Source organism: Anabrus simplex, chromosome 8 (genome assembly GCF_040414725.1).
Source record: "Anabrus simplex isolate iqAnaSimp1 chromosome 8, ASM4041472v1, whole genome shotgun sequence".
NCBI classification, from domain to species: Eukaryota; Metazoa; Arthropoda; class Insecta; order Orthoptera; family Tettigoniidae; genus Anabrus; species Anabrus simplex.
Window position 1 is genome coordinate 197,690,543 of NC_090272.1, and position 72,089 is coordinate 197,762,631.

General features: G+C 39.4%; 1 protein-coding gene across 1 annotated transcript; it reads right to left on the minus strand.

The window, feature by feature from the left end:
- Positions 1-7,169: 7,169 nt before the first annotated feature.
- Positions 7,170-58,494, minus strand: LOC136878967 (caspase-6). The gene is made up of 6 exons (XM_067152614.2): positions 58,377-58,494; positions 42,948-43,069; positions 29,728-29,966; positions 26,787-26,971; positions 21,934-22,075; positions 7,170-8,157 (listed from the first exon to the last, which is right to left on the minus strand). Exons 2-6 carry the CDS (start codon positions 43,067-43,069, stop codon positions 7,406-7,408), a joined length of 1,440 nt encoding a protein of 479 aa, XP_067008715.2. The 5' UTR covers positions 58,377-58,494; the 3' UTR covers positions 7,170-7,405.
- Positions 58,495-72,089: the final 13,595 nt, after the last annotated feature.

Here is a 72,089-nt window from a genome sequence, read left to right on the forward strand (position 1 = left end):
CTCCCTCCAGCGATCTACCAAGGTCTCATTGCTTCCACGCCAATATGCATTGCTGCTGTTATCCATGCTAAAGGTGGACATACTGGCTATTAGGTAGGTGGTCGTGATGTTCTGGCTGATCAGTGTACAGTGGGGTGCAGATAATGCATCCTTTCACTCCACTCCACGCTAAGATAAACTGTTCTGACAAATGGAAAGAAATACGTAGCATCACGATCTACATCCAACAATATGGCAGCTAATCCAGCACATAACATTCATGTCACAAGATAGCCCCATCTGTCAAGATCTACGTCCAACAGAATGGTCGCTGATTTAGCACACAATTTTATGACAATAAATATTCGCAAGATGCATATCATGAGAAAATTTCTGCTGCCTTCAGGGACATTTCCGTGTGTGAAGGGCTTTGCTGTGACCTAGATGAAATGCCAGTCAAAGACAGTGATAACTCGTTTAAAACACTTTGCCATTTGTACCTACTGTATATGTAGAAGGCAGTGTTCTGGCACACAGTAATAACATGAGGAAGAAGATGAGGAACACTGGTTGCGTGGTTACCACGGTGTCAGTTTTCTGTCCACGCTAAATTGATCATGCTAATTCCAGATAGACGCCACCCCAGAAACATATCCATGTTAAAATCAAATGACATGTCACTCACCTCTGTACAACATCTACACACTAATTCACACCATGTGGTAAGTGACTTTTTTCTTCCAAAATCATACCTTAATTTGGTGGTCATCTTATGATTGCATTGTGTGGTCATGTCTTTTGCTTTCATCCTTCTTCTTTCTTTCATCTCCATACAGGTCGTGAAGGCCCTGGGAGGGGTGGAAGGCGAAGGCTTTTACTACAGGTAACCTCAGCAATTGATGGGGTAGAGCGGTTAATTCTAAGCCCGGCTGCCTTTGCCCAAACGAATTAACCTGGTACTCATTTCTGGTGTAGGCTGAGTGAACCTGTGCACCTCCAGAAATGGAAATCTTGTTTCTTAAATTTTTGGACTTCCTGAATGGGAAATGAACCCACGTCCTTCTGGGTGAATGGAGCACACCTTCACCACCTCGGCCAGGTGGCCTCTTTTCACCCTTCTGCTTTAAAATAATATACAAACATTTCCTGTATATGAACTATGTTTTGAGCTACAATATATTGAAGTGTTTCATGAACAGTTTTTCACATGAGACACCATCCAAACCCCTCTTGAAAGATGATTCATATAAAAAATGATGTACAGTATACAGTGGCGGCTCGTGCTGAATTGTGTTGGTGGTTCTGCACTGTGACGGCCAGTCCATTGCAGTAAGTGTAATAGACAAATCTAAATTCACACTGCACACGAGAAGTGTCAGCTGATCTCGTGTGCATCCACTCTCCAATCCCGCGAATGCGTCTAATGGGCCCTCTCTCTCTATGCCCTATCAGCTTTGAAGTTCCCGAAAATTTACAGAACAAATGCAGGTAAACATACTTCTCAATCTGTAAGACTTCCTGATTTCGAGTGGCTTCGACGATATAAAGAACTGACTTGTACAAAAAAAAGTACAATGGTTAAAATGTTACAAAAACTAAAGCATTTCTTCCCTTTACCATACGGAAAATAATTCTGATCTAGAACTGAACAAAAACAAACCAAACCTCATGACTGATTGGCCTTGGCCCACCATGTGACCGCTGCTCAGCTCGAAGGCCTGCAGATTATGAAGTAACGCATGGTGTGGGCGACAAATCCTCCCGGCTGTTATTCTTGGTTTTCTAGACTGGAGTTGCCATCTCACCATCAGATAGCTCCTCATTGTGGTGTAACCACATAGGTTGAGTGGACCTCCAACCAGCCCTCAGATCTAGGAGGTAAACATCCGTCCTCGCCAGGAAACGAACCCGGGGCCTCCGTGTGAGAGGTAGTCATGCTACCAATAGACCACAGGGCCAAAGTTCCGAGATTTGTACACAACTTTTGCAGCCAGTTTTCTTAATGGAGGGAGAAATCGTCCGATGATACTAACGTTCCCATTTTCACGAATACCTCACCTTCATCTGTACCATTATGGAGAAAAGTCTTCATGATTACTTGTAGAGTGATCATTCTGGTATTGATCTAATTACGTTTACGGCTTGTCTCATTTTGCCAGCAGTATTACGTTTGTCGAAAAGAGGACACTTTAACCCCTTGAGTAAATTCTTTGCTACAGCGCTATCCAGTAGCAAAAGGTAAACTCGGAGCAATCATATTTCAATAAAATTTGTCAAGGCCTTTCTTTCCTTTCACATCCTGCAAGGCAAGGTTGTCCCAAAGACGGTTCAGAGAGGAGAAAAGAGAGGGTGTGATTTACAGCCGCACTCGGGGAGAAACTGTCAACAATTCCAAGTAGTGGCACTTCTCAGCTACACAGCTCCTTCAAACAATATTATATCATTCACCAAGAAATGCAAGGCAAGTTTGTAGCTTTGCGAGGTGGTACGGATCTTTTTATCATATGTGTAAATCGAACCAAAGGACATAATTTTAGTTTTGAAAATACACATGCATTGGACGGGAGTCGAGCTATGCCATCTTGGTTAGATATGGATAATTACACCACTATATTACCATGCCTTCTACCAGCAACATACATATAAATAACATTAATTTAATACTGAACCATGAAAATGATTATTTAAAACGTAAACTCACCCTATTTCTTGTAGATGAATTCCATGCGACGATCTTTCTGACGAACGAAGTGGTCTATGACTCGCTCATTAAAAATGGGTATACTGGCCACAAATTCCCGTTCAATAGACAGCATGGATAACGCATTCAGTCTGTCTTGGCAAATGGTTGACCGGAGAAAGGTTTTTACTCGTTTCAGAGTAGAAAAGCAATGTTCGGCTTCTGATGTAGTCATTGGAGTTGTGATGTGAATGTCCAGCTGTTTAACAGTTTCTTTAAAAGTGTCACAAAAATTATGACTTAAAAAATAATATAATAAAGGTGTCAGATCTTGGATATGGCTGAACTCCTTTCTCATATACATTATCGACAATTCTATTTGTAAATGATCTTTATTGAGCATTGGGTAATTTTGAATGGTGGTATTCAGTTCCTCGGTTGGAAAGTTCAAGGTATACTTTAGGAAGTTACCTGATAAGGATAGTGCTGATTAAATGGCTGTTGAATTCTAATCGATACTTTACATTTCTTGTGATTACGTCACAAACTTCCAAAGCTACAATGCGATGAACACTTACAGAATAGTCTGAGCGCTTACGTTTCGGGTCTTGGGAAACTGATTTCTTTGAAGGAATGTCTGCTTGCTTCGTTGCATCCATGTTACTTCTTACAGACGATATACTTGTTTTAAAATATCTCAGTGCCCTTTCGATATCATGAAGGTCAGTTTTACTTTCTGTAGTTGATTGAATAATATATCAACATGGGGCATAACATGATGAAAAAATGTCAACCAAAAGATGAATTTGTCACTTTCTAACATTCTTTCTATTGCTGAAGCTTGATTAATGGTTGTCGTCTGTCGTGATTCTTCTTGTATTTCTTGCATACATTCAATAATATCACTTCGGCATTCGTACACAACATTCACTGTGCGGCTTTTGAAATTCCATTGTGTAGGTGCAGAACAAGGTACCCTTCACTGTACTATCTTATCCAGCACAGCAGAACGTTGCGGAGAATTAGAAAAGAATGACGGTATTTCTTGTAAATTGGAAAAAAATAACCTGACTTGCTTGTTTTGTGACAATGCTTGGGCCATTATAAATTCAATTGGTGAGCATAACAATGCACAAAATGTGCTGTTGGATACTTCTCCTTGATTTTCGTTGTTACTCATATGTTACCCCCATGCCTGTCACTCATGACATTTGACCCATCATAACACTGAGCAATTAGTTTGTCTGAAGGAATGATCGGTAAAATTTCATTTAAAATTCTTTGCGTGAGTGTTTCGGCATCAGAATCAGATGGTAAAAGAAATCCACCAAAATGCTTAACCAGACAACCATTTATGATGTACTGGTAAGCTAAAACCATCTGACACTGTCGAGTGCAGTCACTAGTTTCATCGGCCATTATAGCAACAAAGGATGCCTGTCCTAATTCGTGAGAAATTACATCATGAGAAACTGCTAACATACTATCCAATGATTCATTTTGGATGGTTTTAGAGTTCAAAAGATCCACAGAACTTTGTACAATTAAGTATTTTGGATAGAACATACCTATTTTTTGTGAAATTCTCATTATGCATTTGAATATTAATCCAATATGCAGAATCGAGTCGCTGTTGAATGTTCACAGTTCCTAATAATGCAGGTTCTGTCTGATTGTTCAAATGAGTCTTTGAAATTTCATGCTTCTTAATTTTTCTGCTTAGATGTACAAGATCTTTCACTTCAGTTTTTGGCCACAAGGGCTCACCACATAAAATGCATGGAAAGCAGAACAGAGCATTGGCATTGTTACAGCCACAAATCCATTTATTTCTATTATATATACCTTTATTAAAATGCCTTGTGTACGCTTTACCTTGACTGGAACCTGACACTTCTATTGTTAAATTCAGAAGGGGTCTCCCTTGTTCTTTAATTAGTAGTCTTTCCTCATAAGTTAATGCAGAAAATGGCTTCGACAACAAGTTCTTCACGACATCCATATTTAAAACATAAACCCAAACCAAACTGCATGGCACTACAGGCCTTGAAGGACCTTGGCCTACCAAGCGACTGCAGCTAAGCCCGAAGGCCTGCAGATTACGAGGTGTCGTGTGGTCAGCACGACGAATACTCTCGGCCGTTATTCTTAGCTTTCTAGACCGGGGCCGCTATCTGACCGTCAGATAGCTCCTCAATTTTAATCACGTAGGCTGAGTGGCCCTCGAACCAGCCCTCAGGTCCAGGTAAAACTCCCTGACCGGGCCGGGAATTGAATCCGGGGTCTCCGGGTAAGAGGCAGGCATGCTACCCCTACACCACGGGGCTGGCTATTTAAAACATAAGTGATAATTAAACTTTGCTTATTGGCTTACACAATGCTAAGTAACTAACCTACTCTACCTGTGAATTTCTGCTGAGCACGTGCATAAAACTGACACCAAAACAACAATTTCTTAAATATATTTCCACTCACACACTTTCTTTACAAAACCACACTGGAAACTGGCGTGAGAAATCACAGCCTGGAATGTCTAATACACACAAATAAGCCACCCGAGCTGCAAGGCATGCAGTACAAATAGAACCTTATGTGCTTATGGTCGACTCTTAATTACCACTTTCTCCGATAGGCGGCTAAAAGTGTGACTCTCATGCTTTCTTAACAGAGCTGGCGTTCACAGTCTCAAACAAGGTTGCCAGATCACCAGATCACTAGTTACCGAATGGCTATCAATCTTAGGCTCAATAACAACACACAGCATGAGAGATGGGATTGCTCATCGCTGTAAATCATATCTTTCCACTCTGCTGGTTCTGCAGCTCTGCAGATCGTATTATGGAGCGGCATCTGACAGTATATGAGCTTTTGAACAATGAAAGTGTGAAATGAAGGAAACGACCACAAGGGGCATGAAAGTGACCTCACAAACCTAACACAATCATCAATTCAATAATTTCCACATACTTCATACATCATTCAAGATATATAAAATAAGAAAATGTAGAAATGGAAAGAGAGATTGATACATAATTACAATGTCAACAATACATTTTAATGAATAGCAATAAAGGAAACAAAAAATGTAAATGTAAATTAACATAAATGTAGAACAAAATGCAATAATTTTCACAAATAGCTCGTTGAAAATACAAATTACTGAAAGCAAAGAACAAATGGAAAAATATCCACACAATCCTACATAACAACTAACTTTCACTTATTTCATACAGAATTCATGATGTACGGTATATAAAATAAGAGAATCTGGAAGTAGAGAAAGATAGTGATACACTGTTACAGTTCTAAGAGTAAATTGCTGTCAATAGCAATAAGGTAGATGTATGCAACAAGAATTGATGGTAACATAAACAGAATTTAGTCTTTTGTCAGTATCACTCTTCAGAAAAGGACTCATTCAAGTATTTTTCTCACCTATTTCAGAAGTTAGGAAAGGTATAATTCTTTTTAATCAATGCCATTCTCGCACACTAATACAATCATTATTGAGTCTCCTTTATCATTAAATTGTTATTAAATATACATGTGCGTGGTTCAACTTATAAATATCTGGTACTTTCTTTTGCTCCGGTGTGAATTTAATTATCTACTAAATTCTAAATGTTTTATTATTGAAATAAAATGTATTACATTAAAAGTTAAAATTTCATCCACATTTATTTGGCTTGCTCATCAAATAACACTGATATTCAAAGTTTTGCATTTATACTGCCAAATGCCATGGCGATACATAATGAATTCATTTTTAGTGTTAGAGGTTGCAAATCCTAATAACAAAAATAAGACATATCCTACCGATTCAGCATAAGGCAACCGAAGTATCACTAAAAGTTGTGCGGATAGTAATGGGGTCCATTTAGTCTGTACTGTTTAACAAAGTCGTGGCAGATATCGCACAGATCATTCACAGACCTTTGGCTGTAATGCAATCGTATGCAGATGACAGTTGTAGGATGAAATCACAGAGAGGAAATGCAAAGTACAATGGTCAGATTGAGGACTATACCAGCAAAAACAAAACAGTACAGTGGTACTAGAAAGAAGAAAGAGTCCACTGTATTGACTGGATACCTGGAAGCTGTAAATTCATTTAAATATCAAGGTTTAACATTTCAGCCTTCAGCTTCCTCATTTAGAAGTCATATAAGGGAGAAGACTATGACAGCTATCAGAATTATATATAACATCAGTGAACTCACTAGATTGTCTCTACCGGGCGAGTTGGCCGTGCGCGTAGAGGCGCGCGGCTGTGAGCTTGCATCCGGGAGATAGTAGGTTCGAATCCCACTATCGGCAGCCCTGAAGATGGTTTTCCGTGGTTTCCCATTTTCACACCAGGCAAATGCTGGGGCTGTACCTTAATTAAGGCCACGGCCGCTTCCTTCCAACTCCTAGGCCTCTCCTATCCCACCGTCGCCATAAGACCTATCTGTGTCGGTGCGACGTAAAGCCCCTAGCAAAAAAAAAAAAAAAAAAAAAAAAAAGATTGTCTCTAAACAGTCTTGTTTTATGCTAAGATCCTTCCAGTGCTAACTTGCTGACTTGAACTGATCTGGGAGCACCTGACAGTATCTGACCCAGGAATCTCCAAAAAATTCCTTCAAAAATGGTACACAAGCTAGCTGTAGAAACATACAGCACCTAGTAAGCTAACTGGGCTGCATGCAAGAGTTATTTACAAAGTTCAGTTACTTTTTGAACAGGCCTTATAGTTGTCAGGATTATTTATTTCCAAGCAGTAGGTTTTTTCGTGGAACGTGGTAAAGTTTGTGACCCAGTGACCTTCGCCACAGACACATTACCACTATCGACACTCATATGTGAACCTCGACGACGGTGTTCTGTATTGATCATTTCTTGAGGAATGTCTAGTAGCTTGAAATACGTCCACTCCTTTGCATGCCTCACCAAGAATCTTGCAATTCTGCTGTAAACAAAACATTGTGATTCCTGGTCCAAATTCTCCCAGGCTGAAACCAGTTGGAGTAGAGTCTCACCATCTCGTTGTACATCTTGAGGTTGGGGTACTTCTTTTAGAAAATTCTGCAGACCGAATCCCAGATTGTAGATGATTTTATCTTGAGGCAACAAAATGGTGGGAGCTTTTATATTTGCTTTCAAATCATTCCACTGGCTTTCCTTCTGAAGTGGTTTTTTCTCTTCTGAGTCTTGTTTTGCCTTTGTTTTCAGAATATCAATCACATAATCCAGCTTTTTGTTAGTTTCCTCAAAAACTTTCACAGAAATATTTTCCTGTGTTTCTTCAGTGTAATATCTGAAGAACAATTTACGAGTGAGTGTTGACTGAATGACAGGCATTTGTTTGCAATGTCCGAATTCTTTACCCACTGCAACACGACGATTTACGTTTGTTAACAGAGACAGAAAATCATCTTTGTTTCCATTGCGATCAAGTTCTTTACAAAGTTCTTCAATAAACCACGTTCCATCATGAATGTCGCGATAAGCCACTCGACCTGAAAATAAGAAGGAAATATGCTATTTATGTTTGCGTGGTGATTTTATCCACTATAAATCATGGAAGGGAATAAACAAGTGTCAAATCAGGTCATATACAGAGGGAGGAGCATATAACAGGTTAAACACAATGGCAGGTCAGCATGGAGACCAGGGCAAACATGAAAATAGCCTACAAAAGATCTAAGATAATCTCCATATTTTCATACACTGCCATCTTCAAAGAGACAGGCTCTCTCCTCACCAATCCCAGTCTTCCACAGTGAGTTTCTCTCATCACTTGGCCGGCAGATGCACCCAGCTCATCTGCCTTTCATTGGCTCATCACTTCCTGTTACACAGTACGGTGACAGCACAGGAATGCCCGCACATCGCAGTTCAGGTCCGTGCTTAGAAGAACGTGTATTAAGTGTCGATCTGTCGTTCCAACTGTTGTCGAGTTGTGAAGTATTCTCATGTACACGGTAGAGGAAAGGGTATTTATGTACGATAATTGTGTGAAAACAGAGCCTTGCAGGAAAGTTGTTATGTGATTTATAATACGTTTTCCAGATGTACACCCTCCACATAGAGAGATCGTGCGGAAAGTCGTAAACAAATTAAGAGGAACTGGTTCTTTACTTTTAGAGGCGCGCGGCTGTGAACTTGCATCCGGGAGATAGAGGGTTCGAATCCCATTGTTGGCAGCCCTGAAGATGGTTTTCCGTGGTTTCCCATTTTCACACCATTCAAATGCTGGGGCTGTACCTTAATTAAGGCCATGGCCACTTCCTTCCAACGTCTAGGCCTTTCCTCTTCCATCGTCACCGTAAGACCTATCTGTGTTGGTGTGACGTAAAGCCACCAGCAAAAAAAAAAGTTCTTTATTTAATAAGATGCGAAGTGTTAATTTTTTTTTTTTTTTTTTTTTGCTAGGGGCTTTACGTCGCACCGACACAGATAGGTCTTATGGCGACGATGGGACAGGAAAGGCCTAGGAGTTGGAAGGAAGCGGCCGTGGCCTTAATTAAGGTACAGCCCCAGCATTTGCCTGGTGTGAAAATGGGAAACCACGGAAAACCATCTTCAGGGCTGCCGATAGTGGGATTCGAACCTACTATCTCCCGGATGCAAGCTCACAGCCGCGCGCCTCTACGCGCACGGCCAACTCGCCCGGTACGCGAAGTGTTAAAAAAATGTGTACGTAATGAGGAAAAAGTAAATGAAATTGCAAAATCCCTAAAATGACTTGTACAAGAAGCTGGGGTTTTGAAGAGCTCAGCATGGAGGGCTACAAAAATGTTAAAAAAGAAAGTGTATGCAAGAAACCCTCACATGTTGGATGAACTGAAAGAACATATCCAGAGAGAAATAGCCTCAATTACTGAAGAAGAACTTATGCATGTGAATCGGAGTTTTCTAAGACGATGCCAGAAATGTGTGGATGCAGGAGGAGAACATTTCCAACATCTCCTGTCATAAGGTACGAGCTTATTTTCTTAATTCTTATTTTCTTAATTTTAAATGCTACCTCATGTCATGCACAGAAAAAGTGAGCAAAGTGCTGTCATTGTTGCTCTGCCACGGAGCGGGGAGGGATGAGTCAACGGGAGGCAGATAAGTTGGGTGCGCCTGTCGGCCAACCGATCAGAGAAACTCACTGTACATCTTTCTTATAGCTCCTAACAAGCTCGTTTCTGCTTCCGAGATACTTCAGGAGGGTGGCCATCAACTTTTATTGAGGGGCCATTTTGACAGATCTTCAGTTTTAATACAGTAAGTGTAGGATAAGAGAAGGCCAGATAAACACAAAGAAAGAGAACAGACATAAAATAAAGACTAGGAACACAGAAGGAAGAAAAGGTCCCAACGGTTTAATGTAAGTAATAGAAAGGAATGAACAAGTGCCAAATCAAATTGTATACAGAACTAGAAAAATGGAAAGGAATACATAACAGGATAAATGTAATTACTTGTCAGTGTGGAAAGAGGGAGCAACAGAAAGAGGAGACAAGCACAACCATGAAAACACAAAGCATGGAAAGGAACAAGCAAATATCAAACCAAGATATACCATATCCTGGATGTATTGCAAGGGGATCCATTAAGCTCATTATTATTTATAATTGCTACAGCTGATATCATAGAAATCATATCTGAAAGAAGAATCATATGTATGCAGATGATATCATGCTCACCTCGAGATCCAGCGAGGAACTACAAGAGACATCCAGTGCACTGGGTGAAGTGGACAGAACAACACTTAATGAGGATAAGACAGTGTCAGAGACTTTTAGAAAGGGCGGGAAAAGCATCAAAGTTTGACATACATGAAAGACCTCTGAAAAATGTATTGAGCTCAAGTATTTGGGTATTGCACTGCAAACCAGGGTAATATCGTCTCTATCCACATCATTGATAGGATAAATACAGAAATTAAAACCATAAATGACATAGAGAATCTCAATAAACTGTCTATCAAAACTATTTGACCTGAAATTCTCACATCCGTTGTCACATATGGTATGGAAATTCTATGGCCACATATGAAGTTGAAACAACTACAGTAACTGGAAAAAGTGAAGGCAACTTTTTTGAAAAAGTCAGTATGTGTCTCAAAATACACACATCCTCAAGGCTTATACAAGTTAATATGCAAACCATTGTACGTACAGGATCTTCTTTATCACTTGCCGCTACCATCTACAGTTTATAGAGAAATTAAGGGCAAAGAAGAGAGACATATGGAGTGAATTTTACTCCACAGATGCAATGATCTGCAAGGATTGGCAAAGAGGAAGTCACAAGTTGAGACACTTGGTTACGCACTTTGTTATACATGGTTTTCAATATAAGTTGTGTAAAACTAAGAAGTTGCATCAACCAGCCTAAGATTGTGTTTGTGAACATTATGGCAAGATTTGCGAATGATACCATGTTATGACTTGTGCACTTTGGCACAAGTCTTTAACACCTTTCTGCAAAGATGGTTAATGTTATTTTATTTTTACTTTCTTTTTGACCATTGGCTACAATAAAGTTTATTATTATTAGATGAAACAAAAATCCACAACCTGTTTCCAGTAATTTGACCAGGTCAGGAATGGAATTGATGAAGCCCTCATCTAGTGGCGAGGATAGGAATTGTGCCAGCTGCCGAAGCCTGTCGCACTCCTCTGGGGTGATGATTAATGACTGACGGATGAAATGAATTGATACTGGAGAGTGTTGCTGGAATGAAAGATGACAGGGAAAACCGGAGTACCCAGAGAAAAACCTGCCCCGCCTCTTCTTTGTCCAGCACAAATAAATCTCAAATGGAGTGACCGGGATTTGAACCACGGAACCCAGCGGTAAGAGGCCAGTGCACTGCCACCTTAGCCACGGAGGCTATTATTATTAGATATACAATATAATTATTCTGAATAATCTCCAACATTGAACAATCCCACAACCTACATTTAGGAAGGAGCATTTTGAAAGAAAAAAAGGTATTTGTATAGCTTTGTTAAATATTCATATTGAAAATCATAAACACTACAGTACAAAAAAAATTATAAAATAATGAAGCAACTCATTGTATCAATATCTTCATTAGTATGGTGTTGCAGCATTTCGTTTTTTGAAGTTTTGGACCCCTTCCATTTTTACCTTATGATTAGTGTTAATAGAGAATGGTTGCCTAGTTGTACTTCCTCTGGAAACAGTAATCACCATCACCACCATCTGGTCTGCATTACCAATTTGCAAGAGTAAATACAAATATCTCTGGTGCAAACCGCTAGCAAATCGGTGGAAATTCACAATTTTATTTTTCATAATTGACTGGAAAATGTTCATTGATAGTTTTCCTTTGAAAACTGAAGTTACTCTATTCAAAAACATGCGTGAGCTATTCATGGCTAGTCTTACAATTCATAATTCTTTAACTCTCTTGCTATCCCTACAGCTTTCAACTTGTGACCACACATCCAAACTGTTATTATTTAGTCACATGTTCGCATATTCTGTTTTTGATTTGTGGAATCTTCACCTTTTGTCCATGAAATGTCTGGCAGTTACTGTTCGTCTGTTGAAAAAGCTTTACTTTTCCTCCAATTATGTACACAACTCTCGCCCCTCATCGTACTTTCATCCTGTTGTGCGATTACCAATTTCTTCTGCCTCTTCAATAATGTACAGCATTTCTTTAGCTGTGAATGACCTATAATGACAATTCACATCAGCTATCCTAAACTCATACCGCTCTACTACTTAAGCTGACGCCATGCAAATGACGAGATATATGTACGGCACAGTTTTCTCTTGTGGTGGGAAAAGAGTTGTCAACAGTGTGGGTGGAAAAAGAACAACTTCTAGATTTATGTATCTTAGGAGATTTTGAAAAGGCATTTGACAGAGTACAACATCCAAAACTTATAGAAGTCCTAAAGGATATAGGAGTTGACAGCAAAGATCCACATTATTGAAAATCTTTACTGGAGACAAAAGGCCGTTGTCCGAATCGGAAATCAAACTAAACGAGTTAGCCATCCAAAGAGGAGTTAGACAAGGTTGTGTTTTATCTCCATTGTTATTCAATCTTTACTCGGATAAAATTTTCAAAACAGCTTTAGAAAACCACCAATATGGAATAAAAGTAAATGGTGGCATAATTAACAACATAAGATATGCGGATGATACAGTCATCTTGTGTGACAATTTTGAAGGTCCCCTACTCCTGCTCAATAATATTAGTGCAGTAAGTGAGGACATAGGACTAAAAATAATTGTAAATAAGACGAAGTTCATGATCTTCAGCAGATGTGCCATTACTGAGGCAATCTTACGACTAAACAACTGACAGATTGAGAGAGTAACCACTTTTAAATATCTGGGTACCATTGTCACTGAACAACTTGATCCTGAGAAAGAAAGGAAACAGAGGATAGCAATAGCACGAAGAATATTTACAAAAATGAAATCTTTCTTTTGCAATGACTACTTAAATTTAAAACTTAGACAGAGGATGGACAAGTGCTATATATGATCAGCCTTGCTATATGGTGTGGAAACATGGACTCTGAAGAACATATCAGTGAAACGCTTGGAAGCCTTTGAAATGTGGATCCACCGTAGGATGCTCAGGATTTCGTGGGTTGCATGACTAATGAACCAAGAAGTACTCAGAAGGGCAAGAGCAAGTCCAGAACTCATTCAAACATTAAAACACCGGAAGATTTCTTACCTTGGCCACATCCTTAGAAATGACCATTACCTCATCTTACAGCGGATTTTACAAGGCAAAATACAGGGTCGAAGAGGTGTCGGGAGGAGGCGAACATCATGGCTTGGAAAATCAAAGAATGGACTGGAATTCACAGTGTTGAAAGACTTTTCCACGTAGCAAGAGATCGTACTGCATTCGCCGCAGTAATCGCCAACATCAGGGGGACCTGATATGGTACTGTGAAGAAGAAGGAGAACTGTACCAGTCTTGATGCAAATAATACCCACATCCCAACATTTATCCCATATTGATCCATGCTGATCGAATATTGCCAGCTGCTTTGGAATTTCATTTTAAACCAGACACTGAATTCTCATTTAAATTTAGAGGAATTTTGAATGTAATGTGCACTGTTTAACAGCTGGGCAACAAAACAGAACAGTGGTTTTCCCTGTCCAGGAAGTACCAGCTGACCAAGACACTGACTATGCATGCGTGCCTACTCCCCTTCCACCTCCTCTATCATGCCTGCTGTTCAGCACTCTCACGGTTCAGGTGGGCTTGGGCTCACCAGTACGCAAGCACATTAGCCAATCAGAATGCTTCATTTTCTTTAATAATTTAAAAATATATGCGGCAAGAAATATTTATGCTTTTAATGACACTCTGCTAATCCACAGGCCAAGAGCTTTTGTCAGAATGCTTTACGATGTCAACTGATTCAGCCGTTCTCTCAAAATCACTGTAACAAAAATCAGCCTAGTGTTTTAAATATATAAATAATAATAATAATAATAATAATAATAATAATAATAATAATAATAATAATAATAATAATAATAATAATAATAATAATAATAATAATAATAATTGTTGCCATGGTTTGGTGGATCGGCAGAGGTGAAAGAAGGTGCCGGGGTGAATGGGTCTAACTACAAAGCCGAGATATGAATTAAAATTGCATTAAAGGTTATATTTTCGAAAATAACAAAACTTAACAATTCTCACATAGACTTACAAAATTTAAAAAATAACCGACAATCAGGTACAAGACCAGTAAAGCCAAAATTTAGGGACACATTAACAATCTGGGATTCAGGCCCCACTTTTTACAATTTCTGAGCTCTCCGCTCAACTTTACCAAGGCACATTTTTGTCCAAAGGGCAGAAAACCCCTTCATTCAAGGAGCCTTTGCTCCAAAAACCATATCAGGCCTCCTAGAGGCACTTTTACCACATATAAAAGAGCTGACCCGCTCTCAATTTTCTGAGCCTATCAAAGGCCACAACAGACTTTACCATTAACTGCCCTCAAGGCACACTTACAAAGAAACAGGGGTATCTTGTACCCAACCTACTGGGCCTTAGTAGAAAAATAACAGGTTAAGTTAATGGCCCAAAATGCAAAATGAATGGAGGCATGAATTTGCACTCCTACATGAAACTTCTTAAAACCTAAGAGGCACTCGGCGGATGAAACAGGGGCTATTCCCAAACTATGGAGGTGACTCGTATACTGAATAAATTTAACACATTAAGGAAGGGTAGAAAATTGATTACAAAAATGTAGTCACCTCAAATCAAAATGAAGGGGAGCTCAAGAGGGTAAAGCACTCCCTATCCCCGAATTACACTTAAAGATATATGAAATTTTCAAAAGTGACGGAGAATTACATGTTTGAAGATAGGTTACATTGTAAAGGTTTCGGACCTTTCCCGCGGGTTAAACTGCTGAGCTAGCAAGAAATAAAGAACTTAAGCGGCCATTATCTTACTGAAGAACTGCTGCCTGAAGAAAGAGGCGCTTCCAGCCTCCTGCTACATGTTCATACACTAAGTTAAGTGTTGATGATGTGGCCGAGAGACAGAAAAATCAGCAGTTTTATACCCTCGGGGAAGATTCGAGACCTTTCATGAATAATTAAGACACACCCACAGGCGTTTATTGGGTAGCTTACAGTTACAGATCAAAATCGAAGAAGAAAAACACGATTGGTCAAAAGTTAATTACAGAAATAATTGATTGGTTAACTTCAAAACTGGCTGAAGGAAAAGATTAATATTGCCAACCCACAAATGAAAGAACGAAATTTAGTAATAAGAAAACTTATGAGTACAAATATCTTTAAGAAAGTTCCCTCACTTCGCACCAGGGTGCATGATCATAGTTTTTTTTGTAGAGACACCTATGAGACAATGTCCAAACTTCTTGATAAATAGTAAACAAAAACACGACGAAATTAACACAGTGATATCTTCAGAGCAAAAGTTTAAGTAGATCCAGTTTTAAGTTCACAGTTTCTCCTGTAGAGGAGTACCCTAATGCGGAAAATTCAAATGTGCGGCGTAGAGGTGTACCAGCCGGTACAATAATAATAATAATAATAATAATAATAATAATAATAATAATAATAATAATAATAATAGCATTAATAATAATTAATGAAACTTATCATAATCCCTAGTTGGCTGATTAGTGAATAATAAATTTTAAAAAGTAGTAATACCGATTCATGTAGTTCTGATAATGTACATGGTACTCAAATATCAGGTCCTAAAAAACCATCACAAGTCTCATCACGTGTATCTGTCCTCGTTGAACTTTGTCATTGACTGAAATCTGTACGGCAGTGCAGCAATAGTTGCTATCTTAATTTTTACTGGTACAAAAGAAAAAGAGATACAGAAAAAGACACTGGACAAACCACTTACACCGTTGTTTACCGCATATTCCCAATCTTCTTTGTATGGTGGAAGACAAAGATTTTGGAGCCTCTTTTTACTTGATTTACAGAGCAAGTTGACTACACAGTTTGGATCATGTAGCTGTTAGCTTGCATACAACAGGAGATGGTGGGTTCAAATCCCACTGTTGGCAGTCTTGAAGATGGTGGTTTCCCATTTTCACACCAATCAAATGCTGGAGCTATTCCTCATTTAAGACCACGGTCGCTTCCATCCTAGTCCTATCCTATCCTATCCTATCCTATCCTATCCTATCCTATCCTATCCTATCCTATCCTATCCTATCCTATCCTATCGTCACCATAAGATTGTTCTGTGTCATTGCGACGTAAGAAAAATTGTACTGGATTAAACTCTATGTCTTGCCTGAGAGATGGACTGTTTCCTCATCTCTCATTCCGGCAGCGTCTGAAGTTCATCAATGTATTTTATAATGTAGGGTCCCACTGTCTGTTTGACTACAAATACTTCGACATCTAGGAATACACAGAGCTACCTAGCAGTAAATGAAGGTTTCGAAGTTTTAGTTCTCACAATGTAAATGGGTCATTGCAAACAATTTCCAGGAATAGTTAAGAATGTGAGTGACGAGCTGGCGAAAGGGATAGTGGGAGAGAAGAAAGCGAGATGAATCTTAATACAGTGTAACGGATACACAGGAACATGATAATGGAAAGTAACTATTTGTCCCATCCCTACTCTATTGCCCTTGGGGTTAGAGATACCCCCTAAGGTGGATGAACTAGTGTGATCCAGTCAACGGCTTTAGGATGCAGCAGGGAATGGCAAACCACCACATTAAAGATCTTTATGAATATTCCTAGTAAAGGCATCATGATGTTGTCTTCTTTTGTTAAATGTTCTGGAGGTAAAATGACTTCCCAAGCAGATCTCCAGGGGATGCAGCAAAACAAAAATCAGAACAGGAGAGCTGGGAATGATCTGCATATTGGGACATGGAGTGTTCAAACTTTGTTACAACTTGGAAAGTTGGAAAACATGAAGAGAGAAATGAATATAAACAAAATGGATGGGATAGGCTTAAGAGGTAGAAATGGAGTTGTAGGAGGAGGCAATAAAGGAAGTTTGTTTGTTTGTCCATCCCCTGTCCTGTTTCTCTATGGGGTCGGGTATGAGGTGAGATGAATCCGACGTGGCGGGTTTTTATGACCAGATGCCTTTCCTGACATCAACCTCAGCAGAGGAGTTAACGAGATGAAATGAATGACGTGAATACATGATAGTAGGAAGGGAGATGATGAAACACGGTGCCAGCAAATAGCTTACCCCTGTCGAATAGCAACAAGGAGTTTGCTCAAGGCTAAACGCCCCCATCTGATGGATGCATCACCATCAACAGAGTCATATGCCCTCACTCCATGAGCACTGTGGAAAGGTTTGGACTTTAAACCAGGCTTTTGGCACTCAATCTAGTGATTAGAAATTGTATACCACCACCTCCTGCACCCCGCTGGCCAAGATTCTGATGGTGAACTTTTTTCCGACCAACAGGACTCGAACCGGCTAACCTCGGTGTCAGACCATTTAGACTTCAGCACCTTAACGATCATGGCCACCAAGCGGGCTAGGCAATGAAGGAAGTGTTGTGGGGAAAATACGGATTGGAAAGATGAAACAAGAGAAGATAAAAGCTAGTTGAATTTTATCAAGAAAAGGAAGTGTTCATTGCTATAAATGGTTTGCAAATAACAAAAGAAGGCTGTATACATGGATCTCATCAGGAGATAGATCAAGGTACCAAACAGATTTTATTTTGTGTATAATGCAGGAATGCAGCGAAGAATTCTCATGGACTACCGGGAGCTGACATTGCTACTGATCATGTGTTAGTCATGACGCAAATGAGAATAACATTAAAGAAAGTGAAAAAAAGCAAACACAATGAAGAAATGGAGCCTAGAAAGACAGGGATAAAGAAAAAAAAAAAAAGGGGTGAAGAAACTGTAAGAGAACTTAACCAGACCCATGAAAGAAGACAAAAGAAGAAGTAGAAGATGGACAATAATTAAAAGTGCTATAACAAGAACAGCAGAAGAAGAAATGCTATTTACAAGGAATCAGAGCAAAGAAATCCTGGGTAACACTGGAAATGACAGAGAAAATGGAAGAAAGAAGAAAATACAAAAAACAAAAACAAAAAAAGAAACAAAAAACAAAGAAGACAAGAATAGTCAGAAAATATAAAGAAGATTAAATAAAGAGCTGCGAAGGGAGACAGCAAAAGCACGAGAGCAGTGGCTAAAAGAATATGATGATATACTGTAGAAGGCCTGGAAAGGAAAGGGCAGTATGACTACTTTATAAGAAGGTGCAGAGAGTAACCTGGGATAAATAGACAATGAACTGTGGGGGGAGAGAAATTGAAGATGATGGTGGTAAGATACTGCATAAGGACAAAGAAGCATAGAAGAGGCGGAAAGGATATATGGAAGACATATGGCACAAGAGAGACACCAGATCTAACAATTGAAAAGTTAGATGAGATAGAAACAGAAGAAAGAGGTTCTCCAATTCTGTTCTCTGAAGTACAACGAGCGATAAAGGAAATGAAGAGACGTAAATTGGCAGGATTGGATGATCTTCTTATAGAATTATTTCAGTTTAGCCCTTTCAGACCATGTACACATGATTGTGCGGGTTCATATTTTATTTATGTCTGAGCTTATTTGATGTTTTCTTGGTGCTAGACCAGACTGCAGTGCTTGTGTGGGACACGTAGCATGCACTTCAGTTGTTTTTATTTAGTGCTTGACCACCAGGGGGCAGGAAGAAAGGTTTAAAAATACAGTTCATCAGCAAGATGGCGGGAAGCAGTAATGCCTACAGTAAGTATTTAATTATAGCATTCATATTAATCTAGAAGCTTTACAGAATATGAAGTGTGTAAATTGTTTAGCAAACGTAAATTGTGAACATCGTACGTAATACCATAAGGTTTTGAATGTTGGTACGCACAATTGTGTGGGTGCTTTTTTTCAGATGTTAAATTTTATTTTGTAGAATAAACTAAAAATATATGTACTTAAGAGCATTTTAGTCAGTTTTGCCATACAAACAAAAATTCACACCGCCAGTTTTCTTTCAGGTCTGAAAGAGGTATGGATGAAGAAAGAATAGCAGAAATGACAGCTTTATGCAATGCAATGTATGAAAATGGTACATGGCCAGAGGACTTTGTCTCAATCCCCAAGAAATCAGGTACCAGAAGATGCACAAAATACAGAATAAGGTACTATTCCGATTTGTGTTGTGTAGACTGTAAAACATCCCACCAAAATTCATGTTTTGGTCTGCCATCAGTGGAAAGGCAATGGGTATCTATAGGTGGTTGAGGGAACAACACAACAGGACCAGTACAAGGACATTGTACAGGATAGATGTAAATTCAGATCCAAAATCGACAATCACCAGTTTGAAAACAAACCCATCACCAGAGCCACTATAACTTGGACAGAAGAATGAAGGAAGAAGCTCAGTGAGAGGATGAAGAGATTTTGGAAGAAGAGGAAGACTAACACGTCAGCTAAGCTGGTTCAATCAAGCTCCTAAGTAGGGCATAACGATGTTTAAAAAAAAAAAAAAAAGTTATAATAATAGTGAATGGCACCTGTATAGGTTTGGTGTGGATGGTGGTGGATGAGGATGAAATGAATGGCGAAGACATCATATAGACCCAGTCCCTAAGCCAGGGGAATTAAGATTACGAGGGGGTTGATTCGGAAAATTGAACAGAAGCCAGGGCAGGAACTTGTGAAGCAGCCTTGACAACACAGCAGGTTACTCTATTGGCTATTAGCTGCAGCTCAAAACACTTAAGGCTTATCGAAAATGGGTAACCTAAGTCTACTGGTAGCCCACGTCTTGATCCCAGCATACGCCACTGAGCCTCACCAATTGTCTGGTGTGAAAATGGGAAACCACGGGAAACCATCTTCAGGACTGCCGACAGTGGGATTCGATCCAACTATCTCCCTAATGCAAGCTGAGAGCTATGCGGGTCCTTGCTCGGTACTCCTTATTGCCAACCAAAATGTTTCCAAAGGAAGCCTGCTTGGTGGTCAGGATCTGACACTGTGGTTAGCCGGTTCAAGTCTTGTCGGTGGAAAAAAAATTTCACGATCTGAATGTTGACCAGCAGAGTAGAAGAGGCGGTGGTGTACAATTCCTGATCACTGTATTGTGTGCCAAAAGCCTGGGTTTAATTCCAAACCTCTCTGCAGTCCTCATACAAAGTGAGGGCATAATAGTAAACGGTTACCATGCAAAATTCTTCTTTATGGTAAATATACTGTAATTACTAAAATACAATGATAGTACTAATAAAACAATCCATCTTTGAAGATTCTGTATGATACTTTTGTATTCTGAGGTTGGCAAACCTGAAAAATAATCTATATATAAAATAAGAGTTTTGTTTGTACATTGCTCCGAATTTAAAAAGAATATTATTTCAGTATTGGATGTGTCCACAGTAATAAGGCAATACACTTCTTCCCCCCTGTGGGTGGGGGCGGTAGAATAACACCCATGGTATCCCCTGCCTGTCATAAGAGGCAACTAAAAGGGGCCCCAGGGGCTCTGAACCTGGGAGTGTGGGTTGGCAACCACAGGGCCCTTAGCTGAGTCCTGGCATTGCTTACACTTACTTGTGCCAGGCTCCTCACTTTCATCTATCCTATCCGACTTCTCTTGGTCAACTCTTGTTCTTTTCCAACCCCAATGGTATTAGGTTCCCGAGGCTTAGGGAGTCGTTTATTTTCACGCTCTTCATGCCCCTTGTCTTTCTTTGGCCGATATCTTAATTTTTCGAAGTGTCGGATCCCTTCCTTTTTTTCTCTCTGATTAGTGTTATATAGAGGATGGTTGCCTAGTTGTACTTCCTCTTAAAACAATAATTACCATCACCGCAATACACATTTTAATTTTCTGTCATCTTTGTCTGTCTGTCTGTCTGTCTGTCTGTCTGTCTGTCTGTCTGTCTGTCTGTCTGTCTGTCTGTCTGTATACATACATCACGAGGAAATGGCTGAAGAGAATTTGATAAAAATTGGGGAATGATTCACTACAGTCTAGGCTATAAATAATTTTTATTCACGTTGAGTAAAGTGGTAGTTTAGGGGAAGGCCTAACATTTATTTCTCAATTATCCACATAATTAACGGTCCTGTCGATTAGTACTCCATAACTAAAGTCGATAAATACTACATAACTAAAGTTATATAGAATTTATGTCTTATACATTTTTACCGTACTGGCTATAACAGAGATATTCATGAATTTCGATTTCTGTTGGTAATTCCATATCAATGCCTAACCAGGAGAAAATGGGTGAACAGAATTTAATGAAAGTCAGTATGTAAAATCTGGGAGTAAGGTGCTACAGTACAGGTTATAAATAATTTGTATTCACGGGAACGATCACTTGAAGAATAAGACAAGAGGGACTCATGAAAGGAGTCGGAAGAAAACTAAACGTGAAGGCCTAAAATATCGAAAGCTCATAAAACTGATCAACAATAACATTATATTGACCATTGTTGTGATGTGATTTATCTCTTCTGCTGCCATTCATCTCAGATAGATGGGATTTCTGCTGCGTCCCGAGTAAAACAGCATGCCTGAATATTGGCGGAAAGTAGCTAGGGAGTTACATAACTTTGCACATCCTATATTATTGTCCGATCAACGACAGGTACTACAGCTAGTAAATAATACAGGTAACTAAATTTATTTATTTTTGGAATTTTGGTCACATTCAGATTTTAGAAGAATTAGAAAATGACATTGGTCTTGGTCATTAATGAACACAATGGCCACAAACCTTCGTGTGTACTGTAGGCTACCAGAATGTCTGCCTCTGCCGGGATTGTGTAGGGACGGTTTTCTGAGGCCTCTGAACGACGACTGTCTTTCTGAACTGTCTGAGGATCATATCTTTGGGATGCAATAACTCCTCGGCATGCCTGCAACAGAGAGTTCCATTTAATAATAATAATAATAATAATAATAATAATAATAATAATAATAATAATAATAATAATAATAATAATAATAATAATAATAATAATAATAATAATAATAATAATAATAATAATAATATTAATAATAATAATAATAATAATAATAATAATAATAATAATAATAATAATAATAATAATATCTGACTCCTTGGCTGAATGGCAGAGTTGAGTGCTTCAGTTCAGAGGGTCCTGGGTTTCATTCCCAGCCAGGCCAGGGATTTTAATCACAAGTGATTTACTCTTCGGAGACTGGCTGATTCTGTTTGTCCCAACACTTTCCTCTTCATATTCAGACAACACACTACACTACCAAACACCACAGAAACACGCAATATGACTGCATCCCTCAACATAGGATTGGAGTTACGAAGGGCATCCGGTCATAAAAATCCCTTGTTTAGATACCCTCCTGCCATTGTTCCCATATGTCTGTACCTCTAGTCATTCTTGCTACTTTCATGTCTGTTGATTCCAACTTATGAACCCACCCACTTCTGTACAGTAAAGTCTGAAAACACACTGATGGGAAGAGAGTTTCGTCCTGGAGCTGACTTCATTACAAAGTAGCGTTAATCACAACTGTGAGCTCACTTCATTAGTTTGTTTTTTTTGCACCTTGATTCAATTCCACTTAGTATACTGCCATCTTGTGAGAATACACATCTTAATAATCTTCATTTCCCTATTCTTCAGCGTTTGTCCTTCCTGATGGCAGGGCCCTCTACATGAATTCATTGTCTCCATTTAATTCTGTCTTGGGCCATGTCAGGATGGAGATTGAAGCTCTTCAGATCTTCATGAAGAGTATCAGCCCATTGCTCTTGAGGTCATTCCTTTGGTTTCCTACCGACAACTTCAAATGTATTACCCATCTTCACAACAGTACTTGCCCCTATCCTTTATAAATGTCCAAACCATCTTAGGTGGCTCTTGCACATTTTATCTTCAATCAGGGCCACACCAAATCTTTCCCTGATGGTTTCATTGGAACTGTGATCCAGGTAAGTGACGCCAGCTGTCCGTCTCAGCATCTTTGTTTCCATGGCACCTAGCTGATACTCGGCCTCAGTGGTAGTAAGCCAATATTCATAACCATACAGTGCAACAGGTCGGGTGACAGTACAGCAGATTTTTTATTTGAGATTATATTTCATCTCTGGTCGCAAGTGATCCTGGTCATTGTTTGCCATTTCATCCAGGCTGTGGTTGTTTTTGCATTGTCCCCTTCAAAAAGTTGGCCATCATCAACGATTGTGGAACCAAAATATTGTATCCGCTCACGCCTGAGTCCCAAACTAGCATTTATCTCAGAGGTGTTTGGTTCATCTCTAAAATTCTATAATCAAAATATATACTAATAAGGCACTCAAATTATACTTCAGGGGTGAATGGGGCAAGAAAAATTTTATAGGGGGAAGGGCTCATCCACATTAAATCAAGGGGAGACTGAGATAAGGAGGCTCCACAATAGGATTGGGAACATAACATTATTGGTCACCATGGGTAGGACAAACTATCTACAAGAAACTGTTTTCTTCTCAAATGTAAAGGAGCGTTTTATTCAATTGACTTGTCCGGCCCCACGGTGTAGGGGGCAGCCTGTCCGTCTGCCACCTGGCGGCCCTGGGTTCGATTCCCAGCCGGGTCAGGGGTTTTTAATTGTAAATGATTAATATCCCTGGTCTGGGGACTGGGTGTTTGTGTCATCCTTAACGTTCCTTTCCTCATATTCAACACTTGACACTTCCGCCATTTCCAAATACACGCAGGTTCACAACATATGGTGCAAAGTAGGAGCAAAAGATCTTCTTAGGTCGACGCCCCAAATAAATAGCATTAAAAAAAATTCTGTTGACTTAACTGTTATTACTGTGTTGAGGTGTTGTAGTTAGCAATTCACTTATGAGTAAGCGTGAAAATAAACACATAGAAATCATACAATCTCCATAGTGTTAATATAAGGAATGATCTTCATTGGGGTAATCATATTAACGAGGTAGTTAAGAAAGGTTACAGATCTCTTCACATGGTTTTGAGAGTATTTAAGGGTTGTTGTAGTAAGGATGTAAAGGAGAGGGGGTATAATTCTCTGGTAAGACCACAGTTAGAGTATGGCTCCAGTGTATGGGACCCTCACCAGGACTACTTGATACGAGAACTAGAAAAAATTCAAGGGAAAGCAGCACGATTTGTTCTGGGAGATTTCCGACAATGGAGTAGTGTTACTAAAATGTTGTAAACTTTGGGATGGGAAGACTTGGGAGTAAGGAGACAAGATGCTCGACTATGTGGTATATTACATGTAATGAACTTTATGGTGGTCCGTATTGAAAATTGTATAGTATCTTAAAACAATTATGTTTATTAAAATGGTCAACCTATTCAATACAATACATTCATAAGAATGTTTATAACTTATACATGACACACAAATTGGGACATGTTTCATCCTAGTTCTTGGCATCTGCAGCCTAATTTTCATCCTCAAAATCAAATGTTATCGGGATCCCGATATTCTCATATTGAACCATCTTAATAACTAAAATGGCATGAGTTAAAAATACAATACGTCAGTCTTATTACTGACAGGTGAACAATTACTTAATGGAGTTTTTGAAGCAGTCTTTAAAATTAATTCATTAAAATATCTGGTGTTGGCACCTGTTCAAATATTATGTGGTTAGGTACCCCTCCATCTTATAAATCAATGTTTAACAATTAAAGATTACATTAACACTTGATGCAAAATAAACACCACATTAGGACACTATGTACAGTCACAGTATAAAGAGATTTAAGGTAAAAGTTATCTGGATGTTAATTAAAATGTTTGTTGTCTGATAACATCTATCAATAGTATTCAAAGGATATTAGAAAATCCTCTTGATGTTTCTAAAATCGTAGTCCTATTTTTTCTACATTCAAGTTTTCTTTAGAAAAGGCACATTAACAGATTGTAAAATTGAAACAGCTGTGAGTTATACTGTAACCAAGCACTTGATTCATGTTTATTTCAAAACGATCTATAGTTGTCTGGCGACCTAATTTAGACGCTGTAATGGTTTGGAGAATACGAGATAATAAGAATAGTTAGATCAACAATATTTCTAAAGTGCTGGAAGCATGTTATCTACCACAGTCCTGATGTTGGTTAAGTGGGAGACTCTCAAAAAATAGCCTTTAACGCTCAAACACACGCGTATGGGGTGGAATCAACCCCAGGTCATTTTATTTCCTAGTGAAATGTACAAATAACTCTCCTGTGCTCTCTGTGCTCCTATATCTTTCTGGCTGGATCCCCGCAGACAGAGTCATTCTTATATAATCTATCTTAAAATCTCCAAATAATACAGTAATTCATATTTTACAATACAATGATATGTGGGGTGGAAAGCACCCCCACGCGTGTGTCTGCATCCTAAAATTTGGCGCGTGTGCTTGAGGGTTAAGACAGAAGAATGATATCCTTGATGTTGAGAAGGCATATGAGAGTATTGCAAGAGAGAAGGTATCGGAATGCCTGAGAAAATTGGATGTGCCGGTGGGACTAGTGAAGAAAGTTCAGATGCTGTATGAGCATTGTACCAGCTGCGTGTAATTGGGTGACAGACATTCTTCCTGGTTCCAGACCAAAAGTGGAGTCCAGCAAGGTAGTGCACTATACACATTATTGTTTCTCACCATCATGGATGACATAATGTAGAACATCGTGGTCAACTAAATGCTCATGATGTTATGATCTGGGGAGAAATGGAGAAACAAGTAGTGTTGAGACCCAATGAATGGAAGGTTAAGTTTCAGGAATTTAATCTCAAGATAAGTGAACCGAAAACAGTAGCGATGGCAATAAACATCATGTAGGAAACCATCCACTGGAAAGTGTGGAAACCTTTCCATACCTCGGCAGTGTAATATCTCAAGATACACTAGCCACAAAGGGGGTGGCAAATAGAGTGCAGAAGAACTCTCACTTTTACCAGCAAGTACAAACACTCCTCTGGGATCACAAAGTACCAACAGAATCAAAGCTGGTGATGATCAATCAGTTCTTCACACCAATCTTAACCTATGGTATTAAAACCTGTACCCACACTAAGAAAGACTCATCAAGGTTGCAGGCATTTGAGATGAAGTTCCTGAAGTCCAATATTCAAAACATAAAACTGAACAATCTAAGGAATGATATGGTTAGAAAGGAAGCTGAAATTGAGACATCGTTGTTTGATCGGGTGAGCATGTCCAGATTGAGGTGGTTTGGGCATGTAATGAGGATGGAGCCAACAAGTTCAGCTTATTGTTAACTTGGAGAGACTCATAGCAGGAAAATGGATGGCGGGAAAACCAAGTAACCACTGGCTGGACATCGTAAAGATGGACATTGTAGATTGGGGAAGGACAATGGAGGACATCATTAAGAACAGAACATATCTCAGTAAGACAGAGTTTCAAGAAGTTCTGTCAGTGATTTTCTTGTGATGTTTACACAAACAAGCAATCAAAAATTGAACCAAGTCCACTTAAGACTTTTATGTACCTAATCCAAGATATAAACAAGTATGAGGGAAATATCTGAAGTATACAAACAAAATTGTAACTTTAATTATATTGATATGTAAGGATGTATGAAGTACAGATTGTGCATATGGGGACTCACCTGAATGATAAATATTTTAGGTTTCATTGCTAGAGCAGGGCAGTTAACAGCTGTGAAGTTATCCCACAAGTCATCAACATGGTATTTAGTATCAGATGCAAAGAGATAACCTTTTTCTTCTCCATGGGTCAGAACAACGATGACAATGCAGTCTGCACTCTGATGGTATGTATCATTCTTACTTTCTGGAAAATAAAACTGGATATTTGATGACACTTTATAAAGATGGGCTTCATTCAGACTTGAATCCCAATATCTGCTAAATTTAGACTTCAGTATCACAACAGAACATTGCTATACAAGTATCTTATCTATCATGTTGAGTAATCTGTAGTACCAAGGACCCTATTTAGGGGAAAGCTGACTAGGTGTCAACCTAGGGGCAGAAGTAAAAAAAAAAAAAAAAGCACAACAGAAACAAAGGAACTTCAGCTACCATGTGCAGGCATTTTGGTTTGATGCCCTACAGGCTGCCTTCACATCAATTTTGATGTTCCATTTTACTGTACGAGATAGCAGAGTAAACTGGATCTCTCTTGTGTAATCCATGGCTGAGTTTTTAATTAATTTTCTTGGGTAAACACCAGATGTGTTACCAGCAGTGGCGTGCGGTGAACACATTCGTTACCCCACCTACAAAAATGTTTTGTAGCCCCACTATACTCTCTAAAGTCAACATTAGCATTTGATAAGACTGCATTTTTCGTGGGAAGGTCTACCTGATAAAGGTCTCTCAATATTTTCAACCCACACTCGCACACATTTTCAAATTGATATTCATGGCAGTGACGACACCATTACAACTTAATCTATAGCAGATTTTAAACAATGTACTTACAGTTTCATCTGGTGATGCTTCGTGGTAGTACAGTCATGGTTTCCACAAAAATACACTGGGGCTATTTGTTTTTAACTTAAAAAGCCTAACCTAAACTGAATCAGCAAAATTTAACTCATATTTTAACCCCACCGAACTTTTATATTTTCACTCGCTTACTGAATGTACATGCATCAACGACAAACAAGGAAAAATATTGATCATAACGTATAACATACGTTATATTCATGCAGAATGGCACAGAACTCATGAAAACTTCACCTATAATCCAAAAAGAACACTACGAAAATTCACTATGTACCACCATCACAGACAACCAAATACAAAATTCTTTTACTTTGCGCTTAGCTCTCTGTTAATGCTGGGCAACCTAAATATTTTTCTACGACTATCGGAAAACATACTCTAAACGTACCATCAACGAATTGCTCGAAAAAACTTTATACATGCCGAAATCCAAGAATAAAATATATTCTTGTATATTAAAATTGATTTCATAAACTGGCTCTATTTTTATTACCAAGTTGATGTGCAAGTGGCTGTACTGTTAACATGTTGATGTTTGTCTTGTAGCCTCTAGCGTGTGGTGCTGAACACTTCGAGTGACAAGTATTAAAACTACATCCCTTACCTAAGCTAGCTGGCCTGTCGCTGTAAATTGCTGTCGGGGTCGGTCCACAGCCCCGCCCCGCTCCCAGGACAAGGAAGCTTCAAGTGCATGCATCAACCAAGTGACTTAAATATCGCTGGGGAACTCTCTTTCGCCCTGGCAACGGAACCCAGCTCACTGGAGAAGCTGAACTGCGGTAGTGTGAGCGGCTTGTTGAGACAGCTGTACTTGGCTTGGCTCAGATGTTTGCAGCTTTTAAAACTTTATAAAAAGTGTTCTCAGGAATAATAAGAAAATATAAATACAAAGTTATTTACCCCAGCAGAACTGGAGTAGATGGGGTTCAGTGCATGCCACTGGTTACCAGAGATCTTTTACATGCCGATATAAAACGACACTTAGTATTAACGAACTTGACCACTTTTGGTTCCTGTTAGATCTGTATTGACTACTAATGATTTAACAACCTGTGAAAAAACAGGGCTAATAAGGGTCTGCCGGTCAATTGCTTTAAACCCATTCCAGAGTGTGTTTATATTTTTATTTATCATTTTCCAGCGATCATAGTTACTTTTTAAAAACTTCCTCATGCCTGCTTTATCAGCCATATGGTACTGCCTAATAGTCCTAAATTTAATACCTTCCTTTCTTTCACATTTATTTTAAACTACGACAAAAACAGCCTCGTGATCACTAATACCATCTATTACTTAAGTTTCTCTATAGAGCTCATCTGGTTTTATCAACACCACATCCAATATATTCTTTCCTCTAGTTGGTTCCATCACTTTCTGAATCAGCTGCCCTTCCCATATTAACTTATTTGCCATTTGTTGTTCATGCTTCCTGTCATTCGCATTACCTACCCAATTGACATTTGGTAAATTGAGATTACCTGCTACTATCACATTCCTTTCCATATCATTTCCAACATAGCTAATTATCTTATCAAATAATTCTGAATCAGTGTCTTGTCACAATATGATGCCTTAAAGTTAATTTAGGACCTCGGGCAAAGAAGTAAGTCTCTAATGTCTGATGTGGAACAAGAACTGACTTGCTGGAGGAAGCAGGCAATGTCTTCGATCGTGTCATATGCGGGGAAGTAGGCTACCAATGAAAAGTTTAGTCCTCTACCTCTGTATGAAGTTTGACCATATTTCTTGGTATTCCTAAGTTCCATGCTTTTTGTGTGCTTAGTGTATTTCTTAAGAGCTTTGGTGTAAATGTGGCGTCAACACATGAAACCATCTTTCTACTCATATATCACATATTATGACTAATTTTATTTTCTTAAATCTTTGATGATGTAATTACCTGTACGACCTGTCCGAGTGCCTCATGAGCTTTAGTGCAAATGTAGGTGCTGATCAGTGAAGGCGTGCATACTTTCGTACCGGACAAACAAAGTTACTTTTGATTTTACAGATATAGATTACCGTTATATATTTCTCTGTTTACATGGGAGTGGGTTAACAGAACTATAACTATACCTTCTAGTAACTTGTCTTTAATCATTTTCTTTGTCAAGTCATCCTGTATTTCAACATCAAAGTTGAATTTTTCGAAAGTCAGTTTCATGTTGTTTTTGTCAACTGTTGTTCCTTCTCTGTCAAGAAGATCAAGAGACTTTTCATATTTTTCATGATTAAAAATGATGACCTTTCCTCTGTGCATGTGGTTCATTCTGTATTCCTTCTGATTAGCTCCAATCACAGGAGGTCTGTACTTTCTGAAACAAACAACAAAGGTACCGTATATCATTCTCTGAAGGGAATGAACAGGAGGTCTGTACTTCCTGCAACAAACAACAAAGATGGAGCAAGGATGTATCATTGTTAAAGTATATTCCTTTTCCTTCTATGAAGTTTAAAGATACAGAGTGTTAAATCCTATACAATGAGATTAGCAATTCTTATTTACTTATTATTTATTATATAAAATAAGAGTTTTGTCTGTATATTGCTCAGAATTTTAAAAGAATGGTGTTTCTGTATCAGACGTGTCCACAGTAACAAGGAAATGCACTTTTCAATATTCCATCATCTCTGTCTGTCTGTCAGTATGTATGTATGAATGTATGTATGCATGTACGTGCATCACGAGAAAATGGCTGAAGAGAATTTAATGAAAATCAGTATGTAATGTCGGAGAACAGGCACTACAATCCAGGCTATATATCATTTTATTTATGCTGAATTAAATGGTAGTTTAGGGCAAGTCCTAAGATTTAATTCTCAGCTATTTATGTTATTAGTGGTCCTATCGATAAACTAAAGTTATATAGAACTAAATTTCCGATCATTTATGTCTTTTACATTTTTACCGTACCGGCTATGATAACAGATATTCATGCATTTGTATTTGTGTTGCTAAGTCCATATAAACACCGAGCCACCAGAAAATGGGTAAACAGAATTTGATGAACATCGGTATGTAGAGTCGGGGAATATGAAACTACAGTCGAGGCTATAAATAACTTTATTCACGCGAGATGAAACAGTAGTTTAGGGGAAGGCACCTAAAATTTAATTTTTAATTTTTAAATACCTACGTTATTGGTCCTTTCAAAAAGTAGCCTACTACATAACAAAAGTTATAGAGAATACAATTTTCAATCATTTATGTTTTATTCAGTTTACCGTACCAATTATGATAAAAGTGGTATTTCAGAGTCGGAAGAAAACTAAATGTGAAGGCCTACAATTGCAAGTGATAAATATCATTATGGTTTCATATTGAAGATACTATACTTGTAGGATGCTAATTACTTTATTATTTATGTATTGAATAGGTGGTTAAATAATAAATTAATTACATCCTAAAAGGCCTAAAATATCGAAAGCTCATAAAATTGATCAATAATAACATTAAATTGACCATTGTTTGTTGTGATGTTCATTGTCTCTTATGCTGCCATTCATCTCCGATAGATTGGATTACTGCTGCGTACCGAGTATAACAGCCTGTCTGAATATTGGTTTTGAAATAGATGGGGAGTTAGATGACTATCTTGTTTAGCATGCCATTCCTCTGGTTCATACATTTTCTGAAACTGCTGGTACGTAACATACGGGTTCATCATAGTATTCCAGCTAGGCATTCGATCCTTACTCTGAAGCACTGATTGAAATGATCAGTGTCTACACTTAACGGAATAATGGTAGATGAGTGTTTACGATTCACGGCTGTCTGTGGCTTGGTCATTCCAGCTCTGGAACTTTGGACTCTTAGATCAGCAGCATAGTACTGTTCGATAAAAGTGAGAAAATAAGTGGTTTTTCACTTGATCGAGTATTTCATATGATAGCATTGCTTTTAATCGCGACATTCCTAATGACGTCATTGTAGTGACTTAGGTCTGTATTGATTTCAGTTGTGAAAACCACTAAGACAGTCTTTCTGAGGATGTAAAAAGGCAGGTGGAGAGTGAGAGTCTGCTATTATAATGAAAACTCCCCAATTTAATTGTGACTGATGGTAAGCAAGAGGCCTACCATTACAATAAAAATTCCCTAACCCAGTCTTCACATGAGAAAAGACGTTTGGCGACTTCCCCGTCGCATTTCTGGGGTAACATCAAGAACTATGCAATTTAATACAATCTTACTTATAACGTGTACCTACACTACCTAACCTAGAATTCTGTATACAATATAGAATTCCATAGCGAAGTACGGGTACATCAGCTAGTATATATATATATGTCCAAATGGCATCATTTAACGTTATACAAATATTTGAGGCTAACGCCACGGTACGAATCTGGAAGCGCAGGAAGTCCATGTCCGTGGGTGTGTCAACCCGGAGAGCACCGAAGATTTTGTTCGTACTCATGTGGACCCCTGTGAGGGCAGAGTGGATTTGCTTTTCAATTGTGTAAACACCGTACAAAGTATGGGTGCGCCAAGCAGAGAGAGAGAGAGAGATAGCTGATTAGCTGATTCTACGAAGTGTAGCATTTGGTGCCAACATTAACGCAGCCAAATCTGAGTATTCCAGGTTTGGAATCATGTTGAATCAAGCCCGTATTTCTGCATAAGAGCAATTTACTGCAAAGATGAGATGATGATTAATCCGCCATTCGTTTATGAAGTATCATTAGTAACTTAGATGTAATAAATGTGCCCATTGACTGATTCTCCAAGTTATTTCAAATAGCCGTTAGAAGGACGCCAGCGCTTGACAAAGAGGAGTTTTTATATCACGGGGAAGTACCGCCGCTAGCTTGGGTCCCCTTTTGGTTATAAAAGGCAGGTATCACACAAGCCGAGGTCTTCAGTCGCAGATAGACAAGTGCTCAGTGTGTATCGTTCGTGCTGGTTCTAAAAGATAAAGCCAATTAATTCAAGTGTTAGGTAAAGTCCTATTAGGGCTTAGATAAGCTCACTAGGGAAGTTTATCGAATAATTAACCGTGTCGATAGACAAAATTTCTTAGTGAGAAAGTGCGGGTCGTAACGTGAGACCACCAGAAGAACTCGAAGAGTGACCGGGTAAATACCTATAACAGGCTCTATCTGAGATCGGACTAAGACCAGGATAATTAATATTGTCAGTTGTATCTAAAGCCTAGGTCACGACGTTGTATAGTCGTACAAAATAGGTGACGAAGAGAGAAACGACCACCGAGCTCGATAGCTGCAGTCGCTTAAGTGCGGCCAGTATCCAGTATTCAGGAGATAGTAGGTTCGAACCCCACTGTCGGCAGCCCTGAAAATGGTTTTCCGTGGTTTCCCATTTTCACACCAGGCAAATGCTGGGGCTGTACCTCAATTAAGGCCACGGCCGCTTCCTTCCCACTCATAGCCCTTTCCTGTCCCATCGTCGCCGTAAGACCTATCTGTGTCGGTGCAACGTAAAACAACTAGCAAAAAAAAAAGAGAAACGACCTATTTGTTCATCCAGGGTTGCAGGAGACGTATCACCCAGTTAAACGGCCGAAGACCATAAGAAGAAGAAGGAACCAATAATGGTATTTGCAGCGTTGAACCAGTAGTCATCAGGACCCGCAGCCCATAGCGCTGTAATGTGCTAATTATCCCAACACGGCGCCCCAGAATGTGCGCTGAGGCAGATGAAGTGTGTCAGATAAGTTAAACGGCTTTCATGCATGAATTGTAATTGTAGATTCGACTAAGGGCCTTTCAGAACTGTAAATTTTAAATTGTAATTCCCAAGAAGCAAGTTAATTCAGTAAATTTTATTTGTAAATGCTTGGGGCTGATAGCATGTTCAAACCGTCATTTCTTAGCATTGTTTAGAAGGGATATGACTCATGAGGGTACTGTGATAGTTTGGTGTTTCTTGATTAAAGTAGTATAGGTCTATTTGTGTCGTGCAGACACGTAGGAGTTGTCAGTTTCTTTGTCATAAATGGAAGCTCGACTTAACCTCTCGAGGATCGAATGGGGAGTGTAATAGCGGAGGAAAGCTAGATCACTTGAGGATGTGCATGGTAAGCATAGTGCATGTATTTCAGATTACCGTGCGGGCAGAGACGCATTTACACCGCTGAAATAGAGAGAGGGTCTTTTTGTTACATAGCGACAAAGTCACAACTGCACGAGGGATGAGAACCTGGATATGTTAGTTACGAGACCATGAAAAGCCGTAGAGTGTGTGTACTGGCAAAATGAGTTATACTTGTGAGAATAGGCTGACAGAGAGCTTAAATGAGAATAAATTATTTAAAGTGTAGTCAGTGTGGCGTATTTGAGACAGATACAGTAGAGATAATACACGACAGTCTGCGATATATTGAGGGACAGATTAAAGCACTGTCTAGCGGTGTGACCTGGCGTTACTGATTTTGTCATAAGAGCACGTGTACTAGTTTGTGAAGTTTTTGGTGTTATTTATGGGTTTGCATTAACATAACTAAATAGTACCGTGAGTTATTCATTTAGGCCTATATCTCCTCTTAACACAAGCGGAAGGATACGGGCTGTGTTTGCCTGCACTAATTATAAAGTTTAGATAGATTCGCTGTCTTTCTTCCGTTTCTCTCGTGACAAGAAAATGTAAGTAAATATTGTGTTTACACGTATATTCTTCCAGTGACAAAGATAATTTTATAGTACTTCCTAAATTCTGACCTGCGTGACCCATATTTTAACTGGCTAATATAATAAGTTTATTTTATTGTATAGTGCAGCAGTTAACTTTCAATACCTATGAATTGTTGTAGGTGTGATCTGTGGGTTTTGAAATGTCAGAGAAATGATTTGAGTAAGGTGTACAATAAAGAAGAGACGTTACGCTTGAATAAGAGTTATCTGTTCAGATCATTTCCAGGCCAGCAACTTTAGAAATCCCCGAATATACAGCCAAGGGTAGGTTTTTTTTTTTGCTAGGGGCTTTACGTCGCACCGACACAGATAGGTCTTATGGCGACGATGGGATAGGAAAGGCCTAGGAGTTGGAAGGAAGCGGCCGTGGCCTTAATTAAGGTACAGCCCCAGCATTTAAGGGTAGGTTTATATTTTGTTTTAATTGTACGTAAATATTTCTCAAAACATAACTATCGACAACATTTTCATGCTTTTCTTTCTTCTATATCCCTCTTCTTAGATTAAAGACCGAATATGTATCAACATAGAATCTCCCACGAAATAAATCTTCAAATACTACCTTCCCTTCCAAAAGGGGTAGTCCTTCCAAGAGAAAATGACAGGAATGTGCCGATCTGTTTATTGACAAGTGTCTCAATGTGATGATACAATGTTTTTAAATGAGGGAAGAGACAGAATATTCAGGCAGGAATGCTAAACCAAAAGAAGTAATGCATAAATGAAAGATCAAGCCCTTTCACAGCAGTGCATTTCATATCTTGAATATATGTCTAATTTCAGTCTTTAAACAATAACCAGTTAAATAATTCTTCTTTCATTTATCCATAATTGCTATAGCAACTTTGAAGTTTATGTCTTAAAAACACTTTCTTTCTAGACGTAATTTATTTATCCATTTCCATATATGAATTTCCATTGATATTTGAATTTAGCACGAATTTCCAGGTCACGCTGCTACGAGCGCCACCAGCGAATTGTCTCCCATTTTAACTAGTTTAAAGCCAGAACTGTCCTGTATCGTCTACATTGTGTGTTTTTCAGGTGATGTTGTCTGGTCTGTGAGCTGGTAGTCAGACCATGTGTTTCGAAAGGGATATTTATTTTGAAGGCCCGTGGGCTATAAAGGACATTGACCCAGTGACGTCATCCAGGTAGACAGGCCTGAGAGGGGGCGAGACTCATGAATTGGCCTGTAGTACGCACGAATACTGTATTACCCGGGGAAAGTTTGGAACTCTTAGTCTGTCCGCATAAAATGGATTTGTTTTCATTTCCTCTGCTCAGCTGATCACATGGTGTTGGAGACATGTAACTCACATTACGACGCTGTGTTGAGGCATAACATACTGACACCCAGAAGTTCGAAGATGGTGAGGGCGAGGCCAAGCCCTAATGATGACATCATCTGTACAGAGTATTTGTTCTCTTTTCAGGTTGTGGTTTAATTTGTCTTTTGTGATTGTTTGTTGTTGTCCATTGTAGGTTTTGTTGTCGTATTTGTCATTGCTTAAGAGGGATCATAGCCAGCGCACTAAATTAGAGATGTGAGGTTTTGCCCTCTCTTCAATTGTGCTCGGGGTCGATTCCCATATGTAGAGTCAGTGCTGTTGTGGAGGGTAGTGACAATCCCAAGCAGGCGTGTGTTTGATATTTGTGTACCGACTAGTTCGGAGATGTTTATCGAGGCCAAGATGTGCGAATCTATTATTGCAGTTTCAGGCTTATAGATGATTGAGATCTGAGCCTTTCGCTCACAGCAGTTTAATTCATTTGAACCGCCGCCATAATTCAATACTTTACCGTATTCCATACAATGAACTCTTAGTAAGTAACCGGGCTCGTGGCCCGTGCAAAATTTGAATGACCGTTGTTGTCAGATTTTGCGTCAGATGGGCTGTATTCTCTTAATCTATATACAGCGGCCGTGGCCTTAATTAAGGTACAGTCCCAGCATTTGCCTGCTGTGAAAATGGGAAACCACGGGCACGGAAAACCATTTTCAGGGCTGCCGACAGTGGGGTTCGAACCTACTATCTCCCGAATACTGGATACTGGCCACACTTAAGCGACTGCAGCTATCGAGCTCGGTTATGGGGGCGGGGGGTGAACAGGAGTGACAAACGGGGTGAATTTTTAAAATGACTATATCTGCAAATTATCTCAGACAGATAACATATTACAGTTTTGAAAACTGGTATTTGGAATTTCCTGTAAGAGTAAAGAAACAAATATTTCTTTCGGAAAAAATCACTTAAGGGGAACTGAAAAAGGGGGTGAATTTTTATAATTAGCATATCTACAGTATCGGTATATATAAAAAACTTAACATGTTTCAGACGTGAAAATTGGTATTTGGAATCTCCTTTTAAAATAAGGAAACACGTATTCCTTTGTTTTCGGAAAAACCCTTAACGGGGGGAGAGGGTGAAAAAATTGAAAAATTAGTTGGATTTTTGTATAAATATGTATACCAAAAAATCTAAATATGTTACAAACGTGAAAACTGGTATTTGGAATCTCCTTTAAAAATAAAGAAACACGAATTTGTGGGGAGGGGAATCAACTTGGTAGGGGGCGATGAAAACAGAGAACCGAGCCCGATAGCTGCAGTCGCTTAAGTGCGGCCAGTATCCAGTATTCGGGAGATAGTGGGTTCGAAACCTACTGTCGTCAGCCCTGAAGATGGTTTTCCGTGGTTTCCCATTTCACACCAGGCAAATGCTGGGGCTGTACCTTAATTAAGGCCACGACCACTTCCTTCCTATTCCTAGGCCTTTCCTATCCTATCGTCGCCATAAGACCTATCTGTGTCGGTGCGACGTAAAACAAATAGCAAAAACAGCTCTTTTTTTTTAAACGGGTACTGTTTGTTTTTGGAAAATTCACTTGAGTGGGGAGTGTGAAAGGAAGTAAAAAATTGAATTATTTTTTGTAAAAAAACCTGAAGATTACAGACCTGGAAATCGGTTTTTGGAATCTCCTTTAAAAATAAAGAAACACACATATTTTGGGTGGGGGGAACCAACTTAACGGGCGGGAGTGGAGTGGAAAACGAGTTGAATTAATTTCATGAGGCTACTTATATCTCAAAAACTGAAGATGTTACAGACTGAAAATTTGTACTTGGAGTTTTCCTTCAAAGTAAAGAAACATGTAATCTTTTGTCTTTGGAAAATCCACTTAAGGGGGTGAATTAATTGAAAAAATAGTTGAATGCTTTGGATGAGGATTCTTATATCTCAAAAACTAAAGATGTTACAGACGTGAAAATTAGTATTTGGAATCTCCTTTAAAAATAAAGAAACACGCATTTTCTGGAGGGGGGAAATCAACTTAACGGGCTGGTGTGAAAAAGGAGTTGAATTCTTTATATGAGGATACTTATATCTCAAAAACTGAAGATGTTAGAGGCATGAACATTTGTATTTGGAATCGTCTTTCAAAGTGAAGGAATACGTGTTCTTTTGTCTTCTGAATATCCACTAAATGGGGGTGAATGAATTGAAAAATTAGTTGAATGTTTGTGTGAGGATACTTATATCTCAAAAACTAAAAATGTTAAAGACGTGGAAATTGGTATTTGGAATCTCCTTTAAAAATAAAGAAACACGCACTTTTGGGGAGGGGGAATCAACTTAACGGGTAGGAAGGGGGGTGAAAAAGGAGTTGAATTACTTTTATGAGTATACTTATATCTCAAAAACTGAAGATGTTACAGACATGAAAATTAGTATTTGGAATCTCCTTTAAAAATAAAGAAACACGCATTTTTTTTTCGGAAAATCGTCGTAAGGGGTGTGGGGTTGAAAATAAGTAAATAAGGAGTTGAAATATGTTTATGAGGATACTTTATCTTAAAAACTGAAGCTGTTACAGACGTGAAAGTTGTTACTTTGAGTTTCATTTCAAAAAAGAAACACGTATTTTTTGGTTTTCGGAAAGTCCACTTAAGGCGGCAGAGGGGTGCAAAGAAGTGAAGAAGAAGAAGTTATTATTATTCTTATGGGTATACATTTATCTCAAAAACTGAAGGTGTTACAGACGTACAGGCATGAAAACTGGTATTTGGAATCTCATTTAAAAATAATGAAACACGTACTTTTTTCTTTTCGGAAAATCCAGTTAAGATGCTGAAAAGAATTGGAAAAGCAGGTGCATTTTTAGAACGAGTACCGGTATATCTACATTATATGTCAAAATCTTATCATGTTAGAGACAAGAAACTTGGTATTTGGAAAGTCCTTTTTGTTTTTGGAGAAGTCACTTAACAGGGGGTGAAAAGAAGTGAAAAATAGTTGAATGATTTTTTTATGAAGATACTTATATCTTAAAAACTGAAGATGTTGCAGACGTGAAAATTGGTATTTGGAATCTCCTTTAAGAATAAACGTGGATTTATTTTTTCGACTTGAGAGAAGTCTGTTTCTCACATGTACAGTTCTATGTCGCATGGTCGTCTTAGCCCCAAAAGGTAATACCACAGGCATGGTTTAAAAAAGAATTTCTGGTGTAAATGAAACTCAATTTTTGGGTTTTTATACTTTAGGACTTGTCAGATAATGTCTTAGTACAATGCCGAGGAACGATTACTTTGATCAAATTAAGAAATCCACGCGAGCGAAGCCGCAGGTAATTGCTAGTGAGTGTACAAACCCTTTACTTTACCGAATTCTCATTCACGACGATGTATTTTGGAACGCGTCCTCTTATTTTAAGTAAATTTAGTTAGATCTATTTTCGACCATTATTTTTCGGACGCACCACACGGCTCTCCATTGAGCTAGGCCGTGATTGGACGGGGAATACGGTACAATATGTACTAGCACTGCCTTCGTGATGTACAGGCCGTAATGTAGCTCGGATGACGTCACGCAAAGAGGCGAACAATTTCCTCCGTCCGACCCGCGTATTGCAAGCACTTCATAAGAATGTGTAGTTAAGAAATAATAATAATGTTGTGTTAATATAACAGGTTAGACCACTAACACCTGTAATCGTTTGATATTTCGTAAGTTATGTCTACCCATGGGTCTACCGCTACCGCTATGCAATGTTTTAGGAGAAGTAGACTGCAAATGTGATCAAAATGGTCAATGCATTTCGACTGATGTAGGTCTACTCGTCTATGTACCCAACAAATCGTAATTAGTGTGCATTAATAAAAATATGGACACAACGAACGTACATATAAAAGTAACCTCTAACGATCATAAATACACTGCAGCTTTCGTGGGTTCCTCTTCTTGGAAATCTTGGCAAGGAATTAAAGTTCCATTGCTTGTAATACAGAAATATAGTCTACCTCGTTTTTTTTTTTTTTTTTTTGCTAGTGGCTTTACGTCGCACCGACACAGATAGGTCTTATGGCGACGATGAGATAGGAAAGACCTAGGAGTTGGAAGGAAGTGGCCGTAGCCTTAGTTAAGGTACAGCCCCAGCATTTGCCCCTAACCACATGGCCAATTGTTGTGTACTAGCAATAGTTTAATTTAAATTATAAAATTACAAAATTGCCAAAATCTTTAATAGAATGTTGGTTTTTATAAACTGCATTTAGTTCTATATTTTAAACTAGATTCCACGTTCTCAGTATTACGTAACACAAGTATAGGCTCACTTGGTTGATCGGTGATCATCTATGTTACTTTTCGGATTGCACTTTATTAACATTGAAACACACTGCCATTAATCTACATAAGAAGAAGAAATTCAAAAACAGAACTTACCCTCAGCTTGGGAAAATGAGTGAAACATACTCCTGTATTGTTCGTAAGAGTTACATTTTCGGTTAAGATTTTCATCTTCCACAAGTTTCTCCTGTCCCCATTCGAAAGAAATGAGAACAATTGTGTATAGTCACTTGTATAGTCGGATATTCGTCGTGATATGCACAACTTTCTGCCTCCCGTTGACTCATCACTTCCCGTTACACAGCGCAGCGACAACACGGGAATGCCCGCACTTCGCAGTTCAGGTCCGTGCTTAGAACGTGTATTAAGTGTTGATCTGTCTCAGCTTTACCCTTGGCTTTGACAAAATGAAAGTGACTGAGGTATGAGTGATGCTAGTAATGCCATTCCTTACGCAGCCAGTCCCTGCTATGAATGGTGTGAAAATATTGCTCATAGGGTCAGTTGGTGCATGCATTTCAGTGGGCTTGGCAGACTGATATGTAATAGCAACTTCTGGCTCGGTGAGGAAAGCAACGGGAAACTACCTCACTCCTCATTTCCCTAGTACGCCTCTTCAGTGATGCCTAGGTCATCTATGACAGCTGATGGCGGAACTGTTGAGGATCCAACCAGCCTTCAGGCTGAGGACTAAACATACATACAATTACGTGAAAACAGAGTCATGCAGGGAAGTCATTAGGCGATTTGTAACACATTTTCCAGGTGTTCGCCCTCCACATAGAGAGACCGTGCGGAAACTCGTAAACAAATTGAGAGGAAGTGGTTCTTTACTCGATAAGTGAAGTGTTAAAAAACGTGTACTTAACGAGGAAAAAGTAAATGAAATCGCAGAAAGATTAGGACATACGCCTACAAAATCTCTAAAGCAGACCCTACACGATCAATAAAACTGTCAGTACCGAAAAATATTGACAGTAATACTGATCGCGTGTGGACTGGAATGGTGGAATGAAGGCCAGTACTGAAGCAGATCCGGATTTCCTGATCTGCGAGCGTCAGTACTGTAGAGTGGTGGGGATACTGACAGTTATACTGACCGTGTGAGTGCGCTTGTCATTATTTCTGTCAGTATCAACGGAGCAGCGGTGGACGACAAATGCGTTTCTCAGCAAGGCCAAGTAGAGGTGCTTGTGGAACCGTGAAGTAGGCCTATTGCAAAAGTTTATCGAGCTATATGAAACGCTGCCAGAATAAACGTACGGTACTTAACACAATACTTTACATGTTTCCACAACTGCTGTACTGATGGAAACTGGTGACATTATAGCGGAAAACTTTAAATCTTCAAAATTTATACCAGTTGTAAGATACCTCACTGTCACCGCTAATCTCTCTGCCACCGACAAACAGCACCGCATGTTTGTATTTTGCCTTATTACAAAAGGCTCTACCATTCGTAGTAATTTCGCAAAAGTACCCTCACGCATTCGGAGATAGTTCTGATAATTTTCTGCTTCGGTATATTGTGTTTCCCTCAACACTTCATATGAGAATACTCTTCTCTTTTCCTAAGCCAATCTTTAACCCATCGTTTACGTTTAAAACTGCGTTTCGTGCAGTACTAATATGATAGCTACAAAATGCCCGTCTTTTACGATTCATTTTGATAGAATACCGCAATTGCATGTTATAAATCTCATCCCGTAGTGACGGTTATTGACTTTATTTGTAAAGTGAGAATACCGCAATGGTAAGCTAGTGCACTGGTACTGACCAAAATATTGACAGTAATAATGATCGTGTAAGGTCGCTGCAATATTGATGCGTACTGTCAGTATTATTGACTCAGTATTACTGACCATGTAGGGTCTGCTTAAGAATACTTGGACAAGAAGCCAGGAGCTCTGCATGGCGGGTTGCGAAAATGTTAAAATTGAAAGCATGCACGTTAACTGTAGTCCACGAACTGCAGCCACGTGATCATTGTAAGCGGGAACGTTTTTGTAATTGGATGTTGCGAAACGTTCTTGATGAAATAATTGATCCACGTTTATTATTTTTCTCTGTCGAAGCATGGTTCCATTTACACGGATATGTTTTGACGCAGAATAACATATTGGAGTACAGAAAACCCCCATCGCATACACGAAATTCCTCTACATGACGAACGGATCGGAGTATGGTGCGCAGTGAATGGATACAGCATCATAGAACCTATCTTTTTTCAGGGCACAATTAAAAGCACAAAGATAGAGGAATAATATACCCAAACCATTTTTTTACGAACTGACTGACACTGACTCTACCACCACGTATACAACTAATTACATATTAAACTTAAAGGGAACATTTTTGGAGACCGTATTATTAGTATGGACTTATGGACGTCACGGTTCCCATATTTAGGCCTAACTGTTTGTGACTTTTATTTACGGGACAGCTTAAAAAGTAAGTGTATGCAAGAAACTCTCACACGTTGGACGAACTGAAAGAACATATCCGTAGAGAAAAAAACTCAATTAACTTATGCGTGTGAATCGGAGTTTTCTAAGACGATGCCAGAAATGTGTGGATGCACGAGGAGAACATTTCCAACATCTCCTGTCATAAGGTACGAGCTTATTTCCTTAATTCTTATGTTCTTAATTTTAAGTGTTATCTCATGTCATGCACGGATAAAGTGAGTGAAATGCTGTCATTGTTGCTATGCCGCGAAGCGGGCAGTGATGAGTCAACGGGAGGAAATCTGCCAGCCAACCGATGCGATGAGAGAAACTTGTAGAAGCCTAGACACGTGCCGTTAAATGTGTTAAGGGACAAAAGCAATGTTTCTCTACAGTTCAAATGCTGCCGTCTGGCGATCCAATGACCATGGTGACTATACCATCGGATTAAGCCGGTATTGAACCTGTCAACTACCATCTAGGACACTCATCCCGGCCAAAAAACTCTCCTAGTTAGAAATTGGGCTGATCTTTCACAAACATAACGTGAGAGATAAACTTACTCTTCAGAAGGCGCAACTTCCGGTATTACGTAATGTTCCACATCCTCATCCACCTTGCTATAACCCATGAACGACCCATCGCTCCTGACAGAGCAGTTGCTGCTTCTTTTTGAAGCAGCCATCTGTAAAAAAAAAAAAAGATACAACATGAGAAAATACATACATTCATACATACACATTGTATGTGGCAAAATACACGACAATGAACTGTTATTTAGCCTAATTTCTTTGACACCCTATGTGATCAAAATGTGAACCATCCCGAGCCACACTTTGTTCATGAAGTTTCTGAATATTATTGAACAGGTTGGTGAACAGATGCTGTTGCATGGACACTAAAAATTTCCCACAACTGAAGCGTACTGCTTCATCCGTCGAGTTTATTTCTTTCTTATTCTTTATCTCCTCATTACAATTACCCTCTTGCCGTTGTTCACACCTGTTTGTACGAGCGATCATTCTCGCTACTTTCATATATGTTACTTCCAAGTTGTGAAAAAAGCATCCTGAATTTACCCAGCTTTCAGCCTTGTACAGCAAAGCCAGTCTGAAGCAACGATGGTTTCATCCGAGGTTTCACGTCTTTCGTACACAATACCACTGCGAGCTCACTGCATTAGCTTTGCTGCCCTTGATTCAGTTTCATTTAGTATATTACCATCCTGGGAGAATACATATTCTTAGTACATGAAATGATTCATCTGCTCCAGTTTCAAATTCGCTATCTAGCATTCAGGCCTCCGAAAACCGACTCCCAATTATCGAGATAGACGAGAAGAGAAGTTTCTTACAATGTAATTCAATGGATGACAAAAAAATCAGCGCGTCTAAACGACGCGGACAGAAGGGAAGCGAACGGAATTCCTGTGCTAGAACTTTTTTCCGCGGAACTTCGTTTCGGATGTCATCATTTCAATCAATCAGTCGCTACTGATCTGAATTTAGGACTGCCACCCAGGTGCCAGATTCCCTATCAGTTGTTTACATAGTCTGTTCGTAAATGATTTCATAGAACTTGAAAATTGATCAAACATCTCTCTTTATAAATTATTCCAATCCGTAATTCCTCTTCCTATAAACGAATATTTGTCTCAATTTGTCCTCTTGAATTCCACCTTTATCTTCATTTTATGATCCTACTTGTAATAATTCCACTCAAACGTATTCGTCTACTAATGTCATTCCAAGCCACTCGACTGAGTGCTTGAAACATTCCACATAGTCGAGCAGTTCGTCTCCTTTCTCCCAAGTCTTCCCTGCCCAAAGTTCGCTACATTTTCTTAAAACTACTCCTTTCTCGGAAATCACCCAGAACAAATCGCGCTGCTTACCTATGAATCTGTTCCATTTCTCGTATCAAGTAATCCTGGTGTGGGCCCCATACACCGGAACTATATTCTAATTAGGGTCTTACCAGTAACTTATACGCCTTCTCCTTTACATCCTTAATACAACCCCTAAATATGCTCCTTTATAATCCCGTTTATGTGATTACTCTAATGAAGACCTTTCTTTATATTAACACCTAGGTACTAGTGTCATGCAAAACACGCTCTATGGTCGGTTTATATTTGTCGAAGTGTGTTCGCTTGACCTTGTCCCTTGAGACTCGCTCCTTCACGCGCTATCTCAGTCACAGGTAGGTGTGCTCGCCTCCCTCCGTCCTTGTTCAGCCATACTTAAGTTTGTCTCGCTTACCTTTATCTCTCGAAACATTGCACTTTTGCCACAATGGTGGACTGATGACTGGACTTGAAAATACCAATAATTACTCATACTTTTAGAGTGTGTTTCTGCCTCGTATGTAAGCAAAGCTGGAAATAACGTAGTAAATACCACTCCTGTCGGGGAAATGCTCAATGAATTTCACGTGCTGCCACGTGTATTCCTCCTGGGCAGCGTAATTTACTGCTCTATATACGGAAACTAAATACACATTATTAACGCATAAGTCATATTTCACTACTAGCCATATCAAAGATATTTTATACAAACTGTGTAAATTTATAAGTCATTATATCGCACAAAGTTAAATATAAACCTCAAAATTAATTTTAGAAATCCTCTTTGCTCAAGGTTTCTATCCAAGTAGATACGGCTAGTGCAAAAATCTAGCTCCAATTTTGGAATTAATTGCAAACTAATTATTTATTGTTATGATTGTTATGTATTAATAACAAGTCATTGACTTGGTCTGGGTCTAGGTAAGTCCTACGACTCGTTAAACGCATTCCCGCTTTACTAGAGATTCTTTCGCTGTTTGATGGAAAGCACAACGTACGTCTGGCAATTACTGACTAAGAAGGTAGACTAATGTCATGCTCCTTCCACAGGGAGAATGGGAAACCACGGAAAACCATTCTTAGGACAGCCGACGATGTAGACCGGCCCCTCGCCGTCCCCCAAATGCAGAGGCGTGGAGCCACGGTAGAGCCGTGGCGAGCCCTCCTCTTCTCGGTTGGCCGGTCTGAGTGCAGAGCTGTCGGACCACGGACCAGCCATGGCCACTTGTGGGCCGAGACCAACTCTGCATCCATCAACCATTAACCAACCATTCCATCACCTTTTTATACCTCCGAATTCCCGGCCAATTCCTCTTTGTAAACAAGGGCTTACTCATATCTGGATAATAATGTCGTGTGGCCTCCAAAGAGACCTGGTGCAGGCGACCTGCGCATCTGTGAGGATGGGGCCCTACCTATTACGAATTTTAATGATGAAGACGGCACACACATCCAGCCCCGAGCCATCGCAATTGACCAATGAAGGTTAAAATCTCCGACCCGCCGAGAGTCGAACCCGGGACCAACTGGACCAAAGGTCAGCATGCTAACCATTTAGACATGGAGCCAGACTCATATCTGAGTGAACCACATTGATTGCAATGCCAGTAAAGCAAGCAAGGTCATCCTCCTTTCTCTTCGAACATGCCTTGTCGAAAGAATTGGAGCAAACTCGGGCAATTTAGCTTACACGCTCCACTCATGCGTGATAGTGGTTGCATGTGCAGCAAGGCACATGTGGTTACCCGTCTCAAGTTCTAGCAGAGCACCCCACCACTACAGTAGGTACTTACAGCGATCCTCATGAGTTACTTACTGTCAGCCCAAAAGCTCAATAATTAAATCCGAAAAGACTTCTCTTTGTGAAATACAACCTGAGTTTTCACCACGTTAACCATCATACCATGGCCCGCTGTTCATCTCACAAGTTTGTCGAGGTATTTATGCAGTCGCTCTCAATCCTATAACTTATTTATTACTCCCTATAGTATAACATCACCCACAAGAAGCCATATACTTTATATGTATATAAAAAACACAGAGGTCCAATAAGGCTGCCTTGAGGAGACCTCTTCTTAATCATTACAGGATCAGATAACGCCTCACCTGATCTATTTCTATGAGTTCTATTTTCGAGAAATTTAGCGGCACATTTTAGTCACTTTTTCGTCTATTTCAATAGCCCTCTCTTTGTCAATAATCTTCCATAATTTACACTGTCAAAGGTCTTGCATAGCTCAATAGCAATACAGTCAGTTCGACTTTAATCTAAAATATCTGCTATATCTTGTTGAAATCTTACAAGCTAAGCCTCAAAGGAATAACCCAGCGCCTCTCAGGGTGCATGCACCAGTGCACGGTGTAAAAGACGACTTCGCTTGGTTGACCAGAGTGCTCTCTCTCTCTCTCTTTCCCCACGCCTGTCTCGCTCGCTCCGCCCGTCTCCCTCTTCCTCACTTGCTCCGTAGCGCTCGAAATCCGAGCCGAGTTGAGCCGAGGTTAGCCGAGCGTTGGGTTGGTCCGAGCCGAGCCGAGTGGGACCGATGCACTGTGCACAGGAACTCTGCGCCTCAGTTTGCACGCGTGAGATTCTGAACGTTTGAGAGGCCCTGGAATAACCTTTCCTAAATCCGAATTCCATCAAATCAATTAGTAATTTCGCATACGTGTCTAATATAATCAGAAAGAACGCTTTCCCAAAGCTTACATGTAACACACATCAAGTTGACTGGCCTGTAATTACCCGCTTTATATGTATTACCATTTCCTTTCTACATTGGGGCTACAATTGCAACTTTCCATTCATTTGGTGTAGCTCCTTAATGCAAACAATAATCCAAAATGAATGGCGAGATACAATAATTGTAGCCCCATTTGCTCTCGTGTTTGGAAAACAAAGGTTATGAGTATGACATTCCGCGCTGTTTCGTGGTTAAACTTGATGCCAAAAGATAGTAAAAAGTTGCTGTATGCTTTTAAAATGTTGTAAAATTAAGGTAAAAACATACGTTTTCTTACCTTAAACGAACTGCTAGTCTCATTATTACAGACACAGGAGCGCGCAACCGAGTGAATTGTTTAGTCAAATATTGTTCCATTAAGTGAAATAATTGCTGAATTTTTGATACTCATCATAAAGTATTGAACGAATTTGTCTTCATCTTTATCAAGGAAGTCAATGAGCGTTGCGAACTCGCCGCGAATACCCTTGGTTCAGCAAATACCATCAATCCAGAATGTCCATTTCTTATTATTTACATTTATTTTTTTTTCATTTTCTGCTTCTTCACATAAATATGCTAAAGCTATCAAGCGATCAATTTTGTTCACTTCGTTCCTCTTCCCTTCGCTTCCGGTAAGTGGGATGTTCGAAATGCGCATCGCTTTAATTCTCAAAGCGTCACTTACGATAAGTGGGAGTCGGCCTTTTAGGTTTCTTCCCTGCTTCGATCGCTTTAGTTATGGAAATCATATCATACTCGCTGAACCTGTTTGTTTTCTACCTCCAGGATTAAACACCTTGCAGTATTATATTGATTTGTAATCGACTTGTGCGGTTAGGAAACGAGTAATTCTAATTATGCTTCTCGCAAATTCACGTCAAGATGACATTAACAAGGGAAATATTTGGGTAGGACCAGAGAGATTTCAACCAAACTTGGGTAAATAATCGATTAATATATCATGAATTTAAAGGTATTAATAATTTTTCTCTAAAGCCAACGGTAGTGTTATAATTAACTGCTGAAAAATAGCTTAGCTACTCCAAGCAGTTAATTGGAGATGATGTATGCACTGTAGAGATATACCGATTGTTCTCTGTAACTTATATAAAACTCTTTACACCGAAAATGAGATCTTGACAACACAAAGAGAATTTTACACTCTACAAACATCTTTCACTTACAGGTGCACACTCTGAATATATCAAAATAACAAAGTGCTGTATAGACTTTTGGGCTTATGCCGCGTCAAGAAAATAAGGTGAAATTCTTAACGTTTCGCAGAAAACTGTGCTCTGCGTCCTCAGAAGAAATCTTGATTGACCACGAGAAAGGATTTCACTTTATTTTCTTGACACGGCATAAGCCCAGAAGTCTATACAGCATCATGTCTATAAGTACGGGCCGTGAAAGCATTAATGGCTTATACAGAATGTTTGGGAGATAAGTGCAAATAGTCTTACACTAGTTAGTAAAATATGATTTTATGAAGTTAGTGAATGGTTTATCCGAGGGTGGAGCTGGAAGTAGAGTGCGATGTTTGTGAGGTAGGTAGTAGCTTCGTTTGCCCCTCCGCTTATACCACCCGCCATACCATATTTCTGGCAGTATGCATGCGACATGTGTAACAAACAATTCTAAGTACATCACTATACTGCAGCTGTACACATCACTGCACTGCAGCTTCAGGACGTATTCTGTATGCGTAAGATGTATGAAAACGTTTTATGTACAAGAAGCGAACGATTTTACACTGAAAAATATTGTAATGTATGTCAGCAAAGACCTTAGTTGTTCATTATTAAATACTACCTGAGCTATAAACATCGAATTTTCAACTTCGTTTTCAAAATGTTTGTGCTTATCTCCCTAACACCGCGTCCATCAAAATATCGAAGAAAAACTCTGTGTATTGAACACAATCAAGAAGAGGAGAACGAACTTCATTGATCACATACTGAGTCAAGACTCTTCTTCAGTTAATTATTAAAGGTAAATATCGTTGGTCGGCAGCCTTGAAGATGGTTTTCCGTGGTTTCCCGTTTTCACACGAGGTAAATGTTGAGACTGTACCTTAATTAAGGCCACGGCCACTACCTTCCCAAACTTTGCCGTTCCCGTCCTTTCATCGCCGACGCTAACCAACTAGGGGGGGGGGGGGGAGGCAAAGTTCTGGAGAACAAGTGAACGGCGAAGTAAATCCTATATGAAGAACACCGTTGATGAATCAGGTTGTGATTCGTACACCAATATGGAGAGGATGGTAGTGGATCGATTAGTGGTCGTATCGACAATTTTTTTTTTTTTGCTAGTTGTTTTACGTCGCACCGACACAGATAGGTCTTACGGCGACGATGGAACAGGAAAGGGCTAGGAGTGGAAAGGAAGCGGCCGTGGCCTTAATTAAGGTACAGCCCCAGCATTTGCCTGGTGTGAAAATGGGAAACCACGGAAAACCATTTTCAGGGCTGCCGACAGTGGGGTGCGAACCTACTATCTCCCGAATACTGGATACTGGCCGCGATCGACAAATACGAAATGACTAAAGGGACGTTCAACTCATGAGTCAAACGTTACCCAATTGCAACAGTCAAGTTTTAGGGAGGAAGGAGGTCTGAGATTGCTCTTGGTAAACTGTCAGAGTGTAGTAAATAAACAATTAAAATTCGGTACATTGATGGAATCTTATGAGACTGATGTGGTGATAGGAGTGGAATCGTGGTTGAGAGAAGGGGTGGGTAATAGAAAAGTATTTCCAGAAGGGTACACAGTCTATCGTAGAGACCGAGGAGATAAAAAGGGAGAGGGGATGTTTATTCTGGTGAAGGAAACTTATTGTTCACATGAATGGTTTACCGATGAAAGGGATGAAATATTAGGGATAAAATTAGTTTGTCATAATATGAAGGAGGTGGGAATTATAGGAACATACAGGCCTGGAAGAGAGGAAAGAGGCATGGAAATATTTGAGAAAATAATAGATTATACTCATAAAAACAATAATAATGATATGGTAATAATTGGGGGAGATCTAAACTTGCCTGAAGTTGAATGGAATGGAGCTGCAAGTGAAGCCCATGAACAGAAACTGGCAAATAAGTTAATTTGGGCGGGAGGATTTACACAAGTAGTACAAGAACCGACTCGTCTCAATAACTTACTAGATGTATTCTTGGTTAAACCATGGGAAATTGTTGATAAAACTGAGGTAATTGAAGGAATAGGTGACCATAAGTCTGTAATAATGGATGTAGGACTGGTACCAAAAAGGCTTAATAAGAGGGTCACAAAAGACAAGAAATTGTACAGAAAAACTAAAGTTGATGAATTTGGGACTTACCTTAAATCACAATTCAGTTGTTGGATAAGTGAAGGGAGTAATGTGGATACACTTTGGGCTAAATTTAAAGGAATCATTTGGAAGGAGAGAAGAGATTTGTACCTGTTAAGAAGGGTAAAATGACCTCAGACCCTGTTTATTATACAAAGGAAATAAGAAAATTAAAAAGAAAATGTAGAATAGTAAACAGGAAAATCAAAGAAGGTAGGGAGAGTAGAGAAAGTATAAAAATGGCTAATGAGGGAACTGAATAGAGTGAAAAAGGAAGCAAAAGAGATTTATATGAATGGCATTCTTCAAGAGGGTAATGACCACAAAGGGAAATGGAAAAAGCTGTATTCATATATTAGGAATCAAAAAGGAAAAGGAATCCAAATTCCTGCAATGGTGGGAGAAGGGGTTGAACACTATTTAACAGATACTGAGAAAGCAAATCTATTTAGTAGGGAATTCAGAGATTCAGTAGAAGATTGTCAGGAGTTGGAAACAGTAACAGAAGATAGAGAGGGAGAGACACATAGGGAAACAAGAAGCTTCTCATTCATAAATGAAGATATTTTCAGAGAAATCCAACTGCTTCAGCAAGGAAAAGCAGCAGGAAGTGATCAAATTACTGCGCAGGTATTAAAGACAATGGGGTGGTATATAGTGCCTTATTTAAAATTTCTCTTTGACTATGTCATAAATAATAGTGTAATACCAAAGGAATGGAAGGAATCTATAATAATACCAATTTATAAAGGAAAGGGTGATAAAAGGAAACCAGAGAACTACAGACCAATCAGCCTGACCAGTATAGTTTGTAAAATACTGGAGAGTTTAATAGCAAAGTACATCAGAGGGATATGTGATGATAAAAATTGGTTCATGAGGAGCCAGTATGGATTTAGAAAGAAATTTTCTTGTGAGGCACAACTGGTGGGATTTCAGCAGGACATATCAGATCAGTTGGATTCAGGAGGCCAGTTAGATTGCATAGCCATAGATCTTTCCAAAGCCTTTGATAGAGTGGAACATGGAATATTGTTAAAGAAATTGGAGGGAATAGGATTGGACGTAAGGGTTATACGTTGGATAAGAACATTTCTAAATTCAAGGGTTCAGAATGTCAAAGTAGGAAATAATATATCACAGGAAGAGCAAATTTGGAAGGGAATTGCACAGGGTAGTATAATCGGTCCGTTACTTTTCTTAATATATGCAAATGATTTAGGGAACAATATAACATCGAAAATAAGATTGTATGCAGATGACATAATTGTTTATAGGGAAATAAATAACATTGAGGATTGCTCATAATTACAAAGGGACCTTGAGAGTATCCAAGAATGGGTTGAAGAAAATAATATGAAGATTAATGGAGGCAAATCAACTGTTACAACATTTACAAACAGGAGCTTTAAAACTGACTTTGAATATACTTTAGATGAGGTAGTTATCCCTAAAGATGGCAAGTGCAAATACTTAGGTGTGAGATTTGAAAGTAATTTGCACTGGAAGGGTCATGTTGATGACATTGTTGGGAAAGCATACAGATCGTTACATGTCATAATGAGGCTACTTAAAGGATGCAACAAAGAATTAAAAGAAAAAAGTTACTTAAGTATGGTTCGTCCATTATTGGAATATGCAAACAGTGTTTATGATCCTCACCAAGAATACCTAATAAAAGAATTAGATGGTGTGCAGAGAAAAGCAGCAAGATTTGTAACAGGGGATTTCAGGAGAAAGAGTAGTGTATCAGAAATGTTAAAGGAACTTGCTTGGGAAACTCTAAGTAAGAGAAGGGAGAAAACTAGACTTATAGGATTATATAGAGCCTATACAGGAGAAGAAGCATGGAGAGATGTCCGTGAGAGGCTTCAGTTGGAAAATAATTATATTGGTAGAACTGACCACAAGTACAAAATTAGAAGGAATTTTAGCAGAAGCGATTAGGGTAAATTTTCATTCATTGGGAAGGGTGTGAAGGAGTGGAACAGTTTACCAGGGGTAGTGTTTGATCCTTTTCCAAAATCTGTACAGATATTCAAGAAGAGAATAAACAACAACAGAGAAAATAAATGAAATGTTAGAGGGTATTCGACCAGTGCAGGATATTGTAAATAAAAAATGTGTGTGATTAAATTAATTCCATCCCCTGGTCTATGGAGTTTGAACAGCCCAAGTAGGGGACTGTCTGTAGGGGTGAAGTACATTGGGGACTTCGAGGGCCCTGGGACCGCTACGGTAGCTGTGAAGGCCCTTCAGTAACTCTGAAAAGTGGTGGCAAAAGGGGCTCTGGTTAAGACGCAGCAGGTCGTTATGCTACTTAGGTTCCAAAATGGGTAAAATATAAATATGTAAATAAATTCAGTGTTAATTTTAATCTTATACCAGTTGTATATTATTATTAGAAGTAATGTCACATACTATATATGAGTTGACTATGTTTGTAAGATATTATAAGTAGAATTTTGTAAACAATATAAATTTAATAAGGATGATGTGTGTGTTTAATAGAACAAATTATTAGCGTAAATTGTATAATATTGTATTCTAGGAAAATTTTCTTCGTCTCTTGTTAATTTAAAAATTAGTGCTTGACAATAATGTATTTTAGTGTACCATTTGCCACCGAGGTAGACACCTCATTTGCAAATAAAGAGATTTTGATTTTTGATTTGATATAGAATTTCATTACCAATCATTTATGTCTTACACATCTTAACCCAACCGTCTATAACAAGAGAGATATTTATGAAGATTTTTGTTGGTAAGCCCAGATCAACACCGAACCACGAGAAAACAGGTAAAGCGAATTAAATCAAAATCGCATGTAAAGTCAGGAAATAAGGCACTATCGTACAGTCCAGGCTGTAAATAATTTTAGTCACGTTTGGTGAAATGGTAGTTTAGGGAAAGGCGCATACAATTTAATTTCTAAATGTACTACAATAACACAAGTTACAGAGAATACAATTTCGGATCATTTATGTCTTATACAGTTTTACCTACCGGGTATGATAACAGAATTGATGAATGTAGACTTTTGTTGATTAGTCCATATCAACGCTCTTCTTCTTCTTCTTCTTCTTTTCTACCACTTTTCCCACACCTGTGGGGTAGCGGGTGCGAAGTATGTAGCACATGTGGATTTAACCCTGTTTTACGGCCGAATGCCCTTCCTGACGCCAACCCTATATGGAGGAACGTAATCAATATTGCGTGTTTCTGTGGTGGTTGGTAGTGTAGTGTGTTGTGTGAATCCATGTTGGGACGAACACAAATACGCAGTCTACGGGTCAGAAGAATTAATCAGAGGCGATTAAAATCTCCAACCTAGACGGGAATCGAACCCGCGACCCTCTGAACCGCTCAAAGCTGACCATTCAGCCAATGAGTCAGTCCATATCAACGCCCAACATGGAAATATTGTTCAATCGTGTTAACTGGCGATGGTTTTTGTTGTGATTGTCTTAAGGTGTAAAACCGGGTGGTCATCGGTCCATACCGACAAGGGAAAAGTGATAAAAAGTCGTGAAAGAACGATCGCTTGAAGAATAAGGCAAGAGGGAGTCATAAAAGAAGATAGGACTTCCTTTACATTAGATGCCCTAATATCACAGTGTCGTAAGAAAACTGAATGTGAAGCCCTACAGTAATAGATAAGTAAAATTAAAAATCCACGTTTTCAATACTAATATTAAACCAAATAAGTTATAACATTTACTTGGAACTAGTTTCGACGCTGGTGAACGTCATCTTCAGCCAAATATGAGAACAGGCAATCGTAAATATACATGTCATCATTAAATCAATGCACATATACACACTCTTAATATGGGACTTACGATGCCCCTAAAAGTATCTGGAGAATAAAACTTCAAATAATCACAATTTCATTTATTCATTTTAATGTTTATAGAGACACTTTATACATGTTTCATCATTTCTGCTTCTGATCAATTGTGACAAGACCTTTTATATAAATTGAGAATCTTCCTACTCTAAGTAGAACTCAGGACTTTCAAGTTTCCATCTTGAGTAAAATAATTAAGTGTCGTTCTAATTGTGAATGACATATTTATAGAGAAACTCTATATGTGGTTCGACCTTTGTATAACATTTCATTTATGACAAGACTTTTTGTTTATTTGCGAATCTCGAACTCAATACTTTCAAAGTTCTAACTTGAGTGAAAAGAATTATATTGTGTTTAGTGTCGTTCTAATCGTGACTTCAAGATTTTGAAATTGTGATTATTTGAAGTGTCGAAACTAGTTCCAAGTAAATGTTATAACTTATTTGGTAGTACTGAAAAGGTGGATTTTTAATTTTACTTATCTATTATTCTCGGTTCAATGCGGACTTAAAAATGAAATTCTTCAATTAAATTAAAAGCCCTACAATGTCGAAAACTCATAAAACTGATCAAAAAACACATTGCATTGACCACTGTTGTCTCTTCTGCTGCTACTCATCTCCGATAGGTGGGATTACTGCTGCGTCCCGAGAAAAACAGCATGACTGAATATTTCCTTTTCGCAAGTTGCTTTACGTCGCACCGACACAGATAGGTCTTATGGCGACGATGGGACAGGAAAGGGCTAGGAGTGGGAAGGAAGTGTCCGTGGCCTTAATTAAGGTACAGCTCCAGCATTTGCTTGGTGTGAAAATGGGGAAACCACGGAAAACCATCTTCAGGGCTGCCGACAGTGGGGTTCGAACCCACTATCACCCGAATACTGGATACTGACCACACTTAAGCGACTGCAGCTTTCGAGCTCGGTGACTGAATATTGGCGGATAGTAGCTGCGGAGTTAGATAATTTTGCACGTACTGTATGATTGTCCCGTCAGCAATGGTTACTACTGCTAGTGTTTACTCTTTTTAAGTAGCAAAGCAATCAAAGTAGTCATCGCCGTACAGGCCATGGAAGGCCCTTGGAGGGGTGGAAGGTAAAGGCTTCCACCAGTGGCGGTTCCTGACATTTTACTCTGGCAGGGCTGTATCGCCGTTTCTTTCCCCTCCCCAATCGGTCCAGTTTTCACTGACCAGCACCACGATAATAATAATAATAATAATAATAATAATAATAATAATAATAATAATAATAATAATAATAATATGTCCGCCTCTGTGGTGTAGTGGTTAATGTGATTAGCTGCCACCCCCGGAGGTCCGGGTTCGATTCCCGGCTCTGCCACGAAATTTAAAAAGTGGTACGAGGGCTGGAAGGGGGTCCACTCAGCCTCGGGAGGTCAACTGAGTAGAGGTGGGTTTGATTCCCACCTCAGCCATCCTGGAAGTGGTTTTCCGTGGTTTCCCCACTTCTCCTCCAGGCAAATGCCGGGATGGTACCTAACTTAAGGCCACGGCCGCTTCCTTCCCTCTTCCTTGTCTATCTCTTCCAATCTACCCCCCTCCTCCGCAAGGCCCCTGTTGAGCATAGCAGGTGAGGCCGCCTGGGCGAGGTACTGGTCATCCTCCCCAGTTGTATCCTCCGACCCAAAGTCTGAAGCTCCAGGACACTGCCCTTGAGGCGGTAGAGGTGGGATCCTTCGCTGAGTCCGAGGGAAAAGCCAACCCTGGAGGGTAAGCAGATTAAGAAAGAAAGAAAGAAAGAAAGAAAGAAAGAAAGAACGAAAGAGAGAAAGAAAGAAAATAATAATAATAATAATAATAATAATAATAATAATAATAATAATAATAGTAATAATCACTGACCAGCACCACGATAATTTTAGATGAATAATAATAATAATAATAATAATAATAATAATAATAATAATAATAATAATAATATAATAATTGGAGGCTAAGGAAGGGAAGATTTTGAGGAAAATCTTAGGTCCAGTCAAAGACAATGGCGAGTTTAGGAGAAGGCACAACCAGGAGTTGTATTCGCATGTGGAGAAAATAACCGACGAGATGCGGAAAAGGAGGATTATTTTAAGGGTTCACATGGCCCGAATGAAGTCAACACGGTTAACCAACCGCATTTTCACTCACCTCCAAGAGAAAAAAAGGCAAAGGGGGCATGGTTCAGTGAGGTACAGAAAAATCTGCAGGAGATTGAGATCGTATTTGAAAATATCCAGGGGCATGTCCCACTTAAGAAAAACCTCCAAGAACATCAGAGTTTCCAACCAAAGCCGAAGCTGAAAACTGGAAAGGCATGGACGAAAGAGCGAAAGGAGCAACACCGCCTACGAATGAAGGAATACTGGATCAACATTAAAGCTCAAAGGAAACAGTTGAAATGGCGGTGTCCTTAGTTGGCCGAAACGAAATAATAATAATAATAATAATAATAATAATAATAATAATAATAATAATAATAATAATAATAATAATAATAATAATAATAATAATAATAATAATAATCCAATAACACAGGCTCAATAGAAATCTGCTTCCACTACAACAGTAATTAACTACGCTACAATAGCATTTATGCACACATATTAACAGGCTAACAGCTAATGCAATCCCGACTACCATTGCACTGCACTGTTTCACTGATCGCAATCACAGGTGATAATAACATTCATGAAAACAAATAAACAGTGCATTCCAGAATTTCTCTCCCCTTGCTCAAATTTCAAATCATGACAACGTATTTAACAATTTGATCACTCTACAAATACTGCCGTCACGTTATGGTTACACTTTGAATCTTTATTTTAGCTTTTTTAATAGAACTGCATTGTTTAAATAGTCAGTATAATGGAATTCATTGGTTTGTAAAATGTTTTGGAATTAGTCCCTAATCTCTAACAACAATTAATATAAGACGTGGAGGGAAAAGCCTGGATACATTGTAAAGTGCTTGGCGATGTTGCTGAGGGCTCCGCCGTTCAGCGCTTACACCCGCCTGCAATCTTCCTTCCGCTGACAAGTTCATATCGTCCTTCCAGGTTTCTCCCGCCCCCCACACACTTACTAAGTCAGGGGACCTACTGAGGGCTCTGCCGGACAGACCATACACCCGTCTGCACCCTTCCTTCCCCTGAAAAGACCATATTGTCCTTCCAGGCTCCTCCCGCACCCCGCACACTTGCTAACTCTTGGGACCGACTGAGGGCTCTGCCGGACAGACCATACACCCGCCTGCACTCTTCCTTCCCCTGAAAAGCCCATTTCGTCTTCCCAGGCTCCTCCCGCACCCCGCACACTTGCTAAGTCAGGGGACCTACTGAGGGCTCTGCCGGACAGACCATACACCCGCCTGCACTCTTCCTTCCCCTGAAAAGCCCATTTCGTCTTCCCAGGCTCCTCCCGCACCCCGCACACTTGCTAAGTCAGGGGACCTACTGAGGGCTCTGCCGGACAGACCATACACCCGCCTGCACTCTTACTTCCCCTGAAAAGCCCATTTCGTCTTCCCAGGCTCCTCCCGCACCCCGCACACTTGCTAAGTCTGGGGACCTACTCAGGGCTCTGCTGCCACAGTCCAAGCGCGCCACTACTAAAGAGAAAATATCCTGCTTGCTGGACAGCAGCCTCGGTCTGAAAGCCTTTGCCATTTTCTTGAGAATAGAAAAACAAAATGTTTACAGCCGAAATAATAAAGATAACATTGTATAACTGAGTATCACACCACATAAGTTCGACTTCGTTACATTTGTCCATCTCTTTATGTAATCAATTAGAAAGTGAAATAACGTTAAATGTTTTTGAAAAGGCGGCGCCCAGGAGCTCTTCATGCACGAACCGCCACTGGCTTCCACTATCCGTTACCTCGGAACTTGATGGAGCAGAGATTGGGCAAACCCCAGGAATTAACCTGATTCTCATTTTTAGTGTAGGCTGAGTGAACCTCAGGACCAAGTGAACCTCCGAAAGTGAAAATCTCGTTTCTTAAAATTTTCGACTTCCCGACGGGGAATCGAATCCACGTCCTTCCGCGTAGACCGAGCACTCCTTTACCACTCGGCTAGGTAGCCCCTACTGTTTTTAAGTATGTACAATTTATTTTACGGCAGAATGACTATTATCATTAAGTTTATGATGTCTTATTTGACCATTGCAGTCTGTCTGGTCCAACTCACTGGAAAATAACTTTTACTGAGATGAACTGCCACTCCTTGTTCTTACCTTCGCAGCCTGCTGCTTCAGTATTCTGAGAAGAACTGATGCATCTTGTTGAGCTATCAATCAGATTGCTATCTGCTGTGCTTGTTTGGTCAGATAAGATAGCCTATCTGTAGCCATAGATACTACCTCAATATGTTCCTGAAGAACCTGTCATGGCTTTTATGAGCAGGAACACCTTCCTAGAAGATAATTCCATGTTAAGGAAACAGTATTGCTCTTATGGACCTACAAGAAGTGAACACACCCCCTCTGAGACACCTATTATTCGTTATGACTAAGGAATATAATAATGTACTTTATGTCAGCCTCTGTGGTGTAGTGGTTAGTGTGATTAGCTGCCTCCCCCGGAGGCCCGGGTTCAATTACCGGTTTGCCACGAAATTTGAAAAGTATTACGAGAACTGGAACGGGGTCCACTCAGCCTCGGGAGGTCAACTGAGTAAAGGGGGTTCGGTTCCCACCTCAGCCAAACTCGAAGTGGTTCTCCGTGGTTTTCTTGGGAATAGGTATAACAACATTCTGCCGAAAATCGGATGATACTTCTCCTGTCTCATACATTTTAAAACACTAAATGGAATAACTGCGTCATGCTGGTTTCTCCTAAGGCAGTCAGTAATTCAGAGGGAACGTCAATTCCAGGTGCCTTGTTCCTATTTAGGTCTCTCAAAGCTCTGTAAAATTCTAACCGCAAAACTGGGTCTCCCATTTCATCAGCATCAACAGCCTCTTCTTGTTCCAGAACCATATCATCTGCGTACTTCCGCACCATTAGTTTAGTATCTCACGCCTGTAAAATTTTAACACGTATCATTTACAGAAGAATGGAAAGACAAGTTTAAACTGAGTTGGGAGATCTGGAGAAATTGTTGAATGGTATGGATAGAATCTTGGGTAAGGAGTAAACGATGAAAGTAAGTAAGTCCAAAATAAAAGTAATGGAGTGCAGTCGAACGATGTCAGGTGATGCATTGAGATATTAGATTAAAAATTAAGTTTTAGAGGAAGTAGAGGAATATTGTTGCTTGGGTAGTAAAATAACTAATGATGGCAGTAGTAAGAAGGACATAACATGCAGACTAGCACAAGCAAAGAAGGCCTTTCTTAAGATAAGAAATTTGCTCACTTCGAACATTAATAAAGGAATTAGATGTTTTTTGAAGACTTTCGCCTGGAGTGTGACTTTGAATGGAAGTGAAACATGGACGATAAGTAGCTAAGAAAGTAAGAGAATAAAAGCTTTTGAAATGTGGTGTTACAGAAGAATGCTGAAGGTGATATGGATAGATCGAATCACGAATGGAGAGATACTGAACCGAATTGTTGAGAGGAGATCGATTCGGCTACATTTATCGAGAAGAAGAGATAGAATGATAGGACACATCTTAAGACACCCAGGACTTGTGTATTTGGTTTTTGAGGGAAGTGTAGGTGGTAAGAACGGTAGGGGTGGGCCAAGGTATGAATATGACAAGCAGATTAGAGCAGATGTAGGATGCAGCAGTTACGTAGAAATGAAAAGGTTACCAGAGGATAGGGTGGCATGGAGGGCTGCATGAAACCAGTTTATGGACTGATGACTCAAACTTATTATTATTATTATTATTATTATTATTATTATTATTATTATTATTATTATTATTATTATTATTTGGCTCCATAGCTAATTGGTTAGCGTGCTGGCCTTTGATCCAAGGAGTCAGGCGTTCGATTCCCGTCTTCAGCATTATAATTTATCAGATGTAGGGCAGCATCCTCACAGACTTGCAGGTCGCTTATAACGCGTCAACTCGAATTCGAGCTAAGGACTATAATTCAAAGGCGTGGTAGGAAGCAAGGAAGAAAGGTCTGTTACAAGAGTGATCTCTTAGGGTTTATGGATTTTTATAAAAACTGGCCCAGAAGCGACGTATTGTGATGCCTACGTCGAATACCTCGATACACCTAAGGCAGTACTTGGAATTAGAGCCAGAACATAGGTTGATTGACCCCAACACATGGAATTAGAGACATAACATAGGTTGATTGACCCTGTCACATGGAATTAGAGCAGGAGCATAGGTTGACTGACCCTATCACATGAAATTAGAGCCAGAACGTAGGTTGACTGATCCTGTCACATGGAATTAGAGCCAGGGCATAGGTTGATTGACCCTGCCACATGGAATTAGAGCCGGAGCATAGGTTACTCACCCTATCACATGGACTTAGAGCCAGGACATAGGTTGATTGACCCTGCCACATGGAATTAGAGCCGGAGCATAGGTTGACTCACCCTATCACGTGGAATTAGAGCCAGAGTATAGTTTGATTGGCCCATCACGTGGAATCAAAGCAGGAGCATAGGTTGACTGACCCTATCACGTGGAATTAGAGCCAGAGCATGGGTTGACTGACCCTGTCAAGTAGAATTAGAACCAGAACATAGGTTGACTCACCCTATCACGTGGAATTAAAGCCAAAACATAGGTTGACCGAGCCTGTCACATGGAATTAGAGCCAGAGCATAGGTTGATTTAGCCTGTCACGTACTGGGCTCAAATGGAGAACCAGTCTATTCCGCTTAAGGAAGCAGCAGTACTTCGCTCCTTTCCCTGCACAACTGTTGTAGCGGAACAGGCGGAGGCGCCGGAGGTAATCGGAGATACCGATTCATTTTGCGCAGACATCTACTCCGCTCCCACCGCTCTTTTCCCAGCATTAGTAGCTATGAGATTGCATTCTGGAGATAGTGGGTTCGAGCCCCACTATCGGCAGCCCTGAGGATGGTTTTCCGTGGTTACCCATTTCACACCAGACAAATGCTGCACCCTAATTAAGGCCACGGGCGCTTCCTTCCCACTTGTAGTCCTTTCATGACCTATCGTCGCCATAAGACCTATCGATGTCGGTGCGACCTGAAGCAAATGGTTAACAAAATGTCAAGTGTTGTTAGTAGTATTAGAGTCTAAGTAAGTTTTATCGTCATGTCTTGTGTCCAAATGTCCTTATGCCGTTTGAACTGGTCCCATGCCCTCACCACTGTGAAAGGCGTTCTACAACAAGCTAAATATAAATTACAACTCCTGCAGCACAGAACACAGTAAACAGTAAACATGTATGCGCTCAGCAAAATCTGGTATATAAGCCAAATCTTGCGTATGCCACGAATGATAGGCAGTCGGATAGCTTCAGCAATAGGATGGTACATATGGCAGGGTGCAATATTCAGGATCAGTAGAGCTACACTTTCACTAGCTAGATCTGAAGGAGGACTGGCTCTTGTTGACGTACATACAAAAAAACAAACCGCACTTCCTTAAACTTACCTTGGTACAGCTGTTGGACATGTTCCTGCCATCTTTCTGCCTTGTCTTCTTTCCCTAGAAGTGGTTTTCCACCTGGTCTCTTAATATTCATATACCTAGTTTTCCTTTCTCCAAAGGTTTCCTTGATTTTCCTATAAGCAGTATCTACCTTTCCTGGGATCATACAACCTTCAACACCCTTGCACTTCTCCTTCGGCCATTCTTCCTTGGCTGTCCTGCACGTTCTATCCACTTCATTCTTTAATCGCCTGTATTGATTTCTGCCCTCCTCATTTTTGTTTGCATTTTTATACTTTCGTCGTTCATCTCGTCAGGTCTAGTATTTCCTGAGTAATCCATTGATTCTTAGTTGATCTTTCCTTTTTTCCTAACATTTCTTCGGCAGTTAATGACCTCATTCTTCACGACTGTCCATTCTTCCTCTATTGTGTTTACTTCAGCCTTTTCATTTAGTCCTTGTGCAACATGTTCTTTGAAACAATCCCTCACACTCTTTCTTTCAACTTTTCTAGATCCCATATCCTTGCATTCTTTCTTTTCTTCGATTTCTTCAACTTCACAAGCCATTTCATGACCAACAAGTTGTGGTCAGAATCCACGTCAGCTCTTGGGAAAATTTTCCTATTCAGCACCTGGTTTATGAATCTCCGCCTAATCATAATGAAGTCTATTTGATACCTTCCAGTGTCTCCACGTCTCGTCCACGTATACAGCCGTTGTTTGTAGTGTTTGAACCAAGTATTAGCAAGGTCTAAATTATGATCGGTGCAGAATTCAACCAGCCGATTTTCTCTTTCATTCCTTTGTCCGAATTCAAATTCTCCTACTGTATTGCCTTCTCTTTCTTAGCCTACCTCAATAATAATAATAATAATAATAATAATAATAATAATAATAATAATAATAATAATAATAATAATAATAATAATAATAATAATAATAATAATAATAATAATAATAATAATAATAATAATTATACCGGGCGGTACACCTCCATGCCGCTTGTTCAAACATTGCGCCAATTGAAACTCCTCTACAGGAGAAAGCCTGAACTTTAAAAAACTGTATTAACTCAACAGTTTCTCCGAAGATGGCTCTGTGTGAATTCTGATGTGTTTTTGTTTGCAATTGATCAAGAAGTGTGGACGTTCTCTACCAGATGTCTCTACAAAAAAAACTATGACCATGCACTCTGGTGCAAAGGAATGAACCTTCTTGAAGAAATTTTGTATTCAAAAGTTGTTGTCTTTACTAAAATTTTGTCTTTTATTTTTGGGTTGGCAATATTAATCCTTCCTTCCGCCAGGTTTGAACTTAGCCAATCCCGAATTTAATTAATTCTCAGCCAATCATGTATGTCTTCTTCGATATGGATATGTAGCTCTAAGCTATCCAATAAAGTTGAGGGGGTGTGTCTACTCATTCTTGAAAGGTCTCGAATTTTCCACAAGGGTATAAAAACTGCTGATTTTCTGGTCTCCTGGCCACTTCAGTAACATCTAGCTTAGTGTGTGGATATGTAGCAGGGGGCGGGAAGCGCCCCGTTCTTCAGGCAGCAGTTCTTCATCAAGATAATGGCCTCTTAACATCTTTATCTCTTGCTAGCTCAGCAGTTTAACTCTCGGGGAAGGTTCGAAACATTTAATATGTAACCTCCCACTTTAAAATGTAAATTCCTTTTTAGTCTATGTGAAAACTACAAATCTCTTTAACTGTAAAGCGGGGACAGAGAGTGCTTTTCCCTCTCGAGCTCCCCTTCATTTTGAAATTGAGGTGACTATGTTTTCATAACCGTTTCTGCGCTTCCTTAATGTGTTAAGTTTCCTCATACGAGTCACCTCCATAGATTGGGATTAGCCCCTGTATTATCGGCCTAGTGCCTCTTAGGTTTTAATATGTGTATTTAGGAGTGCAAGTTCTCGCCCCCATTCCCCTTCTATCTAGGGCCGTTTAAATTAATCTATTATTTTTTCATTTGTGGCACAGTAGAATGGGTACAAGTTGCCCCTGTTTATTTATAAGTATGCCTTAAGGGCAGTTGAGTGTAAGGTCTGCTTATGGCCTCCTGATAGGCTTGAACTATTGAGAGCAGGTCTGCTCTTTCCTAAATTTGATCTCTGTGTGCCTCTAGGAGGCTTAACATTGTAATTAGGAGCAAGTGCTCCTTGGCATGATGGGGTTTTCTGCCCCTTTGTTCAATTTTGTACCTTGGTAAAGTTGGGCTAATAGCTCAAGGATTGTGATTGTGGGGCTCGAAGCCCAGACCTTGTAATAATCCCCTATTATTTCTTTGTATCTGATTTTGGCTTGTTGTTGACTTGTTAAGTTTTCAAATTCTATGTCACCATTGTTAAGTTTTGAAAATATAACCTTTGTTGAAATTCTAATTCATCTTTCGAACTTGTAGTTAGACCCATTCCAGCCCGCACCTTCTTTCACCTCTGCCTTCCACGGATAACTCCGTAACAACAATAATAATAATAATAATAATAATAATAATAATAATAATAATAATAATAATAATAATAATAATAATAATAATAATAATAATAATAATAATAATAATAATAATAATAATAATAATAATAATGTCAACCTCCACTCATTGCCGATTGGTGTGGAGAGAGTTTTGACCTTCGAGTTCTGAACACGGAGAGCTATGGGCACATACTTACGGCAATCCAGAGTCATTTTTGACAAAGCTCTCCTAATCATCGCGATGTACAGAATGACCCTGTTTTCTGCTGGAAAGCTGGTGTCAGGTAAATCATTTGGGAATATTTTTTATACCATTGCATGGACGTTGCTTGTTAAAACGGTGATAATCTAACGACAATTGACACCCGGTAACTTGGCACGACGGAATCGCCTGTTGACTTCTCGGAAGAGGTTGAGACCACCTAGCAGTCTGCCACGTCTCTCTGTGAAGAGCGAAGATGCATTTACAAACGGTCATTTTGATTGTACACCAGCTGTAAGTGTCTTTGCTGGCGAGACCAAGTGTTTACATTGCACTGTGTCTTTCTAGTATGGGGTAGATCAGATTTGTCTCTCTCAATCTCAGTCTAGGGTTTAACAATACGAACGTGACTGAGGTATGAGCGATGCTAGTAATGCCATTTTTATGCTGCCAGTTCCTGTTATGAATGGTGTGGAGATGTTGCTCATAGGGTAGATTGGTGCATGCATTTCTGTGGGCTTGGCAGATCGATATTATGTAATAGCAACTTCTGGTTCGGTGAGAAAAGCAACGGGAAACTATCTCACTCCTCGTTTCCCTAGCATGCCTCTTCAGTGATTCCTAGGCTATCTATGGCAGCTGATGATGGGGCTGTTGAGGACCCAACCAGCCTTCGGGCTGAATACCCAACATACATGCTAGAAGCACAGTAATGTAACCGCGTTGTGCGTGGGAGACTTGACACATCCAGCTAGCTGCTTTGTCCTCATTGATAAGGTTGTCATGTGAGTGAATATAATGTACATTTATTGTTCAGCGCAATTACATCCTTCAGTCGTGACGTATAGTGATAAGAATGAACAATGGAAAGCGATTGACTCCGCAACAGTTTTTATGGTTAACCGACTGATATGCGATTCTATCCCGGAAGTCAGATAGCTACTTTTAGTTGGAAAGCAGTCCTTTCTCTTCATATTAACAACTCACTCTTTCGTTAATTTTATATCTCGTAAAAGAAACCTGGAGAAATGTTTACAAGGAGTTACGATTAGGACACTGGAAGCCTATGCCTACATGCTGCATAAATTTTATCACAAATGGAACATAATAATTGCTTTTACACATATCAAGTGAAAAATCTGCGGCAAATTAAGAAATATTTGATTTTTGGAGAATATTATGTACTACGTACTTTACCACTTTACAAGTACATTTGGTGTTGCGCTCACAGTATGTCTTTTGTCTTACACTTTCAACAATTTCGTGTGTGATATCTGTATTCACTGAAGTTCTTTGCTTTCGTTTCATTGCTTCTCAACACTCTGACACGAAATAAATAATTGCTTCACTTGTCAATGACATCATTTCATGAATTGTATCGCGATATGCAATATTTAATAGGCGACAGAATGGTATAGCCAATGTACATAAGAAAAATTCAGTGGACTAGTGATTTATTGGTCCAGGGATCGAGCTACTTTCGTTCGAACAGAAATAAAAATATTTATTGGTTCTGGGATCATGCTATTTTTCTGTTGACCTCCATTTTGCTGTTTGAACTGGCCGCTCTAGTCATATGGACAAAGATAATGAGAATCCACAGACATAGCACTCCCATTCCACGGTGCTAGCCCTGGACCTGAAGAAAGTAACAAAAGACGGAACCAGCAGCGGAGTACGACATAAACCAGTCCTGTCTACAAGCCTTAAGTATGTTTTCATATTTCTCAAAACAACGACGGTATTTCTTAATTTGCCGCATATTTTTCACTTGATGTATGTAAAAGCAATTATTATGTTCCATTTGTGACAAATTTTATAGTGATATTTGGGTGATACCAATGCGCATCGTACCCCCAACTATCAGCTGACGGGGCTGCGTATATCATACTTTAAGCTTTTCCAAAAAGGTCCTGACATATGCGGCCATGACGAGAGCTACTGCGAAAACAATGACCAACTGCGTTGTGAGATATCCATCAGCTGATTTGTCATTGGATCTCCAAATGGCACTTCTGAGTCAGTTTTGGTAATGAAACTTTTTTTTCCCTCCCCTACACTACAAAATTTACATATTCGATCAACTGAACGCATGCATTCTTAAATACTATTATAGAACGAAATGCACATATTCCTGCTTCCCCCATTTGGAGGCTGCCAAAAAGACAAAGCTTACAGAAAAAAATGGATAGACAACGACAAAGGTCGTTAAAAAATATTGTCTATAAATGCTTAGTTTACCATATTATACCTATTACTCAGTAAAAATCGCATAAATCAATAACTTTGAAACCCACGAGGAACTCCTTATAGGACAAAGATATAGCTAGGAGTATAAATGATTTCGGACTATTGGTAACAAGCCTTTCAGTTCTGCTAACCCAATTTCCTTAATAAACTGGTTATCCAAATTAACTTCTTGCAAATGTTATGAAATATGTGAGTTGTGGTGCTTTTTGCTCCTAACTCCTAGTACCTCTATGGAGTTCAGATGATATTTCTCAGCGTAATGTGGAATTGTAGGTTCATATACAGTGACTCGCATAATTATTCGGACAGACGTGACTTATTACATTTTCTTTTGGATTAGTGTTAGAGCACTGATATAAATTAAATACAAGTTTCTGTAAGGAATATAAAATCGAAACGTCTATAATTCTTCTAATGAACACTGTCAATGAAAATACAATAATTAAAAAACAAAATCATAACCAAAATCAATATTGCACAAAATTATTCGGACACTTTCCTTTTTACTTATGATCCTAAAAGTTCAGCGTCTGGTGGGCTTTCCTTTCATTTTAATTACTTCCCCGAGTCGACTTGACATGCTCTCCACTAATTTCCGGGTGTAATCGGGAGATATCTTCTGCCACTCTTCTTGAAGCTCGGCTTTTACAGCTGTTCTCTAGATGTGATTGTTGTTTTTCTTATTTCTTTATCAAGTTTATCCCAAAGAGTCTAAATCACATTCAAGTCTGGTGATTACGGGGGAGGATGAAGCACCTGTGGGCAATTAAACAATAACCACATCCTTAGATTCCAGGCCATATGCTTTGGGTCATTATCTTGATAACACTTAAAATGTTCACCAATCCCCATATTTTCGGCACTCTTTTTCATGTTTTCCCTCAGTATTCTAAGGTATTGAAAGTAGTCCATTTTAACCTCAATATAAACCAATTCACCGACTTCATTCGTCGACATGCACCCCCACACTATTACATGTCTACAACCATCCTTCACAGTTGCTTTTCAATTTTTCTCTTGAAGGTCAGTATTAGGACGCCGCCAAACTGTTATCCTCTCATCAGACTGAAATATGTTAAATTTACTCTCATCAGAAAATATAACGCCATTACACCACCCATTCTCTTCTCTAAGATACTCTTTAGCAAACAGCATTCTCTTTCTTTGATTTATTTGATTTATGAAGGGTTTCCTTCTTGCAATACGGCCTCTTCTGAGCACTCTCCGTATTGTTTCGGGATGCATTTTCTTTCCGGTGTCTGCGGCAATCTCCGTAACGAGTTTTGGAGCACTTAACTTGGGCTCCTTTTTTGTTTTTCTGATGATATAACACTCTTCTCTCACAGAAAAAGTTCTTGGACGTGCCGTAAGCGGTAGATGTTCAATCCTATCTTCCTCCCGGAATCTTGTGATAATATCAGAGACTGTACTTTTCTGCATTTGTAACATCTCAGCAGTTTGACGACAACTTTTAACTTTAGCATGGTGAAAAATTACAAGCTGCCGCTGTTCGATTGTACTCTCTCTTCTTCTGCGGCCCATTTTCTCTTAAGCTGTACACAGCACTCTAACTCACTGAATGTTTACGTTCACACTGTCCGTGGCTCTTCTACACACGACCTCTGCATGGCAACTGACTTGTGTCCGAATAATTTTGTTGAAGCACGTTAACTGAGTTCTGAGGTTCCAAGGTCACTGGTTCTCTCCTGTTTACTCAAAGTACACAGTTCAACGCCGTGTTGAATCTGTCAAACTGGGTTTTGTCAGAAACTAGTTTGCGTGTGCAATATTTTCTGTGAAATATAGGGCCAGTGTGTAGCAAAGGCTATAATTACTAACGTGTCCGAATAGTTATGTGAGTCACTGTATATCACATTTCTCCTTGTTTACATCATGTGGTTGAGTAGATGATGCCTCGGTTCTTTGTGGGGTTTATTATGAACCCATTTCTTGATCCCGGTGGTATAGCTATCATGTCACTCCGGTGGCTTGACCCAGCCTGAGACAGTCCATGTACCTCCTGTGTATTGCTTTCCTGTTAGGGCGTGAGAAATCATAGGTCTTATACGATGATGTCGTGAATTCCGTAGTGTGTCATTAAATGGACAGGATCCCAAGACGTGACCAAGTGTTCCAATATCACTGTGGCAACGCCGACAGTGGTTAGTGCCTTGGGACCTCCCAGGCAATGCACGAACTGGAACTACATGTGCATTAAATACAAATATAGGAGAATGCATAATATTAACTGAAACAACTCCACCTGATATACCGTAACGCATAAAGAAAACAGGTACTCAACAAAGCCTTTATAACGAAAGTAATAAGGATTACATCTATAATACATCCAGGCCTCTGCATGGACTGACGGCTGCAAATAATCACAGATATTAGTATTTCTAAGCAACTGCATCATGTGGAAATGCGCGGGTAAATAACAGCTGACTGGACGATCGCAGCGCCCAAATGTCAGAACCCTTCTCTTATTGGACAAGCTGTACAAAACACGGTGGACGTGTCGCAACTTCCCTCAACAAGGAGCGCTGTATAGCTTCGTCCAACCAGACTATGTAGTATAATTCAGGTCGATTCAAAACACAACATTGACATAAATATGTCTTAGAGCTGGGGAGGGGGGGGGGGGTTCACTCAAAAATTTGTGTAACGAAGGATGTGTCATGTAACAAAATGTATGACACGATGTAACCTAGCAACAGCACCTTGAGAGCTGCACTGTCTCTTCTTCTTCTTCTTCTTATTCTTTTCTAGCCTATTTCAGTCCACTGCTGGATATAGGCCTCTACCATGTGCTTCCATCGTCTTCGGTCTTGAGCCACTTGGAACCAGCGTGTTCCAGCCAACAGCTTTATGTCGTCGAGCCATCTCTTCAGGGGTCTTCCAGTGCCTCTCTTGTGTCCCCATGGTCTCCAGTGAACAATCCTAGAGGTCCACCTGTTGTAGTCTTGTCGAGCTACGTGTCCTACCCATTGCCATTTTAGTCTTGCTACTATCTCTAGGATGTCTGTTACATTAGTTCTTCTCCTAATGTCCTCTGAACGGATCTTATCCCTAAGGTTGATCCCTAGCATCTGTCGCTCCATGGCTCGTTGTGTTCGCTGAAGCTTGCGAGCACTTTCCTTCGTCAGAGTCATCGTTTCCAGACCGTAAGTTGTAACTGGCAGCGCGCACGTATTATAAACCTTGGTCTTCAGGTTAATTGGAACATCCTTGTTGGTGAGGATGAATCTTAGTTTTCGGAATGCTGTCCAACTCATACCTATTCTGCGAAGAATTTCTGCACGTTGGCTGTCTTTTCCAAGTTTTATCTTGTGTCCAAGATAGATGTACTCATCGACAGCTTCTATATATTGGTTTCCCATTTTAAGTGGTCGACTCTCTGGGCTTAGTATTTTCGTTTTATTAATGTTCATTTCCAAACCAATCTTAGCAGAAGCAGTTTTTAATTCTTGGATCATGCTTTCTAGCTCATCTAGATTTTCACTTATGAGCACAATGTCATCGGCAAAACGCAGGTGGTTCAAATATAACCCGTTTATTTTTATTCCTTTATTATCCCAATGAAGGGTTTTGAATACATCTTCCAAGGCAAGGGTAAACAGCTTTGGAGAGATTGTGTCACCTTGTCGAACTCCTTTGCCAACTGGGATTTTATTGGTGATGAGGTCTTCGTCCACTCTGACTACCATTGTTGCTTGATCATAAATCTTTTCCAGAAGCTTTATATACCTTGAGTTTATCATGGCATTTTGAAGTGCCTTCATGATTGCCCAGATCTCCACTGAGTCAAAAGCTTTTTTATAATCAATGAAGGCCAGATGAATCTTGATGTTGTACTCAGTGGTTTTCTCAAGAAGAAGACGAATAGTCTGGATGTGTTCAACAGTTGAGAAACCTTTACGAAATCCTGCTTGCTCGGCAGGTTGATAAAAATCCAGTTCTCTTGTGAGGCGGTTGGTTACAATTTTAGTCAGGAGCTTGTAAAGGTGTGATAACAAACTCACAGGACGATAGTTCTCTAAATTTTCCTTATCACCTTTCTTGAAAGAAGTATCACTTCAGCATTTTTCCAATTTTCTGGTATTCTTCCAGAGTTAATACACTTGTTCATGAGTATTCTCACGGCTTCTAGCAGATCTCTTCCACCTAATTTCAGCATTTCATTCGTTATTTTATCCTCCCCAGGGGATCTTTTATTCCTTAGTTGTTTAAGAGCATTTTCAATCTCAGCAGTGGTTACTTCCGGTGTTACTTCATGTGTATAATTCTGGGCTAGTTGTTCATCACTGGATGGTTTATTAATGGTTGATGTATACAGCTTGTAGTAGAAATCTCTAATAACTTCAGTAATCTTTTGCCTATCTATGACTATTTCTCCATTTTGGTTCTTAAGTTTTGTAATTTTTGGTCTTCCTGTAGACATGCTGTTCTTTAAAATCTTCATGTTTTTATTTTCTTCAATTGTCTGCATGATCATATTATTATTAAATTTCCTTAGATCTTTTCTTATTTCCTTGCGAATGGTCTTGTTAAGATTTTTGTATTCTGCTGTATCCCTGTCCATTGTCTTCCTGTCCTTAATGAGCTGCATGGTATTGAGTGAAAGTCGGCTCTTCTTATTAGTTTTCTTCAATGGGATCTCCTTTGCTGCATTTTGAATACTGACTGTAATTTTCTCATTAAGTTCGTTCACGTCCAAGTATTTCAAATCTTCTGTTGGGTTAAGTTTTTTGGTAAGAGCTTGTTGAAATGATGATTGATGTGTTTCTAAGTCCTCTACTCTTGGAAAAGTGTACCCCCTTGTCATTTTGGACCATTCAAGTTTGAGGTCAAATGTAAAGGTTGCTCGAACTAGCCTATGGTCGCTTCCTGTATCAAATCTATTGAGAACAGTAACATCTGTACAATATTTCTTCTTGTTGGTCAGGATAAAATCTATCTCATTCTTGGTTTGTCCATCGGGGCTCTTCCATGTCCATTTTCGTTGGATGGGCTTTTTAAAGAAAGTATTCATGCAGTAGAGATTTTCGGCTGTGAGATATTCTAGCAATCTTTGTCCTCTTTCGTTTCGATCGCCTAGTCCATATGTACCAATGTTCTCTGGGTCTCCGATTTCCTTTTGACTCACTTTTGCATTGAATCGATTCATTGAATTTCGTTCACGTTACCGAATCGATACAGTGATCCGATTCACGGCACATTAGAGTCACTGTCTCTATTACATCTGTTTATTACGCACTGTTACGACAGCAGCAACAGCATTCAATGCTCGCTGCTGCCTCTGGTTTTCATTCTACGAACTGCTTTCCTATGCGTCACCTAGCTTTCAGATTCTCGCTTCTCCTGCAGCCACCTCTTCGCATCAAGGTTTGAAGTTACAAATAATTTCCTCCACAGTGACAAATCCATGAAATACAGTAAGTATATAGAACTAAATGGAAACATATCTGCGCACACAAT

Coding starts and splice junctions, on each gene's coding strand:
- LOC136878967 (XM_067152614.2), bottom strand. CDS start 43,069: ATGGCTGCTTCAAAAAGAAGCAGCAACTGCTCTGTCAGGAGCGATGGG. Junction 26,972..29,727: donor TAAAGACAAGTTACTAGAAG/GTATAGTTATAG, acceptor TTTATTTTCCAG/AAAGTAAGAATGATACATAC. Junction 8,158..21,933: donor AGCCTACAGTACACACGAAG/GTTTGTGGCCAT, acceptor TCTTATTTTCAG/GTCGAGTGGCTTATCGCGAC.